At 32.7% G+C, this 60,948-nt stretch overlaps 5 protein-coding genes and 1 pseudogene across 11 annotated transcripts; 2 read left to right on the top strand and 4 right to left on the bottom strand.

The window, feature by feature from the left end:
• Positions 1–20,995: 20,995 nt before the first annotated feature.
• On the bottom strand, positions 20,996–24,383 carry LOC111292397 (putative pectin methylesterase CGR2). 2 transcript variants are annotated; one of them, XM_022884777.2, is made up of 7 exons: positions 24,227–24,383; positions 23,877–24,046; positions 23,728–23,767; positions 23,578–23,613; positions 22,512–22,886; positions 21,897–21,952; positions 20,996–21,785 (listed from the first exon to the last, which is right to left on the bottom strand). In XM_022884777.2, the coding sequence occupies exons 2-7, from the start codon at positions 23,997–23,999 to the stop codon at positions 21,783–21,785; spliced, it is 633 nt and encodes a 210-aa protein (XP_022740512.1). In that variant the 5' UTR covers positions 24,000–24,046; positions 24,227–24,383; the 3' UTR covers positions 20,996–21,782. The 2 variants fall into 2 exon arrangements, with proteins under 2 accessions (XP_022740512.1, XP_022740510.1); XM_022884775.2 differs by having other exon boundaries at positions 20,996–21,366; positions 23,877–24,048; positions 24,227–24,362.
• Positions 24,384–24,743: 360 nt separating this feature from the next.
• LOC111292652 (GTP-binding protein, HflX) lies at positions 24,744–30,155 on the bottom strand. Its single transcript, XM_022885137.2, has 13 exons — positions 29,665–30,155; positions 29,444–29,508; positions 29,277–29,339; positions 29,080–29,169; positions 28,835–28,947; positions 28,518–28,586; positions 27,798–27,942; positions 27,613–27,668; positions 27,460–27,510; positions 27,274–27,328; positions 27,106–27,162; positions 26,143–26,262; positions 24,744–26,041 (listed from the first exon to the last, which is right to left on the bottom strand). The coding sequence occupies exons 1-13, from the start codon at positions 30,053–30,055 to the stop codon at positions 25,463–25,465; spliced, it is 1,854 nt and encodes a 617-aa protein (XP_022740872.2). The 5' UTR covers positions 30,056–30,155; the 3' UTR covers positions 24,744–25,462.
• Positions 30,156–32,266: 2,111 nt separating this feature from the next.
• LOC111292134 (DUF21 domain-containing protein At2g14520-like) lies at positions 32,267–48,863 on the top strand. The gene is made up of 10 exons (XM_089766488.1): positions 32,267–33,411; positions 33,507–33,583; positions 33,675–33,758; positions 46,806–46,919; positions 47,000–47,086; positions 47,160–47,299; positions 47,380–47,467; positions 47,665–47,738; positions 48,124–48,496; positions 48,597–48,863. The coding sequence occupies exons 1-10, from the start codon at positions 33,234–33,236 to the stop codon at positions 48,636–48,638; spliced, it is 1,257 nt and encodes a 418-aa protein (XP_089622614.1). The 5' UTR covers positions 32,267–33,233; the 3' UTR covers positions 48,639–48,863.
• Positions 48,858–52,336, bottom strand: LOC111291828 (putative pentatricopeptide repeat-containing protein At5g65820). 2 transcript variants are annotated; one of them, XM_089766487.1, is made up of 3 exons: positions 50,239–52,336; positions 49,871–49,937; positions 48,858–49,357 (listed from the first exon to the last, which is right to left on the bottom strand). In XM_089766487.1, the coding sequence occupies exon 1, from the start codon at positions 52,334–52,336 to the stop codon at positions 50,387–50,389; it is 1,950 nt and encodes a 649-aa protein (XP_089622613.1). In that variant the 3' UTR covers positions 48,858–49,357; positions 49,871–49,937; positions 50,239–50,386. The 2 variants fall into 2 exon arrangements, with proteins under 2 accessions (XP_089622613.1, XP_022739631.2); XM_022883896.2 differs by lacking the exon at positions 49,871–49,937.
• A 342-nt stretch (positions 52,337–52,678) lies between these two features.
• Positions 52,679–56,119, top strand: LOC111291827 (Tetratricopeptide repeat (TPR)-like superfamily protein). Of its 4 annotated transcripts, XM_089766485.1 has the most exons (3): positions 52,679–55,281; positions 55,382–55,436; positions 55,534–56,119. In XM_089766485.1, the coding sequence occupies exon 1, from the start codon at positions 52,679–52,681 to the stop codon at positions 54,890–54,892; it is 2,214 nt and encodes a 737-aa protein (XP_089622611.1). In that variant the 3' UTR covers positions 54,893–55,281; positions 55,382–55,436; positions 55,534–56,119. The 4 variants fall into 4 exon arrangements, with proteins under 4 accessions (XP_089622611.1, XP_089622610.1, XP_022739630.2 ...); XM_089766484.1 differs by having other exon boundaries at positions 52,679–55,436; XM_022883895.2 differs by having other exon boundaries at positions 55,382–56,119.
• On the bottom strand, positions 55,757–60,471 carry LOC111291829 (squalene epoxidase 3-like; annotated as a pseudogene). The gene is made up of 9 exons (XR_016345596.1): positions 59,766–60,471; positions 58,780–58,891; positions 58,462–58,637; positions 58,140–58,308; positions 57,700–57,918; positions 57,288–57,558; positions 56,648–56,859; positions 56,336–56,401; positions 55,757–55,861 (listed from the first exon to the last, which is right to left on the bottom strand). The product of XR_016345596.1 is annotated as a squalene epoxidase 3-like (transcript).
• Positions 60,472–60,948: the final 477 nt, after the last annotated feature.

Consider the following 60,948-nt stretch of genomic DNA (forward strand, 5'->3'; position numbering starts at 1 on the left):
TACCCATTTTTGTAACCATTCTTTCTTACTAATAACCAAAGTTGTTCTACCATTTCATTTCATTCCTTGTATCTCTCTTTTGATGACTATTTCCTATTTATTCCCAATCCATCCATTAGCTTTCCCCTTAATACATTGCATTGAAAGAAATGTGTGATTATATTTTTACTTTTTGAAATTGAAATAATGATTGATAAATGAATAATAGCATGAAAGATTTTTATACTCCCTTGAAAAGGTTGAGAGTGATTAAGGCAAATATGAAATGTTTAGTTCTTGGTAAAGACATCAAATTTAGAAAGAAAAGATTTCTTTAAAAAGAAAATATGGAAAAATGATTGAGAATCAAATCGATTTGGTCTTAGTACTTGAATATTGAAGAGTTAGAGATCCAAGGAAAAAGCTTGAGAAATTTAAGTATCACAATTGAAAAGAAATTAATTAATTGACATTTACATAGCATACATTGCATTGCTGAATGTTTAATGCATAACATGCATTACATTTAAGAATGTCTAGTGTATGAATTTATGAAGCAGGGATATTTCAAGAACTTATATGGAGAAGATAGATAAGAAAACTTTTTAATGAAAGAATTTTAAATTCTCATTTTAAAGAAAAAGACATATGAGGTAAGATTTGGATCCTTGAAAAAGGATATTTTTCAATATTATGAACAATTTGTAAAACTTTCGAGTGTAATCTTCTATAATTTCTTCTGATGATCAATAAAACCTCTAAACATGTTGTTGAAGAGTTTTTTTTATTTCTCAAAGTTGTTAAGCTTTTATTTAGAAGAGCCTTATGAGGTAAGATTTGGATCCTTGAAAAAGGGTATTTTTCAATATTAGGAACAATTTGTAAGACCTTCGGGTGTAATCTTCTATAATTTCTTCTGATGATCAATAAAACCTCTAGACATGTTGTTGAAGAGCTTTTTTTATTTCTCAAAGTTGTTAAGCCTTTATTTAGAAGAGCCTTATTTATTTTTCAAAAGTTGTTAAACGAGCATTATTTATTTTTCAAAGTCATTGAGCCTCTGCTTAGAAGAGCCTTATTTATTTTTCAAAAGTCCTTAAGTCTCTGTTTAAAAGAGTCTTATTTATTTTTCAAAGTCAATGAGCCTCTATTTAAAGCAGTTTTTATGTTATTCGAAAGGTTTGAGTATCCATGTAAAAAATTAAAAAAAAAATGATATAAGAGATGTCTATTTCTTTGCACAATTCTTGTTTCACAAAAAATGCCCAAAGAGGGATAAGTGTAGACACCTCAATTGTCTAGGCTGCAATTATTTTTTGTTAATAAAAATAAAAAAAGAAAAATAATCAGATGATTGAGTTTGTGTGAAATTATTTGTATGGACTAAAGAGTTTAAGTTGGATTGAAAATTTAGAGTTGAAATTTAAAAAAAAAATTGAAATTTCTTTCTGGTAAAGGGTTTTCTTGATCAAAACCCTATAAATATATACCTATGCCAAATAGTAAAGGACACACAAAGAAGTTAGAAGCACAAATTATCAAAGAGAAAAAAAAAACACATAATAGTAGTTAGAGAGTATGAAATTTTTTCAAAAAATCTGCAAGTTTTTTTTTTTAAATCTAAAAAATTTTCAAATTTCGATAAACTTTTCTAGTTTTCAATGAAGATTCTAGTAAAATTTGAAGTTTTTGACTAGTTTTTCAATTTCTGGTGAAGTTTTTCAGTGAAACTTGAAGATTTTAGTGACTTAACCTAGATTTCAACATTATTTTTCAAAATCTGATGAGCTATTTAACCGACATTCATCAGTTTTAGAGAGAGGGAGAGAAAAAAAGAATTTAAAAAAAAAAAAGATATAGGCCTTTTATATAAGTGTAAAATGATGTCGTTTTGAAGATTAAAAAACTCAAAATCCACGCTTTTTATCGACTTCGCCCCAACTTGTAGTGCGACCTAGTTGGAAGATCTGCTTCTAATTGCTGAACTTTGAACTAAGCCAAACCATTCCTCTAGCTGTTTTAGCCACCTATCATCCCTACAGTCAAGCCAGTTCTTCAGTCGAGCCGAACCATTTTCCTATTTTGGTATCTTATTTATTTATTTATTTTAAAATATTTTTGCATGATTAAATTTTTACAAAAAATTAAAATATATATAACACTAATAAAATTTTTTTTAGAATAAATAATAATTATCCAATGATAAAATTTTTAAGAAATTTCTAGGGGAAAATTTTCTTTAAATTTGTCCCAAATTGTGAAAAAATTTAAATGAAACTTTAAAAAAAATGATAATTGTCAAATTATTTTCTTTCCAAAGATAAAAAAACAAAAAAAAAATTAAATGGACCCCAAATGGTGAAAAATTTAGAAATAAAACTTGTAAAATAAAAAATAAATTTTGAGGATGAAATTCTTAATAATCACAAATTGATGATTATCTAAGAAATTTTTAGATGAGAAGATATTTTTAATTTGAAAAAAATAGTGAAATAATTAGATATATTTTCAATAAAAAACCAAAATAAAAATTATGATTAAATCTTCAAAAAAATAAATGAGATTTTTGAATACTCTTGAGGTGAGAAAATATTTTTAAGAATTCCACCAGATAAATGAGAATCTTAAAAATTTTAAATGGTAAACTTCCAAAGAAATCTCTAGGTGAGGAATTTCTCTAATTTTGTCCCAAATAGTGAAATAATTTAGATGAAGTTTCAATAAAAATAATTGTATTATTTTCCAAATAAAAAAATTTTGGTTGAAAATATTTGACAATTATCCAATGATGAGATTCTTAAAAACTTTAAATGGTAAATTTTCTAAGAAATTTCTAGGTGAAAAATTTCTTTAAATTTGTCCCAAATTGTGAAAAAATTTAAATGAAACTTTAAAAAAATGATAATTGTCAAATTATTTTCTTTCCAAAGATAAAAAAACAAAAAAAAAATTAAATGGACCCCAAATGGTGAAAAATTTAGAAATAAAACTTGTAAAATAAAAAATAAATTTTAAGGATGAATTCTTAGTAATCACAAATTGATGATTATCTAAGAAATTTTTAGATGAGAAGATATTTTTAATTTGATCAAAATAGTGAAATAATTAGATATATTTTCAATAAAAAACCAAAATAAAAATTATGATTAAATTTTCAAAAAAATAAATGAGATTTTTGAATACTCTTGAGATGAGAAAATATTTTTAAGAATTCTACCAGATAAATGAAGAATCTTAAAAGTTATTTCTAATTTTCAATATTAAATTTAAGACTATTAGAATTAAGATCTTAAAATAATTTAAAATAAAAGGATACCGTCCTTTAGATGGCCATATGGGGTGCTATAACCTTCCTCATATGTAATTAAAATCCCTAACGCTATTTTGATCAATAGACCAGAACTTATTCTTTAAGGACCCTTAATCAAGCTTAGTAGATTTTTAAAATGATAGATTCATTAAGTAGTCAATCATACTTAATTAAAAAATATTGGTGGTGACTCCTTAAATTATGTCTAGTTATAAATTTTCGGATCTATATATTATGACACCATTTTATTACGTTGAAAACTATTCTCTCTCTCTCTCTTTGTTTACTCATTTTCTCTTTTGACATTAACAAGTTAATTACCTTAAGTTACCTTAATTATATTGAGTCATGATATTGTACACTCGAGAAATATATAGAATTAATTAGATAGAAAAGAAAGCAAATTAATGATGTGTTTTGTTTCTAACAAAATGAAAAAAAAATCAAATTAACTATGTGAATAAATTACTATGACTTTATTATATGTTTTTAACATGTTAGGTAAAGACTAATTAAGAGTGTGTGAAATTATCGCAATTATCACCTTATTTTAAAATTTTGAACTTATTAAATTATTTTGTGTCAGAGACAATTTAAATGTTCAAAATGTTAAATCTGCAAGTAGAATTTTTGTATTAAAGGAAAAATAAAAATTCATTTCATTAAAATTAAGCAAGCCGAAGGAAGGTGGTTTTGCTAATGAAATAAGTCCACATATATCATATAGCTTCATGGTGGACTGTGGACTCAAATTGAGGGTTATTGTTTATCATAACGATTTTGGAGCTGTTCGACGAATTTGGAAACGAAAATAAAAGAACGAAAAATGGAGTTACCACCAATCTTTTTTGACTAGATGGATTGGCCACCTATCAAAACATATCCTTTTAATGAAATATCAAAATTAATTAAAATTTATAAAAATGATAATTTTAAGGTCTGCGTAACAATCTGGGTTCGAGACTCGATTATGTGTAGGAAAGAATTAGCACCCCCACAACACCCATTTAAAATGGTACTAATTAACTAAGTGTTATCTTTTGATTTTGATAAAAAACAATCTCATTTTCAGTGTTTAAAAAAATAATTTTCTTGATTCTTTTATTTATTAGACATTATTCTCTTTATTTATTATTTATTGTTTCATTTTTATTCGAGAAAAATAAATTAGAATATTTTTATTGAAATAATTATTAAAATGTTTCAATACATTGGTAACATTAGAATAACTTTTTTCTCACATAGAGATTTCTTAGGCATCGCTTCTCAGAATACTTTAGAATCTCATCCTTGAAGGCTCAAATTTACTTTTCGTAAAAATTATGTCGTGCATGTAATGCTGAATATTACCATGTTGACGCACACATTTTATTCTCTTTTTTAGAAATTTTATTAATTATTTTATTTAATTTTTTTAATTTAAATTTTTGAAGGAAAAAGAAATTTTTATTATATTGAAATTTTTACATAAATATTTCAATACACTAGTAATATTTAAAAAAATCTTCTCACCTAGGGATTTCGTATAGCATCACTACTCGAAATACTTTTAGAATCCCATCATTAGATAAAATTTCCTTGTTCCTTATTTATATTATTATATATTCTTAATTTATTAATTAGTTTTTATTTATTATTTTATAAGAAAGAAAAAAAATTTTATTATATTGAAATTTTTTTATAAATACTCCAATACACTGGTAGTATTTAAAAAAAATCTTTTCATATAGAGATTTCATAAGTATCACTACTCAGAGTACCTTTAGATCTCATCATCGGATAAAATTTTTTTTTTATTTTTTTATAAGATTTATTTTAAAAATAACAAAATTATCACAAAATTTTACTATATTTTCATTATTTATTTTTATTTGTTAATATTATAAAACAATAAAAATTTATTCTAGCAAATTTAAACATTTTAGTATGCATAAATATTAATAACAAAATTTAAAATAACAAAAATAATATTTTAAAAAAATCAAAAAATTAAAAAAAAAATTTTTTACCTGAACCGGACCGGTCAACGGTTCTGTCAACGTCAGTCCAGTGGTCTGATTACGTTTAGCGGTTCAACACGGTCTGGTTCGGTCTGGATGATTCAACGGTTCAGCGCGATCTGGTTCGATCTAGTCTGATTTATCTGGACCAGTCGTGTCAAAGGGTGAGTCGGGTCAGTGGGTCGGGTGTGCGGACCTGAGGTCAGGTCGTGGGTTGATTTGCGGATCCTCAAGGGTTAAAACGACGTCGTTTTGACCTTTTAATGAAACGACGTCGTTTTGGCTTTCAGCTTTCTATAAAACTAAAAAAAAAAAATTCTCTCATTTTCTCTTCCCCCCCTCTCTCTCTCTACACTCTCAAATTGTCTCTCTCTAAGATGATCGGTTGGTCATCGTCCGTCGTTCTGATCGCTTTTGATGGTCATTGATAGTCAATCGTCGGTTATCGGTGCCCTTGTCGCTTGCCAAAAAATTCTAAAAACTCCTAAAAAACTCTCTTTTGCCCCTTGAGCACAGATCTGAGCTTGGTTTCACCTGAAAGTATCCCAAATTGCATAAATCGACTTTCAAAGTTTTGCCCAAACCTTTTTTTTTTACTTGTGTTGTTTTTTTTAGACTGATTTTCTTGTTTTTTTTTTTTTTTTTTGCAAGGGACTTTTGGTGCTAGGTTTCTCCCTACGAGGAGAACTATGTTTTTTTTTTGTTTGTGCACTATTTTTTTGGGTGTGTGTATTATTTTTTTGTTGTGTTTGGGGAGTGTTTGGTGTAAAAAAGATATAGGGGCGCAACTAGGACTGATGGGCTTGGGATTCAGAACTGGGTGGTGTTGTGGTGGTTTCGGGCGCGAGTTTATGGGTACTGAGTTTGGGAAATAAAGGTATGGGTCGTATGCCCAGGCTTTCCAACTAAGGGCTCTTTGGAAAGGGCTGGTGCTTGAGGGTAAAACACAGAGGCTCTTAAGGATCCCTTTTTTTTTTTTTTTCCTTTTGATTAGGAGTTTAAATTGGTTTTTGTAGAGATCTAGGATTGACAGGGGCATGGGGCTCCGGCATGGTAGTTCAAGAGTGTTGATGGGGTGGATAAGTTTTGCATGTTTAAGAGTGTTGATGGAGTAGATAAAGTTTGTAGGGTATAGGTGATCAGAGATGTGGGTAGCCAGTGGTGTAGTGCAAGGCACCACTGCCATCAGTCTTTTTTTTTATTTTTTAATATTTTTGTATTTTTGTATATTGCATATTGTATATTGTATATTGTATTTTTGTATTTTTTAATTAATAAATTAATAAAATAAAAGATAAATAAGCTTTGGGCTTAAAAACAAAATTGGACTTCGGGCTCAATCAATAGCGGGTCTATTTGAATTGAAATCGAGCCTCAGCTCAATTGAATGGCAATTAAAACTTGGTTTGAGAACTCGATATCCGATAAATATTCAATCGAGACACGATTAACATCCGGATAAATTTGATGTCTACAATTGTCCCTTTTTGTGCATTGCTGAGAATCAGAAATAGAGCAAAGATAAAGACAACAATTTTGTCCGAAATCCAAAGGGATTTTTTTTTGAACTTAAACTACTCAGAAAGTCTTTCTTATCAAATCGAAAATGCTTCTCTCATTTGAGGCTCGACAACTTTTGAAACTTTAAAATCTAAAAAAGGCTCATCTTATTAAAGGCTTAACAATTTTGAAAAAGCTCATCTCAGCAGAGGCACAACAACTTTAAAATTTATTTTGAAAAAAGCTCATCTCAGCAAAGATTCAACAACTTTAGAATTCTCATATTAGAAAAAGCTCCTCTCAACAGAAGCGCAATGACTTTAAAATAAACCATAAAAAAATAACTTCGAATAACACCATCGAAGGATAAATGATCTCAGATATCACCATCAAGAATATGCAAATGATTTCGGATATTGCCATCAAAGGAAACTCGAATATCACCATTGAGAAAATGCAATTCAAACTTTAATACTCGAATATCACTACCGAGAGAATGCAAATGACCTTTTTTTTTAGTAATACTTGGATATCTCCACCGAGTGATTTTGAAGATGTCTTGGATTTCACCACCACAAAAATGCAAATGCAAATTTAAACTTCAAACTCGGATATCACCACCGATTGATTTTAAAAATATCTTGGATATCACCACCAAGAAAATACAAGTGCAAATTTAAACTTTAAACTCGGATATCACCACCGATTAATTTTGAAAATGTCTTGGATATCACCACCAAAAAAATGAAATTCATACTTTAATACTCAGATATCACCACTGAGAACTTTGAAAATGTCTTGGATATCACCACTAAGAAAATGAAAGTCATACTTTAATACTCGGATATCACCACCGAGAATTTTGAAAATGTCTTGGATATCACCACCAAGAAAATAAAATTCATACTTTAATACTCGGATATCACCACCGAGAACTTTTGAAAATGTCTTGGATATCACCACAAAAAAAAATGAAATTCATACTTTAATACTCGAATATCACCATTGAGAACTTTGAAAACAATTTATCACAATATTTTTCTTAACTGATGTTGATTTTACTGGGTTAACAACTTTTTTGCCAGCTAGATTGGGCTTAAAGCTTTCATCTTGTACCATCTCATCTTAATATTTTGAATATGTTTTTGCCCCTCTTTTTTCTTTCTTCTTCTTTAATGCTTCCAAAATTGGTGAATACCATTATGATGCAAATGTCTTCTCTTAAAATGATTATGCAAATGAAATGCAAATGTCTTTTCTTAAAATGATGCACATGAGATGCAAATGAAATACAAATGTTTTTTCTTAAAATGATGCATATGAAATGCAAATATCTCTTCCATACTAATACACATATGCTTTATCAATAAAGGATAAGTTAATGATGCAAATGCAATGTCAAAAAGTTCAAATGCTCAAAAATTTTTTTAAAAAGGTCAAGATATGCTACTGCCCAAAATCTTCTTTTCTTCAAAATTCTTTTCATTCATTCCCGAACCTTTTAGCATGATTCCAAATCTTTTCTTTGCTGTTCATTTTCATCAATTTTGCTTTCTTTATTCACAATTTGGATTTCTTGACTTTTCTTTCCATTTTTCATCTTCAAATCAAACATGCATATGACCAATTCAAACTTGATGAAAGGAAATTGAAGAAAATGAACCCTCAAACTATGGTAAAACACAACTGATTAAGCACACTTTCATATTAAAAAGTGTTTCTTATACTGCTCCCTATTTTTCTCAAAATTTTTTTCAAAATTTTATTTTTCCTCTCTAAAAACATTTTATTTTAATGACAAAACTCTCAAAAAAAAAAATTACCTTAGTCAACCTCTATGAAACAATGTGACTCTTAATTCTCTAAAAAAAATGGTGATCATTATTATACACATGGTAATTCTATCTTTTCAAAAGGCTGAGATAATCAATTGTCAAATTAAGGTCTACATGGGAAAATTGAATTTTTATCTAGGCTCAACAACAAATTTTTTTGAGAGGTTTTGTAGTGGTTAAATCAGATTTGATACCTTTTTTAGTATCACAATGTGGTATTTTAATAGATGCCAAAACCAGCTGTGGTTAATTCAAGATCATATTGGGTAAGGTCAAGATATTTTATGATAACCCTTACATACATCTCAATCATTGATTGTGATGATTTTTCATGTTACAATCCCATTCTCGCTCTAGACTGCCCATTTTTGGGTTTTCACCCTAAAGCTTCATTCTTTCATTTTTCTTTTTTTTTTTTTTACCTTTTTTTTTTGTTTTTTTATTTTTTTATTTTTTTGATGATTTCATCATGCACTCAAGTATTCTTATAAAAAAGAAAATAGACAAAAGAGAAGTTGTTCATGAAAGATTTTACAAGAAATAAGCTCTTCAGTTCAAGTATCCCTATTTGATCAAATGGACTTTTTAAGATATGTAAGATAGGCCAGGATTCGAGGTTCTGAAGGAATGAATAAATAGGCTCAAAATATGTATTTAAAGGTGATTAGACCAAGGACCATTTTACATTATGTGCAGGACTTTCTTTTGGCCATTCATCCTTTTTATTTCTTCAGTCGTAACATCCAATCATCTTTTTTTATTTTTGCTTTCACTTTTGCTTTTTCTTGTATATTTCAACATTTGCTGGAATATGTTCAGAACTTCTAAACTCAATTTGTTTGACATTTGCCCCTACAACTTAAGGCATTCTTTCTTTGTTGAACCATGACTTCATCAAATAAATCTTTCTTTGTATCTTTTTCAAATGTAGAGAGTGATCCTTAATCAAGTTTCATTTAGAAAGAATTCACTAGGCTCAAAGGGGTAACAAATGGATAATTTCTTATTTGTGAAAGGATAAAGAAAGATGGCCATTTATCATCTTAAATTTGGTTACTTGTACTAAAGAGTGATTCCTTGAAAAATTAAAATTTTATTTTATCACCTCTCTTTTTCCTTTTTCTTTTTGGAATCGTATAAATATCTAGAGCGTACGATGTAACCATCAATATATATATTTTTTCTTTTTTTTCTTATTCTCATAGCTCACATCACAACCAATCTTTGTCCCATCTTGATAAGTCAACAAGGTAATAAGGTTTATGTGACAATGAAAATCATGTTGAAAGGGTTTATTTAGGTCCCGATCATGAAATTACCTAGTGCCCTAAACTACATAATCTTAGGGCAATTAAAAATCATGCTCTTCTGTCAGTATGCCCCCTAGATAAAAAAAATGGTGTGTTTGGGTATTCATGGCTATCTATATGAGTTTTTGTTTGAAGCATAGTCTTGACACCTATCAAATCATCAACATCTAGATAAAAAAAACATCATATTTGCTTGATTTTCAATGAACTCAAAAGTTTTTTTTTTCAGATTAATCATTTCAATGTTTGTTTTTATGAGAGAGGCATCACAAAGTTCAAACTTATATCTTTTGTAGCATTAAAGTTTCTTTTTCAAGTGATTTTGGGACATGAAAAGGACATGAGAATATTTTATTCGGGTAAATTCATAATAATGACCACTAAATTTTTTAAGACTTTTTAGTATAAAGAGGAAAAAAAAAATTTTTAAAAAAAACTTGAGATAAAAAGAGAAAAATAAGGCTATTAGTATTCAGATTCAACTTTCATATAAGTCATGAAATTCATACACATGTCTAATACAGAAGTAGAAAAGGACACAAAAAGGGCACACTTTTTATTTTGAATAAATCCACCTATTTACAACACCAAATGAAGTATCCATCATTTTTTAAGAAAAACCATAAAATCATTCTCCAATTCTTTATCTATTCATCGCATCAATGCTTTAACACCTTTGGTTCACCTCTTTGCCAATATATCAAGGTAAAGAGTTTTCAGCAACATAATGATCACTATTAGTTTCAAATTTTATTTTTTCAGCTTTAATGAGATCTCTAACCTTGTATTTTAATGTAGGATAATTCTCTATTGAGTGACCCCAATTCTCACAATGGTAATCATATTTTGCATTAGGATCATACCATTTTAGAAAAGACGGTTGAAAGGATTCTAAATGCACAGGTTCTAAAAATTGATCCTAGATAAGTTGAGGTAACAATTCTATGTAAGATATAGGGATATGATCAAAAGTGATTCTTTATTTGGTATTTTTTGAGACTCTCAGACCACTACCTGGATTGGATCTTTGTTCTGATCTGATAGGTGCACTGAAATGGTTGTATGAATAGCTGGATGTTTGAAAAGATGATTAAAAATGATGTGTACAAGCTGGTTATTGTAGTGGCTGATACGGTTGACAAGGATAAAGGATGGATGTGACATTATTTATGAGAGGGTAATAGGTTTGGTACATTGGTGTAGGGTGTGGAGTGAAACCTCTGAACTGTTGCCCTACATAGTTTACTGTTTGGGCTTCATTTTTTTTCTTTTTGGAGGCTCCGCTTGTCTTTGCTTCGCTTGTCTCTCCTACATTAAGCTTGCCATTTTTTATGATATTTTCAATAATTTCATAAGATATCACCATATCTGTAAAGTTTTTAGTGGCATTGTCTATCAATCTCTCGTAGTATGATACTTTTAGGGTGTTCACAAACAAGATAGTTGTCTATTTCTCAATGAGAAAAGGTTGAACTTGTGCACCCGTATCTCTTCATCTCTGTGCATACTTTTTAAAGCTTTCAGTTACCTTTTTTTCATATTTTGTAGAGATAGATGATCTAGAGCTAGATCCATGACATGCTGGTATTGTATAAAAAATGTTCTTGAGAGCTCTTGCTATGAATGAATACGAGTCTTGTCTAGTTAAACATACCATCTGGCTAGAGATCTCGTAAGGCTGTCCTGAAATACATACATCAACAACTTCTCATCACGAGCATATGTCATCATCTTGCGACAATACATAGTGACATAAGTCATTGGGCATTTTGTGTCATTATATTTTTCAAACTCAGGAACCTTGAATTTAAGTGAAATGATCACGACTGGAACTAAACAAAGCTCAGTTGCATCCGTGGAGCCATAAAAATCCATTCCCTCTATTGTCCTAAGTTTTTCTTCTAATAATTTTATCTTCTGTTGAGCACTGGTATCTTTTACTTTCTCAGATATCTCTATCTCTAGCTTTTCTCTTTTTTAGGAATCATCCGAGTCTGGAATCAAGATTGGCTCTGATGGTTTTTCTACCATGACAGGATTAGTAAAATTTTAGAATTGTCTTGGAACAGGTGTGGACGTTATCCTTGGACAAGAATTGGCATATCCTCTGGGGGTAGGAACTTGAATTCTTACTTATTGAGAAGGTTGAGTTGGCCGTGGTTCAAACCTTAGAAGGTATATAGGATCCACCATACATGACGATTATTCTTGGAAGTTAGGATTTCCTTCTACTGTTTTTCTTTTATTCAGATTCTTGAGCATGTCCATTATCCTATTAAGATCCTCTTTTAGTCTTTCTTGAGCCTTCTCAATCCTTTCAAATTGACTGACCTATTCTTGTTCCATGATTCATGTTTAAACTCTGGTATTGTATTAATGGTGAGTAGGTTAAGTCAAAATTTTTTGGTGGGCAAGCTATTCTTGAACCTTTATTATCACAATTTTTTTTAATCAAAATGCTATGTGTTGAAAAGCAAAAATAGTGCACATAATGCATGAATGCAAGTGAGAGATATTTGCTTTTGGATAAATTTCAACACCAAAAATTTTCATTAATTTCATATAACTTTTATTAAATGAGATTTGAGCAAATCTATAATTCTATTGGATCTATGAAGACTTTTCGAGAGAAAAATGTCTCAAAGCAAATACCTTAATGTAGAATTGTATGATATGATTAATGTAAAAAGAAAAATAAAATAAAATTGAGTTAGTATAATGATGTGGTTTGAGATTAAAAAACATTTTTTTGTGTTTTGAGATTTTTGTTTTGTTTTGTTTTGTATTACACACAACTTTTATTCTTACATGTTTTAGGCTTAGGTATTTTCTACAAGAGGGTGGGCAAGGCTCTACCTAAGGTTAGTTTTTTAAGCTTATTTCATGATGGGTTTGGATTGACACATGTCTAAAGGTTCCCAAATTGTTTCTCACTATCGTTCACTTTAGATTAGTAAGGCATCCCGATCCTTACCCATTACAAGCTATGAACAAAAAGGGTTCAATTTTAGTGAAAGTATTCCGCTTGCCATTGCAGAGGTTATCACCTCACGAGGGCATAGGTACTTTACTTCCTCCTATAATAGATGAAGCTCGAGTATAGAGCTCATGCATGAGATGTATTATGTCATTGTATGTGCACGTATATCCTAATTTATTGAGAGTAATATATGTAAAAAAATAAAGCATAAAAGGCATAGTAAAAAAAAAAGTGAGGATAATTTTTTTTTCTTTTTGATTTCGACTTGTTGTTTATTTGCTTTTTTCTTATTGAAAGTAAACAATTAAAAATTAAAAAAAAATAATTAGGACTGTTTAAATCAAAATTTAAGGATAAAACATAGTTAATTTTGGCTTAACTCTTGAATGACATCCCCAGTGGAGTTGCCAAGCTGTCGTAAAGGTTTTGGAGCCACCCGATGAATTTAAAAATGAAATAAAAACATAACGGAGTCGCCACCAATTTTTTTGGATAGGTGTGATTGACCACCTATCAAAACATATCCTTTTAATAAAATATCAAAATTAATTAAAATTTATTAAAATGATAATTTTAGGATCTGCGTAACAGTATGGGTTCGGGAGTCGGTTACGTGTAGGGAATTATTAGCACCCCCACAACATCCATTTAAAATGGTATCAACTAACTTCGTGTTATCCTTTGATTTTATTAAAAACAGTCCCATTTTCGGTGTTTAAAAGAATAATTTTCTTGATTCTTTTATTTATTAAAAATTATTCTTTTTATTTATTATTTATTGTTTCATTTTTATTCGAAAAAAATAATTTAGAACCTTTTTATTGAAATAATTATTAAAATGTTCCAATACGTTGGTAACATTAGAAGAACTTTTTCTCACTTAGAGATTTCTTAGGCATCGCTTCTCAGAATAACTTAGAATCTCATCCTTAGAGGCTCAAATTTACTTTTCATAAAAATTATGTCATGCATGCAATGCAAAATATTACCATGTTGATACACACATTTTATTCTCTTTTTTAGAAATTTTATTAATTGTTTTATTTAATTTTATTAATTTAAATTTTTGAAGGAAAAAGGAATTTTTATTATATTGAAGATTTTATATAAATATTTCAATACATTGGTAATATTTAAAAAAATTTTCTCACCTAGAGATTTCATAAAGCATCACTACTCATAATACTTTTAGAATCCCATCATTGAATAAAATTTTCTTGTTCCGTATTTATATTATTACCTATTCTTAATTTATTAATTAGTTTTTATTTATTATTTTATAAGAAAGAAAAAAAAATTTATTGTATTGAAAATTTTTTATAAATACTCCAATACACTGGTAGTATTTAAAAAAAAAATTTTCACATAGAGATTTCGTATGTGTCACTACTCGGAGTACCTTTGGATCTCATTGTCGGATAAAAATTTTTTTTCTTATTTTTTATTATTTTATAAGATTTATTTTAAAAATAACAAAATTATCACAAATTTTTACTATATTTTTATTATTTATTTTTATTTGTTAATATTATAAAACAATGAAAATTTATTCTAGCAAATTTAAACATTTTAGTATGCATAAATATTAATAACAAAATTTAAAATAACCAAAATATTATTTTAAAAAAATCAAAAAAAAATTTTTTTTACTTGAACCGGACGGTCAACGATTTGGTCAACGTCGATCCAGCGGTCTGATCGCATTTAGCAATTCGACGCAATTTGGGTAATTCGATAATTTAGTGCGATCTAGTTCAAAGGGTGAGTCGGGTCAGTGGGTCGGGTGTGCGACCTCGAGTCGGGTCGTGGGTTGATGCGCGGATCCTCAAAGCTCAAAACGACTTCGTTTTGACCTTTTAATGAAACAACGTCGTTTTGGCTTTCAGGTTTCTATAAAAGTCAAAAAACATTTCTCTCATTTTCTCTTCCTCTTCTCTCTCTCTACACTCTCAGACCATCTCTCTCTAGAACGATCGATCGATCATCGTCTGTCGGTCTGACTACCGTCGGTGGTCGTCAACCGTCGGTAGTCGGTCATCGACGCCATCGTTGACTGTCGAAAAATCTTAAAAACTCTTAAAAAACTCTCATTTGTCCCCTGAGCACAGATCTGAACTTAGTTTCACCTGAAAGTGTCCAAAATGGCCTAAATCGACTTTCAAAGTTTCGGCCAAACTTTTTTTTTTTACTTGTGTTGCTTTTTTTTTACTGATTTTCTTGTTTTCTTTTGCAGGGAACTTTTGGCGCTAGGTTCCTCCCTGCGGGAAAGACTGTGTTTATTATTTTTTTTTTTGTGAGCTATTTTTTAAGTGTGTGTATTATGTTTTTGTTGTGTTTGGAAAGTGTTTGGTGTAAGAAGGATATGGGGGCGCGATTAAGACTGGTGGGCTTGGGATTCAGAACTAGGTGGTGTTGTGGTGGTTTCAGGGGTGAGTTTTTAGGTATTGAGTTTGAGAAATGTGTATGCCCAGGCTCTCCAACTGGGGGCTCTCTGGAAGGGGCTAGTGCTTGAGGGTAGAACACAGAGGCTCCTAGGGATCCCTCTTTTTCCTTTTGATTGGGAGTTTAAACTGATTTTTGTAGATATCTATGATTGACAGGGCATAGGATTGTAGCATGGTAGTTCAAGAGTGTTGATGGGGTGGATAAGTTTTGCATGGTTTAAGAGTGCTGATAGGGTAGATAAGTTTTGCATGGTTCAAAAGTGTTGATGGGGTAGATAAAGTTTGCAGGGTATGGGTGATCAGAGGGGTGGGTGGCCAGTGGTGCCCTACAAAGCACCACTGCCATCAACCCCCTTTTTTTGTTTTTTTATATTTTTGTATTTTTGTATTTTTTTATATTGTATATTGTAGTTTTGTATTTTGTATTTTTATTTAATTAATAAAATAAAAGGTAAACAGGCTTTGGGCTTAAAAACGAAATTGGACTTCGGGCTCAATCAATATCAGGTCTATTTGAATTGAAATCGGGCATTGGCCCGATTAAATTGCAATCAAAACTTAGTTCGAGAACTCGATATCCGATAAATATTCAATCGAGACACGATTGACATCCGGACAAATTTGATGTCTACATTATTGAAGTCAAAAATGGGATTAAAAAAAAATGATGAAAGGGAAAGAAGTTTTAAACGTGGGATACGGGTTGAGCCATTAATGTTGTATCTAAGTAAACTATTAAACTATAATTAAATGTATTTAATACCCCTTAATGAGAATGAAAAATGAAATATCAAAATTTGACAAAAGTGACAAGTTATGACTGAGAATTGACCAAGGACTTTATAAAGACAATAGTTCTTTAAAAAAAAATGGCAGTGACAAATCCATGATTTCAATCCTTGATCCCCATAACTCCAGATTAATAACAATAATTGCCCAAATTATTATCTTGTAAATTAATCATGGACAATACTCTCTTAATAAGGTCCCTCAATCCTTCTTTCAGTGCAACAAATGGGACCTGGAAATGGCTAGACTGATTTGATTGATTCGATTTCATAAGCATTTGGCTTGAGGGACATAAGCATGCATGGCCATGGAACGACAAGCAATGACATGATGCAAAATCCGGAATTTAATAATGTAATGTGGTTAACTATGTGCATATTTTCACAGTACTCAACTTAGATTATGAACATATTTATATATGGTATTGTCATTAGTAGATTTCAAAGGGATGTTTTTGTTTTTAAATGATGATCTTTCGAGGGCAAGAAAATTATTGGTTTGCTATAGATGAACCCGCCCTTGTACCCCTTGACAAGGGCACAAGGCAAAATCAATTTTGGCTCATCTTCTCTTCTGTCTTGCTTACCATTTCTTTGAAATCCCTTCGTTTGATTTACATTTTGGGTTTTTCCTTTTTCCATGTTACGACTTTAAAATTGGGTTTTCGTTTAGAATTATCTTGAGAGAGGGGGAAAAATAATTGAAGAAGGTCACGTGGTTTGTTGTAGGAGAAGGTTTATTAGGGCATGTGAAACCCTTGTTTATATGCCCCCACCAGGAGCCATGGGCCAGGAGGCCGGCCAGGCCCCCCTCTCTACGTGAAGAATTTAGGGTTCGAATCGGGGGACCATTTGGGGGGCCCCCAATAGGGCTTGCTAGCCTTAGCATTGGTGACAAGTAACATGACGCTGCACGTTAGTCCATTCCCCACACTCTTACGAGGAGACACAACCACGGACCAATTCCACAATTTGCTAAACTTTTCTGCAATAACGTAGGCCCCTCTCCAACCCTCCATGAATGATCTCTTTGTCTCTTCTTTGTGACGTTGATGTTTGACGTAGGTAATATCCAATTCAATAGGCAACGAAAACTCTGGGAGCCTAGTACTCTTACGAGTAGTATCTAGCTAGTAGAACAAATAGAACACGTAAATTCCAACCAGACAGATCATAGAGTTATGATAGAAAACCAAGTTTCTCATCTCTTTATCTTCTTTTTTCAAAAACCAACTTTGAGGAAAGTGTTGGCATGGAAAATCGATAAAGAAAAAAAAAAAAAAAGGAATAGAAGTCGTGGAAACATTAAACTATGTAAATTTCAAAGTTGGATGTAAGGTTTTCATGTGCAACGGTAGTGCAAATATATCTGAATAGGCGCGTACGTGGAGGAATTCTAGGTCCAATTTGCATGGAAATGTATATGTAGAGTAGAAGTTATGAGGTAGCAACATATAATTAGATAAATTCAACGACTTCGGCTTGACAGTTCTTATCCAAATTAATTGGTCTGATAAGATTTAGCAAAACCTCAGGGTTAAAGTGATGTGATGTTTCTTTTTTTTTTTTTTTTGGTTTGGTTGGATATATGTACAAGTCTTTCAAAGAGATATGTTTTGAGCTGCAGGGAATGCTGCTCACTTAATGGAGTAATTCAAGAGAATATCAATTTTTTATTTTACGTCTAAAACAGTAATGAAGAAACCAAAATAAATTGAAGTGAATTTGAAAACTTGCTTTTGTGTTTGGAATTATTCAACCAAGAAATATTGTTGCAAGAAGAAAGAAATTTCTAAATCTTTTTCACATGACAATTAATAGATTGAGTAGTCATAACTAATTCACTTTACGCAATTCTTACATCAAATTTATAAATAAGTTAGGTATTTTAATGTGACATGTCGAGATCACTTCACAATAATTACATCATTGGATTTTTTTTTTTAAATAATTCTCAAGATGTTTACCATTAATTTAAACAAGCTAAAACTTGACATGATTTATAGAATTCTCGTTTTGTTTGATTAATAAAAAAAAAGTCTATCTTAATCTTGAGCTCCAACAATTAATGAGCTATAGCCTTATTACTTTTTAACTTAGCAACTTGCAAATAACTTATACAGAATAAAACTATACCAAGGTTCCAATTTCTAACCACCTTCCTGCAATAGAAAAGTTTTTACTGTATTATACCAGAAAATACTCAAGAAACTAGTATTTTATTTGATGCTAGTTGCTGAAATAAATCAAAGGGCACAAAAAAAATGACCTCCAAATTTCTAGGTCAAACCCTGATCAGTAACTACTGCCCATATATCCGAGAAGCATCCTAAAAAATAATTACAAATAAATTTTGTTCATTACTCTCTTTGAAATCTGACCACACCCCTACAATTAATTGCCATTAAACAAATTGACCTAGCGACAAAGATATCCAACAATGACGAGAAAGCAACATTTCTCTCTCATTCAAATTGTATAATTCATAATTGATATATGGCAAAACAAACCTAGCTAACGTATCATTCCATTACATCTATATAAACAATAAATTTTAATTCAATCAGACTCTCTTCAATTTCAAGCTACGGTTTCGTAGACCATATATTTTCTGATTTTCGCTGCACTTGCCTTACAATTTATAGACCATGGACCCATTAAAAACCCAAGTCTTAGTCTTCAGCTGTTCCTTTCAAGACACTTGAATATTTTTTTTTTTTGTCTAGTTATATATCCAAGTGGGTCGAGATGTTAACAGTATGAGCATGGAGTGTACCTTACTCTTATACATCAAAGGGTCTCTCACCTATGAGCCTGTTTCTAATTATTGCTGTAGTGATTTATATCGAAACAATCCCAACCAGGCCATGCGGCTTGCCCCGATTGATGGGTCGATAGAGACTCGTATCCAGCCTCGCTTGAAAGTGATTGTTAATTTTTTGTTGCCCCAATTTGTGGCCTACGCTTCAATATGCCAAGCACGCTGGGCCTGAAATGCATACCACTTGGAGACCAGAGGCTGCTGTTTCAAACCATAGAAGTCTAGCTCTCACCGTTCCATCATTTTTAAGCTACAGACTAGTAAGAATCTTGGGGTCACTCGTCATTATCCTTTGCTTTATGCAAATTTTTCATGTGATTGTACAATTGTAGGTAATGAACATACATTTTTGTCCCCAGGGGATATCCGAGGAACAATGAGAAACTCAAATGCCCCTAGCTAGGTGTTTTTATTTTCTTGCTTCTGCTTGGGAAGATGTAATAAATCAAGGGAACAAAATGGATGATAATGGTTGGTACGAGAACCTGTATTTAATGATATAATTAAGTACTTTCTTTTATGTATGTGTATATATATATTCATAAAAATTTAATATAAATATACATATATCTGTAAATTTATGGGTCTCCCTTACCGTTTTCATTTTTGGGAAAAGAATCTTATATGTAATGTAGGACCTTTGAGTGGTTTCATTGTAACGAGCAAATCATGGTACTAATTAAAATTTTCATTGGGATCTAGTTTTGTGAGTATATTAATCTTTTTTCATGTTATAGAATATTGATTTTTAATTTTAATGATGAGGCTTTGACAACGTTAAGTACAAAAGAATTTATTTATCCTTAATGCAAATGACATATGAAAAGAATAGGAATTTCAGAGAGGCAAAACACGTTTTTCGGCTTTACCTCTTTATGAGAGGGCCAAGGCAACGCATTTGTTAATAATAGTATGGAGGAGGTCCTGCAAAGGAAAACAACAGGGTTGTACAAATTAAGGGCCCATTGACAATCTTGCAATTAAAGGACCCAAGCCGACTTAAACGCAGAAATTGAACATTTCAACATCCTAACAACTAGTTTTGGGACATTACCTATATTTTATTATGCTTTCCTTTTCTATGATTCTATTTTCCCAGTTGACCGCTTGGCATGATGGAGCCTTTGCTTGCTCTCCAAAGAACAATGAACTTGAGGAAAATGTGGTATCATGCCTTTTCTCAGTGACCCTGGGCTCAAAAATGAAATGATGCTTGAGCCCAAGTGTACTTGACTGGTAGTAGTAGTGAGTGATTTAAACGAAGAAAAATTGCAAGCTGACACCCAATAAGAAATCAAGGTAACGCATTTTGCAATTATACTTGCTATTGCATTATAATTGTATGCAACGAACGTTCTATTAAGTAAAGATGTCAAATGAAGATTTTACCCTTTGCTTTAAAACAGTTCCTTAATCCAAACTTTCTCTTTCAAAGCCATCATCGCTTTCCATTTCCCATCAACGGTTCGATCAGATTCCTCACCCAGACTTCGTTTCTTATTACACTCTCATTTCTTCTTATGCAGATTGTGGTCGGACTGAACCTGCAGTGGGGTTGCTTAAAAAAATGAGAGTTGCACTTTGAAGTGGATGCCTTTACCTTTATCTGGGGTGATCACGGCTTCTTTAAATGACGTGTTTTTTATTAGGAAGTTGCATTGCGTTTGTGGTTTCGGGTGGGTTTGATTCATATACTTCGGTTAGTAATGTGTTCGTGTTATAGAAAAGGTTTATTAGAGGAGGCGAAGCGGGGTTTGCATGAGAGGGGAGAGGGTAAAGATGAAGTGTCCCGGAATTCGATGAACGTGGCGTATGGGCAGGCATTAAAGGAGTGCGAAAGCATTAGCTTTGTTCCAGGAAATGGTTAGGAGAGGATTGGATGTTTGAAGAGCTAGACTACTGGACAGGTCGGGAACTAAAATAGAAAATGAAGACAAATAGAAATAGTGGTAAAAAGAGCTGCATTCCCTAACGCAAAGCTGGACGACTTCCACAGGTACAAATTAAAATAAGATAGAAATGAATGTATGAAAAACAAATAACCGTAAATTTCCCATCAATTAAATTAATAAATATCAAGTTTGTAATGTTAAGGGCACAAAACTAGTGATACCAACATCTCTTTTACCAAAATTAGTTACCTGACAGGCTAGATTTCATATGAGAGCTGAAGATATTTTTTACTTCACCTTTAATGCATGACAACCGGAATAAATGAAATTTGATCCTAATGAATTCCTCTTATATCAGTGGTATGGATTAAGGTGGAACACTTGACAAGCTGGCTGGTATGACCTCTTTGATGCAGCCTGCTCAAACTTCTTAATGGCAGCTTCATTTTCTTCTAAACTGGTCTGGACAAAAAAGCGAATCCACCAAGATGAACTCCGCATTTTAGCCTTCAAGAATTAACAGATACGTCAATGATAAGGCCAACTTGGGACATCAGTGTTAGTGCTAAGTGATAATTCAGAAACAGAGATCACAACCGAATTGGTAGAACAAGGATATGAACTCCACCCAGCCATTTTGGTGATAATGCATGTGCATATCCGTTTATAATTGATGTATTCTTTGCTCCCACTAGACATCTCGAAACTTCAAATTTATCACCAGTCCCTAACTTAAAGGATATGCAAGCAAAGTCCAAAGTTTTGGACCTCTTTCTTGCTGAACATTTTAGACTACTTAGAGTTCCAACTAATCACTATAAAATGTTATCAATACTTTGGTCAGAACAACTATTTATTCTGTAACTGAAAGTCTGTCTGAATAACCAACAGGATATGATAATATCAATATCCCAAAACCAGATTCACTGAAACAAAAAACGCTGTGTAACAATTTTGATCAAATGGAAGTTAAAAGATATACTATAGCCTATTTCAATTCGAAACCCTATTGTTATAAGGAGTAGATAGAGACTGACCGGCCGCCCAAATTTGGCTAATTCTGCCACTTTAGCCCGCTGATGACCAGGGTAACCTGAACAACAAAACTGAAACAGTTAACATTCAAATCAAACAAAAGGACCAAATCTGTTGAGGGGAGAAAGGTTGTGATAAATCTCTCAGCTTGCCAAAGAAAATCAAGAGACTATGTACTACATCCATCAAAAAATCACCCATGGCTGCACCTATAGCCTTTAGGGAAGTCTTCTAAATGGTAATACTGCTCCAGATTGGTAATTAAATGCTAGTATAGGGAAGAATTGTCTAGCATCTAGCTTATTATAGTAATTCATATACATTTGGGCTAGCATGTGTGAGGCATGTGACTGGTCTGCCACAGGCATGACATGAAAAGGAATCAAAGAATGAATAAAAATCTTATCATATCAACTTTCTTTGCAAAGCCATCTAGGTTGCTGATGCATGTTAGACAGAGACAGAGATGACATTTTTGTGTAGTTACAACCAGAAACAACTCTTTATCTATGAAGCAATTATCTTCATAAGCAAAGATATCTGTATAAAAGCACTTTCTCTGCCAGAGTAACTCTAATTTTATAATTTATATGCAACTTAAAAGAGTAAGGAATAACCTGTGAAAACAACTAGACCATCAGAGGCCACCCTTGCCAACTCAGGAAGAGTCTTGTTCAGGTATTTTGGAGACAAATAATCAAGGGCATCTGACACAATAACAAGAGAAAATGACTTTGGCCTATAGGGAAGAGGGAACTTGATATCTGCCACACGGACAATGCCTTTGCGCACAAGACTCTTGCAATTTGCTTCGGCATCCTCTATGTCATACGGTTCCACGCCCCAGACCTCAGTTTCCTCTTCTTTCAAAAGTTTAGAGACCACTGAACAGGTATCAGGGCCTATGTGCAAAACCTTGTGCATGCTGTCACCATAGGCCTTCTTTAAAAAAGGTATTGCCCTCTGAACTTCTAGTGTGCATGAATAGTCACCTATAAAAAAAAAAAAGAAACTAATTGATTTTTGGAAGGTCACACTGAATGAAAATATACCCGTTGCAAAGCATTGCAATTCCATTATAACCACACACTTTGAATCTTCCACTTGACACAGGGCAATTAAACCATAGTTACCTAATATAACCACCAGTAATGTACATTTTTATTCCTCTGGCCGCAATAAAATGAAATGATGGGGAATGAAGATTTTTGGGTCCTACCTTCTCTTTCAACTTTTATTCCTCTAAGAAGCAGTTAAGGAGAAGATCATGGCGACTGGTAAGAGACTGTTCTATGGTATAAGTATCAAAGGAAAGTGAGCCTGACAACAATGAGATGTAGAAGCAAGACTCTAAGATCAAATTTGTTTCCAAAATATTGTGATTGCCTCCATTGAATCTAAAATCTACCTTCTTTATACCCTCTCAAAGACATAGTTGTATTGAATCTTAACTGTTTTTACATGATGTGTGAATTCATCCTCACAATTTATATTAGGACAAAACAAATCCAAATCCACTCACCCAAACATAGCATTAGCAAATCCGCTAAGTATTTATGTAGTTATAATGGGACATCACAACAACATACTAATAAGAATTAAATACAAAACAGTAACTTCACAAGTTAATTTAATCGTAAACATCAAATCCAATAATCAGGAACAAAGTAAAAAAGAATTTACCTTCGATCCGGCTGACTGCTTCACCTCGGAATTTACCTGTATTCCCCCAAAAGGAACAGTATTTCCAATTAATTGAACTAATAAGATTAGCATATCGAACAACAAAGCAAGAAAAACCAAATAACAAAATCCCAAAAACATGAAGAATACCTGAGCCACTATAGGCATAGCCAATAAGAAGGATAGCTCCCTGAAAGTTATTTAAATATATATATATATATATATATATATTACATTAGTTAATTTCGCCAAAAAAAAAAAGGAAAAGAAGTACAAAAAAAAAAGATAGATAGATATACCACAACGACAAGACCGATGGACAAAATAGGAGAAGATCGGGATTTGGAATGTAAGGCACCAGCGAAGGGAAAGTTTCCGGTGTCGACAAAGCGTCGTGTGGAAGTTACTTGCCTCCTTGACATGGTTGGTTGATACTCTCTTCTAAAACTTTATTGTTATTATTCACACACTGTACCAAACAAACAAGCAACAGATTTACACAAAATTTTAGCTTCTTCATGGAAAGAACAGACATTGAAATTCATTGCCAAACAATGAAAATGAGAAATGAAAAGCAGACCCAAAGCATGAGAAAGCTTTGAATATAAGAAAAAATGAAGGAAATGATGAGAGACAGTGGAAAGTTCACCTTAGATGAAGAAACGGAAATTGGGCATTCGGATTTTGGATCTTAGATCTGTGAATGTTTTGTGTGTATGTGTTTTGGCCTTTTGTTTTCGCTTTATTCTTTTGGGATTTAAAACCATTTTGCTAAAATCCGTGTCTGAGAAAAATTTATCGCCATTATACGGCGCGCTTTTGTCATACAGTTATCAGCGCGTCGGTGACGCATACGACGTCGTTCGGTGCTTGAGTCGCGCTGGACCATGATTATCATTTTCTTAAAATTAGGTGAATAAAATGTCTTTATTTTTCTTGTAACATTAAATAAAACAAAAAAAAAACTTAAATTTTAATCCTCTGTGTAGTAACAATTTCCAAGTTAATCTTAAGATTGATTGGACACTTATAAATTCTATTATTTTTTACTTTTTATTTTTTCTTTCATTGTTATCTAAAAAACTCGAACACTTACCAAACAAAACCAGTAATTATGTTTTTTAAAAAAAAAAACAAAAAAAAAAACATTTATCAAACAAAACCTGTACATTTAAAACACACCTCCATAAAAAAAATGTAAGAACACTCAGTAATGCACAATTTCTGTGAAAATAACAGTACAAGACATTATAAATAAGGTCTTTGAAATTATGTAAGTAATTAGCTACAGTCATTGCATTTTGTGGCAAGTTGATGGAAGCCACTGAGGGTTGGTGGGAGTGCTGCTAGCTGGATTTTGTAGTGGCAGGCTGGGGAGCTTTTTCTGGCAAAAGGTTTACCTTTATATCATTTTCATTGACAGTCAGACAGCCAACCATGTCGCAATTAATGTTATTCTTCAAATGCCCCACAGTTTAATAGCATCGCCAAAGAAGCATAACTCAATTCTATCTCAGAAAGGTCAATAAAATTTTGCTTTCTGCACATGCTAAGATTTGGGATTCACATCTTTGATAGGTACAAAATTGCAAGCAAGGAACTGCATCAAAAAAACCTACGGACAAACGTGAAAGTTTGAGCCCTCACGCCAAATAAAATTTATGAGACAGTATAGATATGTCCTAGGCAGCCCGAAACTCCTGGATAGAAAATTCCACATACGTCATGGAGCATGCTCTTCTGCTACACTTGAGCAAGGGAAAAGAATAATCTGGAGTTTCTCTGGCTTATTCACAATCCATGCCATCGGGGCTTTCAACTGTTTTTTGATAGAATGATATTGCTGATACCTACCAGAGTGAAGGAAATGAATTGCCTGCTGTTATCATTGTTCAACTGCTACCTCTTCATCCTCTTTTCGAAGGGGCCTCCATTTTCGATCAAAGAAACTGCTTTCCACTATTTCTTGAGACTTCAGCTTGTCATCTTGCACCTTAAGCCTTTCATCAATAATTTCCAACAGTTCTTGCAAGCCCACCCCAGTTAGGGCAGATACTTTGACGTGTGGGACATGCTGAGGTTGAGATTGAGAATCTTGTTCCACCTTTAAGTGATTAGAGGTCTCAGTTTGCTGGTCATTCAGGTTATTCCAGTAGTTATCCGCAGAGTCATCTCCTGACAACAACCAGCCATCAGAGTAATCACCTTGCTTGTCATCCATAGTCTCTTCAACGTCTCCAGGCGAAGGCTTAAATACATCGCTACCATCAGCATCAGCAATATCATCAAGATTATTATCAACTGACTTCCCATCTAATAGCTCATATGCCACATTACAATCTTCTTCTTCAGAATTGTTAGTCTCAACATCTTCTGCTCCTGAGATATTGCTGATCTCAACATCTTCAACATCTTCAACATCATCCGTATATTCATTAGCACCCATTTCATATTCATAATCAATCTGAGCAGATTGCAAAGTTAGAAGATATCTTCTTGATTTTTTTTTTCTTTTAAATCTATGAAGGGAGGAGAGCTAAAGAATGTGTTAAAGACTTAAAGTACCTTGTTCCAGACTTCAATCATGTTCTGAAGCTTCTCCTCTGACACTCCAATTTGCTGAAGAACATGCAACACTGTGGAACGATGCTCATCAAGATTAGGTGCAGTGCAGTCTATTACATGCTGCAGAAACATTTGAAAAATCCATCAGCAGTCTGAGAGACAGCAATCTTGATTTTCTCTGATTCAAGGGATGATATTTCATATAAAATTATGTACCCAAAGAAAAGATAATTGAATTCTGATGCACATAAGTCTACATTAATCATTTTCAAGTATTACTCATCAGAGCTTGCTGATTGTATTTATGATTTACTATGGCAACTTGATCATATAAAGAAAAATTCATTTAGAAAGAGACTGCTTAAAAGAACAGCCACAATAATTTTTAGTAATAGCAAAGCCTTGATTGCATGATAAATCAATCTCTTAGAGAGGATATATCAGAGTTGTAGAAGCCTTGGCAACTGCAAGTCTGCAACTACTACTTGAGAGGGTAAACAAGCCACTAGGCCAAAGCCAGTATAAAGAGGAAAAGACTGAGAGGCAGATATCAATATTCTTTAAGCAAGATTACTGCCTTTTCAACTCTTTCATAAAATCTATTTGAAACTCATTTCCCAAGGTTCCTTGCTTCAGCAGCATAAGAATATCTAAGTTTAGGAAATTTTAAGGAGAAAGATGCAATTTCGTTAATAAATAATATTTGTCTTTTTTTTTTCCTTTTAATTTATCTGCATTTTAGAACTAAGCTCCTTTTAAACAAAGGGGGAGAGAGAAACTCTATAACCAAAGTATTGCTCACAGGTGCTAATCAGCTTTAATTGATAAAAGATGATGATAAGGTCAGGAACTTTAAAAGAATCTGCTTTTATATATGCACAAGAAGAAAAAACTCTGAACTACAGCTTACCAATAAATAATTAAAAAAAAAAAGAAAAGAGAGGAGAGGTTATCCATTCATACCACTAGGAGGTCAGCCTCCACTACCTCTTCCAAGGTTGAATGAAACGCTTCCACCAACTATAATGGGAAAATTCCATCAGTGAAAAAGACAAATGACAACCAAAAATAGCAAAAAAAGAAAAAAGAAAAAAGGGACTAGTGACACATATACTCATGCTTATCAGTTACCTGCACCGGCAATTCTGATATAAATCCCACAGTATCACTAAAAAGCACTTTCCTCCTGAATTATCATGTGTATAATTAGATCAATCACATAAGACTGTATTCTCATCAATAGTTAAAAAGAAATGTCCATCTTTGTGTGTCAGAATTTGAAAGAAAGATAATTAGATTTGATGTGGACCATCTTACCCTGAAGGCAAAACAACACTTTTTAATCTTGCGTCCAATGTTGCAAATAATCTGCACAAAATCAAGGCCTCCAATTAGGCAAAAACATCACCCTTTTTCTTATATCAAGGAATTTAACTTCAATGAAAAAAATGTTTTTAAGGATAAATATACCTCACATCACTATACAGATCACTATCTGAGAGTGCACTAACCAATGTAGATTTCCCCTGTTAATCGAGAAAAGGAGGGAAAAGTTTGAGCAAGAGAAAAGGGAAGAAAAGAAAAACATAAAACACATCTAACTTGTTTGTATGGTAGCAACAAAGTGCAGATTTGATCAGATTTTGGCCACCTACAGCATTTGTGTATCCTACAACTGCAACAGTAGCTAAACCTTGGCCATCAAATCCAACTTGTCTTTTACGAGCTGCACGTTGCACAGCTCGAGTACGGCGAACCTCTTCAATCTGGGATAACAAATGACTCCGGCGTTCCAATATTCTGAGAATAAGTTCCAGTCAGTGAACATATAAACACACACAAAGTTAATAAGTATTTTGATGACAGAGCACTATAACAGGTATCTAGTATTTATTTTCATATATAAAAAGCAACATACAGAGATTGAAAACAGGCAAGCCACATCCAAAGAATCAGATCCAAATTTGGGGTGAGAGGCAAAGGGATGAATAAAACATACATTATTATGGATGGCTAGAGACCTCTAATAAAAGAATAAGCATTTCATAGTTACCACCATCTTAGAAAGAAAGGAATATAATCAACAAGGCAATGCTAAAGCAGCCTATCCTAAGCTCCCATTAACTGAAGTATGTGAAGCACAGACATTCTTGAATTACAATATTCAGCTATGAAGGAGGAAAGGGTAGAGTCAAAATAATAATAGAACAAATAGTGCTCATCAAGAACAACCTCAAGTATGTATACAAAAGCTACATGGTATGCAACTCATCAAACATTCATATTTGTATAAGTATCAGAGACAGCTTCATAAAATATTTGTTTTACACAAGATGGTAACAAGAAATCTGTAAGAATTAGTATGAAGAGCAAACCTTCGGCGCTGAAGCTGCAGTTCAGTTTCTCCAGCACCACTTATGAAACCTCGACCCCCACTTCCTCTCCTGCAACCAATAACTATGCATAATCAAAACCATTCAAAGAATTGATAATTATTTATGGCAAGCATTTATGAGCATGACAGATGAATATATTGAGGGAAGAGCAGGAGAGAATCACAGAGAGAGAGAGAAAGAGAGAAAATAATGGTCCAAATCATCATGGATTTCACTCGAGTATATACCATACATACAAATGTTCACAAGCTTTATAATCTAGTCCTATTCTGTTCTATAAGAAATTCAGGCCGCACCCTCGTGCACTAACAACTTCAGCTTCTCCACTAACTCCAAAAGTATTGCGTCCATCAAGTCCACGTACACGGACAAGCCTACTCTTCTTGTACATAAGAGCTGCTAATTCAGCCTGCAAAATATCAAGTGAACCCCCCCCCCCCCCCCCCAAAATAAATAAATAAACAAATAAAACCAGTTATAGAGAAAACAAACGGTGAAATTCAAAATGTAATGTCATGCCAAGTAAAGCCAAGAATTGTACCTGTAGCTTTGCTTCCTTTGTATGCGCATGAGCATTGAATATTTCTATTATAAGGCCCACACGATCTAAAACAGGTTTGCCCAAAATTCGCTGTCATTGAAAATAGCAAGTAAGATATTAGTAAAACACATGGAAGTACAGCTTCAGTTTCCCTTGCCAACAAAAAGACAGAGAGAAATTTGGCAGCCACAGCTTGCCTCCAAATTACGTTGCTGTACTCCAGACAGGACGGTATTGACAAAAACTGCATCAACTTCACCCTGTTAAAATCATGTAATGGATAAGAATTCCACAGTTACAAGAAAACCATAAGCTCACGACGAAGAACATAAGAAGAAAGATAAGATTATCAGAAGCCCCTTGCCTTGGACTCCAGTGCATTCAAATGGTATCTGATGTTTTCTACCGTTCCAGGTCCAAAATACGTGTCTAGAAATAAAACAAACCAGAATTCAAAGACCAAAAATTGATAATAATAAAACAGTGTCTAAAAACATGATTAAACACCCCAAAAAATAATAATAATTAAATGTAACCTAAGTGAAAGTGAGTCAAAAAGGAAATAAACCATGAGATTTTACATACCAGCGCGGATTTTGGAAGATTTAAGAGAAGGGTTTTGGACAACAACATGAGCAGGCAACTCCTTATCGAAGAAATCAGAATCAAAGTAGCCATCGCGCTGCTCCTCAAGCGAATTAGCTAGACAAAGAGCCTCGTTGAGCTTGGCCTGCAAGAAAGTAGCGGGACGGAGACGAGGCTGAACGACGAAGAGGCGAGGCGGGTCACTTGGGTCCCTGTTGAAAAGTGAAACGGCGGCTTTTTGACTGTCTTCAGTGCCTTTGTTTTGTTGCTTTGAAGTTGAGTATGGTGAAGAGTGAATGGAAAACAGAGAAGAAGAAAGAGAAGGTTTGTGGGAGAGGGACTGGGAGCGGGACCTGAGACAGGTTCGTGACAAAGAGAGGACTCTTAACATTTCTCTGAAAATGTTTGCAAATTCTACGAGTTTTTCAAGTGTCTACTGAATTTTGAGCGTGAAGTTGGAGGAATGTTCCTTTTCTTTTGGGTGATCAAAACGACGGAGAAGACGGTCGGGTTTTAGCTTTTCAGGGATAAACGTGGGTGGCCCATATCCAAGCGAAGCCCCATTGGGTTTTAGGGGCGTCATTGAACTTTTAAGGCCCAAAAAGTTGCTTATAGACCCTTGTTTTTCAAGAGGTGTAGCCCCATTTATACTTTAAAGCCCATTAGTACTCATTGGCTCGTAGATAATAGGGAGACAATGAGTTGAATCTAGGGTTGGCATCGGGTCGGGTTCGGGGCGGGTTTTGCTCGCCCCGAACCCGATCCTACCCGAAAATTTTTTTGTTTTTTCATACCCGAACCCGACCCGATACTATATAAACAGTATCCGACCCGATTCGACCCGAAATTAATAAAATATTATTTTTTAAATATAAATATTTAAAAATATCATTATATAAATATATATATAATTAAAAAATTAATTAAAAAATTATTTTTATATATCGGGTCGGGTAGGGTCGGGTTTGCCTAAAACCCGACCCTGACCCAACCCCGACTTTGTCTTCATGCTACCCGACCCGACCCCGACCCGACCCTCGATTTTCAAAAAAAAAAAAAAATCGACCCTAAAAAATCGGGTCGGACCGAAACCCGTTGGGTATGAATTTTTTTGCCTTCCCTAATTGAATCAGTGTAGTTTTCGCACGACCCGACTCCGATCTTTTAATATTTATATTCAAATTTAATTTGATTTGATATTAATATATCTTTTTTATATTCAATATGACTCAATCCATTTATTCATAAATTTAAATCGATCCACCTAAAAATAATTTAATAATTTTAATTTAGTATAATATTTTTAAAATATTATTTTTAGTATAAATTATATTTTAATTATACACAACAAATAATTACACATTAAATTTTATATCTCATATTCTAAGGTTGACATCTTAATTTATACAAATATAATATTTTTGTTAAGTTAATATCTTAATTAAAGTATTAAATAATATAATATATAAATTAAATTTAAAAAATAATAAAATATATATTATATATATCCGAGTTGAGTTCAGGTAGTACCACTTAAAACCCAACCCAACTCGACCTCTAATTTAAAAAAAAAAAATTCAACTCTATTGAATCAGATCGAATCAAAAATTATTAAATATGAATTATTTTATTATTTTTAATTATGATTTTTTTATTAATAAAAAAATAATATTCTTATTTTAGTATGAAAAAGGCTAAAGTTTACTTGTCATTAGAAAAAAATTTTACAGACATTAAAAATTGAATCTCAATTTTATTAAAATTAAATTATTAAAAAAATTGGGCGAATGATTTGGTAGATTTAAAAACCATTTTCCTTGGTCTTTAAAGAAAAATACTATTGTAACTAAAAAATAGAACAAAAAAAAAAAAAAAAGTCAGCCATATAAAACAAAACAAATGATTGATAAAACAAAAAGAGATGACCATGGAATTCAAAGTTTTGTTTGCTACATAATGTGGGAACCACAATGTTGTGTTTTAATAGGAGTTTAATAAAGAAAATTAATTTAATTAATTGATATATAATTGATTAATCCAATAATAAAAAATAAAACTAAATGATAAATTTTAATTAAAAATATTTTGATTAATCACTTTTTGTATTTTAGAGTTCACATTATATATAAAAGATGATAGATTAACTTACACAGTATAATTATTTTTTTAATTTACAAATTTTCAATTATTAATTTCAATAAATTTAATCCTTTAAATTTAGTGAAATCAATAATTAAAAAATACATAAAATTAAAAAAAAAACTTATATTATGTAAATTGATCATTTTTCATGTGTATATATATATATAATTTAAACAACAAAGGGTATAATTGAAACCCCAAGAGCCAAGACTTGAATTTCGTAGAGAAAAAAAAATCTAAGAATTAGTTTTAGGGAATAGATACCTCAAAAGATAGCAAATTCCATGAAATAATATGTAATGTCATTTGCATAAAATTCACCCCAACAAGTTGGGAATATAACATGAGGTTTAGATTTTAATTTATATTATTCATTCACTTATTATTTTTAAGAGGTGGATTCCTATAAGGTTAAGGTTCGATCCCAACAGTTGCAAATTTACCTTCCTTAATACCCCCTAGACTATAAGCTCATTTATACCAAAACAAGTTGTGACCAACCGATTCCTAGAATAATGTCATAACTCTTGGTTTTCGCTTGTGAGAATAATATTCCAGAACAAATTTTGGCCAATTTTAATCAAATTGCGGGTCATATTCCCCGCTACCTCTACCTTTTTGTTGCATATCCTAGCTGAGGCTACAATCTGAACGGGTCCTTTGATGCCTTGCTCCAGAAAAGAGCTTATAATTTAAGCAAGACAAGATATATGAATGTAGAAAAAAAAACAAAAAAAAAAAAAGTAACCTTTGTCTCCATGTAACAAAGTCAAAGTCCAGCATCAAGTCTTAGTGGCATCAACACTCCGCCATTGAAACTAAGCAAGCTCCTAAAGGTTTTAAATTATTTTTCTTTTCCTTTTTATTGGATAACAAACAAATTCTAAGATGACAAAGATTTTCTAGTTAACCCAGACTTAACATAGTGTCACTAACCTTTTAGCAAAAGAATCAAACCCCCTTGACTGTGGTCTTATGCAATTTTAGGGAAAAACAATGGGATGGACAAAACCCTTTAAGCAATCCCAAAGTGGTAATATTTTCAAGCTAGTACTTTTTCCTATAGAATGTGCATTTTGCAGTTACAGCTCCTTCATGTATAAATACATACCTTGAAGTGGTAAGGAAGTGGGTAATAGGGTAGAGATTTTATGTTTTCTTTAGCATAACTTGGCAGTGTGAAACAAAAGATGACAGAGTTTCAGAGAGCGTTCCAGCTTCCAACATACAAATCACCTGTTTCATATTGTTGTCTTGATCACCTTTCAATCTAACCATACAGAAAAAGAGTCGAATCTTATTTTATTCTGTCTTTATCTGTGGAATAAGTTCATTAATATAAACTTTCTAGTCTATGTATAGTAATGTTGCTGTCCTTTTTATCCGATCACAAACAAAAAAAAAAACCTAAGACAGAAAGGAAGTGAATGGCAATGGAGTATCAATGCTGCGAAACAGGGTTCGTTATTGGAATCATTATAGTTGCTAGTCTCGTGTTGTTTGCTGGGTTGATGTCTGGACTAACAATGGGGCTCATGTCTTTAAGCCTAGTTGATCTTGAAGTTCTTGCTAAGTCTGGAACACCTAGCGATAGTAAACATGCCAGTAATGATCTCCTATACCCGCTTTTATTTTTTGCAAATAAATTGCTTCTTCTTTAATGAGTTCCATTTGCTGTGTTTTTTATTGGTTTATGACAGCAAAGATACTTCCAGTCGTTAGAAGACAGCATTTGCTTCTGTGCACTCTATTAATCTGCAATGCGGCAGCTATGGAGGTATGAATTCTTTGAAGATGTTTTCATTTTCTATCCTGGTTTGACACTCACAGTAGAATGTTTCTACCTTTTGAGTTTGCTGGTTTTACAGGCCCTTCCAATCTTTCTGGACAGCTTGGTATCAGCTTGGGGTGCTATTCTTATTTCAGTCACCCTGATACTTATGTTTGGTGAGGTTAGTTTCATTTTAGGTTCTTAGTCTCATGTTTTAGGGATTGTTATAATATATAGATATGTAAATCTATAACTAGACTTAATAAAAAGAGTCGCCGTCAATCTTTTATCTAAGTGTGATTGGTTATCTAATGAATTTATCTTTTTAAGGAACTCTTAAGCTTGACTAAGGATACCTAAAGAATAGATTCTGGTCTACTAATTAGAATAGGACTCGAAAGTTTAATTACATATAGAGAAGGTTATAGCACCCCAACATGTTTATCTAAGGGACAAACCCGTTTTATTTTAAACTATCCTAAAGTTTATAGTTCTAATATTTTAATTTTGATATTTAAATATTGGATATAATTTTTAAGATTTTTCTATCAATCTAATAGAATTTTTAAAAATACTTCATCATCTCAAGAATATTCAAGAATCCCATTTGTTTTTTTTTAAGAGGTTTCATCATCAAAAAGCTTAATTAATTTTGTATTTTTTATTCGAAATACATCTAATTTTTTCATCATTTGAGCCAAAATTAAAAATGTTTTCTCATCTAAAATTTTTTAAATAATCATCCATTTATAATTATTAAGAATTTCATCCTCAAAATTTATTCTTTTATGTTTATTTTTATTTCTAAATTTTTCACCTTTTGGATCTATTTAAAAAATTTTCCTAAAAGTTTCATATCTAAATTTTTCATTATTTGGGTTTATTTAGAATTTAAACTCTTGTTAATTTCTTAATCTTTGAAAAAAAAAAACAATACAATAATTATTTTTTGAAGTCTCATTTAAATTCTTCTACTATTTGTTATGAATTTAAAAAAAAAAAAAAAAACCTTTCATCTAGAAACCTTATAAAAATTCAACAATTTGTGATTTTTTTTAAAGATTTTATCATTCGATAATTGTCAAATATTTTCACTTAAATTTTTAATTTTAATTTTTTTGTTTGGAAAATAATATAATTATTTTATTGAAATTTCATTTAAATTATATCATCATTCGGGTTAAATTTAGAAAAATTCTTTATTTAAAGATTTATTAGAAAATTTACCATTTGAAATTTCTAAAATTCTCATCATTAGATAATTATTAATTCAATCCCAAAATTTTTTATTAAATTTATATTTTTTATTATATATTTTTAAAATTAAAATTAATTATTAATTATTATTATTGAAACTTCATCTAAATTCTCCTCCATTTAGGTTAAATTTTAAAAAAAAATATTTCTCACATAGAAATTTTATATAAATTAACCATTTGTAATTTTTAAAAATTTTATCATCGGATAATTAATATTAATTCTGAAAATTTTACTAAAGTTTTATTTAATTTTATTTGTTATAATTATGTTCTAATTTTTCCTAAAAATTTATCATGCAGAATACTTTTTAAAATAAATAAATGAACAAATGATGAATAAAATAATAACATAAAACAAAAATAATAAAATAATAAAAAAACCATAAAAACAAATACCAAAAATAAAGAATCGACTCTGTTGGAGCTAAGGCATGGTTCGACTGCAAAGATGACGGATGGCTGAAATGGCTACTATTGGCTTGGCTTGGTTAGAGCTAAGAAATTGAAACATGGGTCATCTGATAGGTTTGCAGATCAAGCACTTGGATCGGGTCAGGCAACAAAAACAAACGAATCCTATGAGAATTTAAACACCAAAATGTCATTGTTTCAATCGGGTATAAAACCCAAATATTTTGCTTTTCTCCTCAAATTTTCCCAATCTTCTTTCTTCTCTTTCTTTTTTTTCTCTAATCTCTCTCTAAGATCGAGTGAACTCCAATTGAATATGCATCGAATTTTGAAACTGGAATGCCAAAAATTAGGAAATCTCATTGGAAAGTCATCAGAATCTAGGTATTGTCTTTAAAAAATTTAATAGATTCTAGAATTTTCTTGAAATTTATAAACTTCTCAAAAATCATTAATTGGACTTCAAAAAAACCAAACCAAACTTTTCCAATACTAAAACAAAATCTATGCCAAAAACTTTTTTAAAATAAATTTGGACTTGATTGTTTTCTCTATTTTTGCTTCTGATTTTTGTGTGTTCATTCTCTATTGATAATAAGTTTATTATAGGGACATTAAGAAATGTTTTTGATTGACTATGATTCAATTTTTAATAGAATTTTTGTATTATCATAAAAGTAGAATTTATCCTTTTACATATCAAATCCAATTCTAACTCTGATAACACCCATCTTTTTCACATTAATTCACAGCAAAACCTTTTTTGTTATTATTTTTTAAAATTTTTTAACAATTATCTTTTGTTACTTTTTACTATTATCCTAATATTTTAATACCTGATCTGATAATATATATATATAAGCTAAAGATAAATAAAAAATAATAATAACAAATAAATAAATAATCAACATCATATATATACAAAATGATAAAACCAAAATATGAAAATAAACAAATAAATAAATAAAATAAAATGAGTAATTGAGCTTAACTGCACTTGGTTTGGGCCCAATCGATTTAGGTTTGGATCAAATAGGGTGTCTACAGTTATCTTGTTTTACACATTTTTTGTACAATAGGAATTGTGCAAAGATATAAACAACTCATTACATCAAAGTTCACATTATTCACTTTTTTTTAAACCCTTTTTTTTTAAACGAACACTTAAACTTTTTGAATAGTATGAAAGCTCCTCCAAACAAAGACCTAGCGACTTTTAAAAAATAACTAAGACTTCTTTAAGCAGAGACATTCTCTAAACAAAGGCTTAACAACTTTTGAAAAAAAAATAAGCAAAGGTTTTTAACAATCATGCCGAGAGGTTTTACAAATCGTTCCTAATATTGAAAAAAGCTCATTTGAACAAAGGCTTCAAAATTAAAAAAAAAAAATTAGAAAATCTTTCTTGACCATGACTGATTTTCTTGAAATATCATTTTTCAAGAATTAGGATCTTACCTCAGAGGTTTCTTCTCAAATGAGAATTTGAAATTCTTTCACTGGAAAGTCTTTACATTTATCTTCTTTGTGTTGAATCTTACAATATCCCTATTTTCTAAATTCATGTACTAGACATTCCTAGATGCAACGCATGCTATGCAAATGTCAATTAATTAAATTTTTTTCGATTGTGGTACCACAGTTTTCAAGACTCTTTCTTTTGGATCTTGAACTCTTCCAACTTCAAACAATAAGACCAAATCAACTTAGTTCTCAATCATCTCCTTTTTCAATTGCTAGCACCCATATTTTTCTTTTTTAGAAATCTTTCTCTTTCTCTTCCAAATTCAGTGTCCTTACTAGGCTCTAAACAATTCATTTTTGTCTTTATCACTTTTAACCTTTCCAAGGTAACGTAAAGACCTTTCATACTATTATTCATTTATCAATCATTATTTTAATTTAAAAAAAAAATGCAATCACACATTTATTCCATTATAAGGTATTTAAGGGAAAAATTAAGCAGTAAATTAAGAATAAATGGTACATAATCATTAAAATAGAGATACAATGAACAAAATGAAATATCTCTTATTTAAAAAGAATGATAGGACAATTTTGGCCATTAACAATATAGAAGGGTTAAAGTTACAAAGATGAGTTATTAGGGTAACAATGCTCAAAATAAACAATCAAATCATCATGATAACACATTTTAAAGTTTTTTTAAAAACTCAACCACTTGATGCACCTAACAACTTAGAGCTTATTGAAACATGCTAGCCTTCATGTTAATGAGTTCCCAAATTCGATGCAATATTCTCATTATCTAAGCTACCTTTTTAAGTTTTTAACTTAGATGAATGCCTTTTTAACTCAAATCACCCTTTCGAGTTTTCAATTTGAACTCTTATTATTTTATTTTCATTCATTGTTTTCTTTTTTTTTCTTTTTTTAAGCATAGTATTTTTTCACAACATTAAAATTTATAGGATTGGGTAAATAATCTCCATCCATTTTTGTTAATATCAGGGCTCCACCAGAAAAAGCTCTTTTCACAATATATGGCATTTTTCATTTTGGAGTTCACTTTTCTCTATTATCATGCTGGCTTGAAAGAATTTTTTTTCTTAAAACCAACTCTCATTTTCAAAAGCAACGAGGTCAAGCCTTTTATCATTAGCCCTCATCATTTTTTTTATATAGCTGACCATAACATAGTGCTGTCAATCTTTTCTCTTTAATGAAATTCAATTGTCATAACACTCTCGAATTCATTTAACCTCTTCCAATCCAACTTCCTTTAAAACTCTTAAAGATGAGATTTTTACTTTCACTGATAACATAACTTTCATCATATATGCCAAAAAAAAAAAAATGAGGTTACTTAGTAAAGGTATGTATTGATGTTCGATAAGCATACATAGTAAATAACAATTTCTCATGCCAGTCTTTATAGGTTTCGACCATCTTATCAAGAATTCTTTTTATATTCTTGTTTGCCGCTTTAACTATTCCATTTATTTTTGAACGATATGGCACCGAATTACAATACTCAATCTTGTATTAGGCATATTTTTCCTTCATCATCTTACTATTCAGATTCTTGCCATTATCTAAAATGATTCTCTTTGAAATTTTATATCTACAAATAATCTCTTTCTTTATGAACTTGTAAATCACAAATCTTGTCATACTTCTAAATGAAGCTATTTTCACTAATTGGAGGCCTTCGGAGTAATAGGACCAATAACATTCATACCCTACATGGAGAATGATAGAGTGGTGCCAAAACATGTAAAGCAGTAGGTGGAGTATGGATTTTATTAACATAGATTTGGCACTTATGGTATTTTCGAGCATAATCGATGTAATCGCTTTCTATTATCAACCAATAGTACCTAGCCCTTATGATCTATCTGGCTATCATATGTCTATTTGTATTTGCTCCACATATTCTATCTTGCACCTTCTTAATAATCTTTTTTGCCTCAGTCGTATTTACACATCTCAATAATACTTGATCATAGCTTTTTTTATACAAAACATCACCATCTAGAAAAAAACTCATAACAAATCTCCTAATGATTTTTTTATCATTCTTAGTTGCATGGTCTGGGTATTACTAATTCTTAATGTATTGTAAGATATCATAATACCATGGCTTATCATTATCTTCTTCTCTTACATTAGAACAATGAGCTGAAACATCTTTAACATCTAGTTAAATAGACTGAATATCAGTGTTATCATCAATTCGGATCATTATTATCAAAGTAACCAAGGCATCAATAATCAAATTTTCTTTATGAGGTAAATGATCAAACTGAATATCTTCAAACTGCTTGATCAACTCTAAGATATACTTATGATATAGGATGAGTTTTGAATATTTCGTTTTCCATTCTCTTTTTTCATTGATATATGATTAAAGTTGAGTCTCCAAACACTTTTGGTACTTTAATCTTTTTATCTATAGTAGCTTGTAAATCCAAGACATAAACTTCATATTCAACTATGTTATTAATGCAATTGAAATTCAATTTCACCGTTATAGGATAATAACGTTCTTCAAAAAAGATCAAAATTACCCTAATCATGTGCCTTAAGGCATTGGCAGCTTCATCAAAGTACATTTTTTAAGATTTTTTATAGTGTTTTTCCTCCTCAAATTAGGAAATAACCATCAAATCTTTATCAAGAAAGTCTAACCTTATCGGCTCATAATCTTCGATAGCATGATCTGTGAATTATAACACTTTTTTAATTATTTTTTGGCTTACATATACTATCATATGCCAAGAGCATTCCCTGCCATCTTGTAATCCTTCTAGACAATGAAAGCTTCTATAAAATATATTTGATTGGATCTAATTTTGCTCTATGCCGGTAGGATGATAGAGTATATACTGTCTGAGTCTTTTGATGATCTAAACTAATGCACAACACATCTTCTCTAAAGAGGAATACTTAGACTCATATTCTGTGAACTTCTTACTCAAATAGTAAACGGCTCATTTTTCTCTAAAGAGGAGTCTTGATCTCTTTCAATTTTTTTATACAATGCTTTCAGTCCTCATTTAAAGCATTTACATTATGATTGGGCAATGGATTACCATTAACATTTGGAATCATTATTTCACCTGTATCAAAATTTATCATTTCATTTTTGATCAATCGTTGTCCCTTATGCTTTAAAGTGATGCAATTCTAATAGAATGACTAGCAATTCCATAGTGGTAGTCATAATGAGCTTAGAATCATACCACTTGGGATAGAAGGCTTAAGTGGCTCTAAACAGCTAGGAAAAATTAAGTGGTTATTATAAAGCACTTGATATAGCTCCGTATAGGTCGTGGGGATTGGATAAAATATGGGTTTTTCTCAATTATTTCATGGCTTTCATAAACCATTTATTGGGTTAGTAAGACGAATTGAAGGTCTCGCAAGAGGTTGGGTGTTAAGACTATACATACGAGTTTATGGTCTAAAAATTGGTTAGTATGCAGATTGGTAGAATGGTTATGGGATTAGCTGGTATTGGTATGGTGAGGTATTATTTACAGTAAAATAGTATGTGGAGCAAGCTTATGGTAGATAGGTTTGGTAATTTCAAAACGGCTATTTTTCAAAGCTTATATCTTAAGCTTCAGTCTCTTTCTTCTTAAGTGCTTTTCTAATAGAAGCTTCATTTCCTTTCAACTTGCTATTCTTAATGACATTCTCAATGATTTCACCTAAGATAATCATGTTGGTAAAATTTTTAATTACATTTCTTATCATCTTTTCATACTAAAGAGATTTTAAAGTACTTACAAACAATATTGTAGATTATTTCTCAGTTAAAGATGACTAAACTTGAGTAGCTATGTCCCTTTACCTTTGGGTATACTCTTTAAACGATTCGTCACCTTCTTCCTCATATTCTATAAGAAAAAATGATCAAGAGCTAAATTTATTGTATACTAATATTGATTGATGAAATCATGAGCTATCTCACTTTAGAAGTGAATGCGGGTCCTATCTAGCTGAACATGCCATCTAGTAGTAGAACTAGTAAAGTTATCTTGGAATACGTGCATTAGTATCTTTTTATTATTAGCATAGGTAGTCATTTTTAAATAGTACATGATAATATAAGTCATCAGACACTTTGTACCATCATCTTTTTGAACTCTGAAACTTTGAATTTAAGAGGAATAATGACATCTGAGAATAAACAGAGCCCAACAGCATTGATGAATCCATAAAACCAATTTTCTCTACTACTCGTAACATTTCTTCAAGCATATTCATCTTTTTATCAGTTATTGAGTTCCTTAGCAACTCAACCATTTTTGTTTTTAATTTTGCCTTCTTTTTTGGATCATCTAAATCAGGGACTTGGATGGTTCTTAGGTTTTCTCCTAAAAAACTGGATAAATATAACTTTAAAACTGACCTTAGGTAGTAATAGATTGTATTCTTGGGTTAATGTATAGATAGGTCTTAGGGAAATTTGCTCGTACACCTTGAGAAGGTTAGCCTTGATAAGGGCTGAATCTTAGAGGGTATAGAGGATCAATTACATACTGCCCATAATACTTTGGCTAACTTAAAGCTTTTTTCACCCCTTTTTTTATGTAGCTTATTCAAGGCTTCTAGAATTTTATCCAACTCTTTTTTGAGCTCTTCTTGGGTTTTCTTAATCTTGTCAAAATGATTAGAGTTTTTTTGTTCCATTTATTTAACTCGAACTCTAGTATTGTATTGGTAGTGAATAGGGTTTTTGGACGATGAAACTATCCTTGAACCTTAAGTACTACAATTGTTAATTAAAAGACTTGTTTATGACTTAATGTGAAGAATAAAAGACTAATTATGAATGCAATGCATGAGATATGATGCATGAAAGATGATATTTTCCATTTGAAGAATTTTTAACAAAAATAAACTTTCATTTATTCCACAAAAGTTTGTTTGTATAAAATATATTATTCTTAATTTGAAAAGACATTTGACTTGTTCGTATTGGTCATTGGCTTTTTCAATAAAGTTCAACAAATGTTGTTTATGCTTTCTTGTTAAGGTGATTACTTCTCTAAGACATTTAGCCTCTTTAGCCATGTCTCATACCTTGATTATTGCCTTGTTAATCTGGGTTATAAGATACTTTATGTACCTCTACCATCTTAAGTTTTCTCTTTTGCTACATCAAACTTGATATGTTAACTCCCTATGCTTTTTTATGAGTACGACGATGTGATTTCCTTGCTCATTCAATCTCTATTTCAAAACTTGAATATATTCTCTAAGTGCTTCATTCTTTTTTTGAGATTCAACACATTCATCTTCCATCTACGAATACTCTCTTTTTAATATTTCATTATCACACTTCAAATTAGTGATGTTTATCTTTTTGGCTTCCGATTGAATGCACAGTTTTTTACGCTCTTAATGTGATTCCATCAATTCATTAAGGGTAGTGTCACATACCTTAGCCATATTTTAGGCCATTGCCCCTTATTTTTCTACCTCAATAGTCGTCTTCTTGCATTTTTGGTGCAACTCTAACAAGTTGCTAATAGTTATGTCTTGTTCTTTAATGGTTTTCATCATCTTGGCCTCTTGTTTCATTGTTTTTTCCTTCATTCTTTTTTTTTGTAAGCTTTTGGATTTCTTATTTCAAATTATCTCTCTTAAACTCAAACTTTTTTATTGTAAGTTCCAATTCTGATGTACCTCTTCTATATGTTGTTTCACTGACTAACAAGAATCTTTAGAAGTGAACATAATTTTTTTTACCCTTTTTGGCTCTTTATATCACATATCCTAGGGTGACTCTATTAGTGAAAGACCTAGGACTCACCTTCTTGGGATTCTTCCAAGCCTTACTCATCTTATCCACCATTTGCAGCATTTTTGGCTCACTATATAAAAAATTTGATTAAGTGAGCTTGTGTGTCATAGGGACAAACTACTCAGTCTCGAACTATCTTCATACCATGAGTGGTGCATAAATTGTTGCTCTTTATAAACTTAAAAGTGGGACCCCAGTCTTATCTTTGCACTGATATAACATCAGTTCACGATTCATCTATGTGACTATCCATTTTACCTTAGTACAAGTAATACCTTGTAATAAAACCATCCATCCCTTTTTAGATTTGGGTTTTTAGCCATTCACTCTTACAGAAGTCCTTGATTAGGGTTTGATTGCAGAACTAAAGCTTCAAGAATGCATTCTTTTTCCACTCAAAATGACTTTTATTCATAAATATAGCAATGGTACACATCCGATAAAACTTTTTTCCTCTTTTAATGACAATAATTCAGGGATCTAATTGTTCCTGCTAAGATTATATATGAGGGGTTGCAATCTTTTTCTACATGCCAGAAGAAATCAATCACTTCTATCTCAATATGACCTAAGATCCTAGGAAAAATCACCATGCCATATACCACCAAAGCAAATGTATCCAACATTTGGTCATCATTCAGATGTTTTGTGATGAAATCATGTAAAAACTCCCAAGGCAAACAAATATGGTTACTTCTTTCTTGAACTTATACATTTACATCTTCTTTTTAACCCTCATAAGATCAGTTAATTTCTTATGACATGCTGGTTTTTGCCTTTCAACATATATCTTATCTAATTTAAAATGCAAACGCATCAATGTAGAGTACTTATTTATAATCAATGTCATGTCTACCTCATTGAAGATGAAACACCTATATGAAAGATCCCAACATTGGATAACTGCTCTAATGAAAGAGTTTTCAACTACTATTGAAAGGAGAAATGTAATATAACCATACTTTTTGCAGAAAGCTAACTCTTTAAACTGACTCATACTCTTTCATATCTCTAACAACTCTTTCAAGTTATTTTGCTTGAGGCATAAATGAACTTCCTTTGGTAAAGTAGAGATATAGTTTAGTGGTAACTCATATTTGACAAAGGTAGATGAGGCACAAACCAAATGATTTGTGGACTCCATGAAAGTTTTTTATGAAAATAACTTCAGGGCAATTTTTATATGCAATATTTACACATGTTTTATGAATATTTAAAGAAAATAAACAAGTAAAAAAATTGGTTCATTTCAACATCATGGAAACATAAAACCAAATTAGTTAGCGCATAGGAAGCAGATAAAATAGCAAGATTCTTAAACTTTGGTTTAATTCTAAAAGGTACAAAGAAACATGGCTCTAATTATGGGTTAGGCTATATAAGATCAACTATATATGGTTCAAGTTAAATCTAAAGGTTCTCAAATTATTTCTTACATCATTGTCCATCATAGATTAGTAATGTATTCTAATTCTCCACCATTATAGGTTACAAACGAAAAGGGTTCAATTCGAGTGAGAGTGTTTTGCTAACCCAGGTAAAGACATGAAATCTCACTAGAACATAGGTACTTTTTTCTCCTAGGGGCTCGAGCTCGGGAGTAAAGCTCAAATTATACAAATGCAAGTGAATGATAGAATATGGTACAATTATAAATAGATAAAACATTTAAAGGAAAAAAAAAATCTTAATTTTAACTTAGGCTTTGGTTAACACAAGTTTACTGACCTAACTTTCGACATCCCCAGTAGAGTCGTCAAACTGTCATAACATATAGATTCATAAATCTATAGCTAGACTTAGTAAGATAAGTAGCCACCAATCTTTTATCTAGGTGTGGTTGGTCACCTAATGAATATATCATTTTAAATAGTTCCTAAGCTTGATTAAGGGTTCTTAAAAAATAGGTTCTAGTTTACTAACTAAAACAGGATTCGTAAGGTCAATTACATATGAGAAAAGTTATAACACCCCTACATGCCTATCCAATGGGCGGTACTATTTTATTTTAAACTATCCTTAAGTTCATAGTTTTAATGTCTTAATTTTGATATTTAAATATTATAGATAAATTTTAATATTTCTTCATCAATCTAGTAGAATTCTTAAAAATACTTTCTTACATCAAAAGTATTCAAGAATCTCATTTATTTTTTTGAAGAGGCTCCATCGTCAGAAAGCTTAATCAATTTTTTTTTTATTTGAAATACATCTAATTCCTCCACCATTTGGGCCAAAATTAAAAATATTTTCTTACCTAAAAATTTTTTAAATAATCATTTATTTACGATTTCTAAGAATTTCATCCTCATAATTTTTTTTTATTTCTATTTTTAAACTTTTCAGTATTTTGGTATATTTAGAAAAATTTTCTACAAGTTTCATTTCTAAATTTTTCACCATTTTGGTTTATTTAGAATTTAAACTCTTATTAATTTCTTAATCTTTGGAAAGAAAATAATACGATAATATTTTTTGAAGTCTCATTTAAATTTTTTTCACAATTTGGAATCAATTTAGAAAAAAAAAATTTTCACCTAGAAGTCTTATAAAAATTCAACAATTTGTGATTTATCTTGAGATTTCATCTTTGAATAATTGTCAAGTGTTTCACCTAAATTTTTAATTTTTAATTTTTTTTTAAAAAAATACAATTACTTTTATTGAAATTTCATCTAAATTATTTTACTGTTTAGGTCAAATCTAGATAAATTCCTCATCTAAAAATTTTTAAAAAAATTTACTATTTGAAATTTCTAATATTCTTATCATTGGATAATTGTTAATTCAATCTCAAATTTTTATTAAATTTTTATTTTTATTAATTTTTTTTAAATTAAAAATTAAAAATAAATATTAATTATTATTATTGAAAATTTATCTAAATTCTTCTCCATTTTGGTTAAATTTAAAAAAAAAATTCTTACATAGAAATATTATAGAAATTAACCATTTCTAATTTCTAAAAATTTCATCGTTGGATAATTAGTATTAATTCTCAAAATTTTACTAAAGTTTTATTTTATTTTATTTGTTATAATTATGTTTTGATTTTTCCTAAAAATTTATCATGCAAAGTACTTTTTAAAATAAATAAATAAATGAATAAAATAATAACATAAAACAAAAATTAAAAATTAAAAAATCATTAAAACAGATACCAAAATAAAAAACCAACTCGACTGGAGCTAAGGCATGGCTTAGCTATAGAGATGACGGGCAACTACTACCGGCTCGGCTCGACTCAACTGGAGTTAAGAAATTGGAACACAATTCATCTGATGGGTTTACGAGTCAAGTGCTCAGATTGAGTTGGCAACAAATACACGTTGATCCTATAAAAATTTAAACACCAAAACGTCATCGTTTCAGTAGGGTATAAAAGCCAAATATTTTGCTTTTCTCCTCAGATTTCCCTAACTCTTTCTCTTCTTCTTTTTTTCTCCAATCTCTCTCTAAGATTGAATGAATTTTGATTAAATATGTGCTTGATTCTGGAAACTGGAACACTAAAAACTAAAAAATCTCGCCACAAAGTCATTGGAATTTAGGATTGTCGCCAAAAAAATTCAATAGATTCTAAAAAATTTTAGAATTTTTCAAAATTTTATAAAACTCCTCAAAAATACCAATTAGACCTTAGAAAAACCAAATCAAACTTTTTCAATACTAAAACAAAATCTCCACCAAAAACTTTTCTAAATTAAATTTGAACTTATTGCTTTCTCTATTTTTGCCTCTTATTTTTGTGTGTTTATTCTTTGTTGATAACAAGTTTATTTATAAGGACACTTAGAAGAGTTTTGGATTCACTGTGATTCAATTTTGGACAAGATTTTTGTATTATCATAAAACTAGAATTTATCCTTTTACAAATCAAATCCAATTCTAACTTTGATAACATCCATATTTCTCACATTGATTCACCGGCAAAATATTTTTTTATTATTATTATTTTAATATTTTAAGAATTAACTTTTATTACTTTTTACTATTATCGTATTATTTTAATACCTAATCTAATAATATATATATATAAAAGATAATTAAAAAAACTAATAAAAAATAAATACATAATCAACATCATATATGTTCCAAAGGATAAAACCAAAACAATGAAAATAAATAAATAAATAAAATAAAATAAGTAATTAAGTTTAACCCTACTTGATTTGGGCTCAATCAATTTAGGTCCGAACTAAATAGGATGGCTTCAACTTGCCAAATGCTTCCTTTCAGTTTTGTACATCTACCTCTTGCTATTCTCCTTGCAATCCAGATTATTCCCCAAGCAGTTTGTACCCGATATGGTTTGGCCATTGGTGCAAAAGTTGCTCCGTTTGTTCAAATTCTTGTTTGGATTTGTTTTCCAGTTGCATATCCAATAAGCAAGGTGAAAATTCATTTGAAGTTTTCTCACCTTAAGTTCTGTACTTGACAACCCATATCTGACTACTGCTTCTGTTTTATTAGCTATTAGACCTTCTCCTGGGGGAAGGGCATGAGGCTCTTTTCCGCCGTGCTGAGTTGAAAACGCTTGTTGATTTGCATGGTAATGAGGTACGAAGAGGCCCTTAACTATGAATCGAATCAATCAATAGCAGCAAAGGTACACATTCTGACTTTTTTGTAGGCTGGCAAAGGTGGAGAATTGACACGTGATGAGACAACAATCATAGCAGGAGCTCTTGAACTAAGTGAGAAAACAGCAATGGACGCAATGACTCCTATATCAGAAACGTTTGCAGTCAATATCAATGCTAAATTGGACAGGTACGAAGAGCCTCGATAAAGAAAATTAAGTTGTATTTACTAGATGCATTAACTACTATCTGCATTATAAGAACATGCAGGGATGTGATGAAGTTGATTATGGAGAAAGGGCATGGCAGGGTACCTGTTTACCATGAGCGTCTAGAGAACATAATTGGACTTATTTTGGTAATTTTCATTGATTTATACAGCATTTTGTGACAATTTAATTTCTCTGTTATCACTCATTCAGAAACCTTGAAAATCATCAAATTCTTGCTGCAAACTCATCTCTTGTTGTTAACTTGTTATCTTTTCTGCTCGTCAGTCCAATGAAAATGGTATGCAGTGTCAGAAGTTCACTAATTATCTAGTCGTAATATTAGGTGAAGAACTTATTAACCATCCATCCAGCTGATGAGGTGCCTGTAAAAAACATCACCATTCGCAGGATTCCAAGGTAGTTTACTTATCCTGAGCTACATACACAAATACAATGGGTAAAGATATGCATAATAAGATCTTGTTTGAGGAAGTACGAGTGAGAAACCTAACTATTAAAGCAATGTTTTTTCCTTTTCTGGAACCTAAAATTGTGATACTCAATTGTTCTGAGTTACCTTCTAAAAAGTCCATTATATGCACTGACCTGAATTATGAAGAAATTATCAAAAAGAAGGCATGCACCAGTCCTGGACCATGGATGTATGGCAGCAGAATCTCACATCTATGGCTTTCATTGATTAGAGATCCAAAACATAATGAAAGTAATAAAATTGTAATTTGCTAAACCAAGCACAAGATCACATTGACTGACATTTTAATATTTGTATTGTGTGTGCTAGGGTTCCTGAGACAATGCCTTTATATGACATACTAAATGAGTTTCGGAAAGGTCACAGCCGTATGGCTGTTGTTGTGAAGCAGAACAATAAAACAGAGCATACAGCCTGTGAACACTTGAACAGAGATGTGAAGGTGGACATCGATGGTGAAAAGCATCAACCAGGGAAATATTTATCAAGCAAAAAAACAATCAATAAGTGGAAGAATTTAGATGGAAATTCACAGAGAGCATCCTCCAAAAGCAAGAAATGGGCAAGGGGCTTCCACACAGAAATACTGCAAATCAATGATGCTTCACTCCCTGTGAACAATGGAGAGGGGGAAGCTACTGGTATAATAACGCTGGAAGATGTTATTGAAGAGCTCTTGCAAGTAAGTCTAATAAACTTTTTTTCTAATGAATTTTCCTCCATCGACTCTCAAAGCAGGAAATATACATATATATATGGCCCTACTATTTTTTCCCATGCAGGAGGAGATCTTTGATGAGGCAGATCATCGTCATGAAAGTTAAATGATATCTCCATACAGGTAGCAAACTACAGAAGGCACAAATCTACAGAAAGGAAGAAGAATTTCAATTTCATTATGCATAGCATAATCGGAAACCAACAGATTTGAATATTGGAAGGAAGTATTTTGTATTCTACTATTCATTGTTTGCCAATTAAGATGATTGCTAAAGTTGGGCAACGTAAAATTGATGAACTGAAGAACAACATACTTGAGAATAGCAGAATACCAAGCAGTTCCTTAAATATTGAAATTAATAGTAAAATTAATTCTACTAGTACTCAAGTTCTCAACTATCCCATCTCAAAAAAAAAAAAAAAAAAAGTTCCCATAAAATAGGCATAGTTTAGAATGTTGGTTGCCCCCAAGAATAAGCTTTGCTTGATTTTCAAAATTTATCAGCATAAGTGGATATGGAACCAGTAGCAGAATTAACGAATGGAAATCCTTCGTTCCCTTGCTTGGGAAAAAAAAAAAAACAGCGGTTATGGCACATTTTCTAACCATCTCAATAATAAAAAAGTTATCTCCCATCACTTGTTGGAAGAATCAATGAGCACACACAGTTTTGCTCCATCTTGAATGATGACACCGATGAAAGAGGGTTTGCAAAGCAACAGCCACCCTGCTGGGTTGTTTCACGAACACAATTTATGTACAAGCTCAGTAATGGTCTAAGATTTGCATCAACATGTGGAGTAAATATGACTATAAGTTCTCCTGAAAGAAAAAAGTAAAGTTATTGATCACAAAGGTGTCATTTTTCTAAAGAAAAGATTCGTAATACACCATAATAATCTCCATATAAGAAAGGTATCTGGGGGCAGAACTAAAATATGAGAAGGAAAACACACAAGTCAAACAATTTAAGATTAAAAAAAACCAGCTTAACTTGACTCCAGAAAACTATGCAGGGTAACCTTCATCCTCATGTATAGTGTAAATGAGGGAAATCAAAATGAAGAACATTCCTAGTAGAGGAACCAAACTTAATATAGAATGCTATGGAATGATAATGATGAAGAGGGTTAAGGAGCCACCAAACTCAATACTAAACCACAAATCATTTTTATTGTTTGATCATCTTGCCTTCAAACAATCCATCTTACGAACATGTGCAACTTCTTTTATTTCCAAAGAATGTGATTGAAAATTGAATTATTGATAATTTCTGGTTAATCTAGTGGGTGGCGTCATATGAAAGGGTTAGTTCCAGAAGATGTAGTGACATACTTGCCACTTCTCGACCATTGGTTTGCAAACTCCTTTTGCTACGATTCTGCTGTACTTCCACATGCCACTAAAATATACAGCAAAATAAGAAATAAAATAAAAACACATTTTCCCTCACATACAATTACTAATACTAGCTATAATATGTTGCATGACCACTTCCACATAATCAGAAAAAAGCTACCAAATCATCAATGATTCTAGGCCTGATGAGAATTCAATGGCAACCCAGCCAAGTCTTGAATAAAAAATATTTCTAGGAAGGAGGCTATGTAATAAATAGGACAAGCACCAAAAAGGTAGTGACAATGCGCAAGATAAAATACTTAAAATCTAAAAGCAGCAATCGTGGGGTTCTTTCCAACTACCTTTACAAGTTAACTGCTTCTAAACAATATAGAGGCTCCTCACTTCTCCAATTCATAACAAATGCAAATCCCATTGCTGTCTGAGAAGCAATCTATCCAATATTTCTGAGAGCGGGTTCACTACTTGAGAAATGGACTTGCACTGAAACTACAAAATGTCAGCTCTACTACGGGACCCACCCCACCGACGTCGACGAGCCCTCCTCTTTCTACCATCTGCTTTTTCCTTTACTTTTTCTTTTAAGTCTCTCTCTCCCCGACGTTTATACATCTTAAAAGTGATCTCTCTATCTGCAGCCATCTTCCTTACCTTCTCAGTAATCTCTGCTGCGATCTGCCTGTTATACAGTTTCCTCAGGCCCCTCATGAGCTTTGCAAAAGTATCCGGCTGTGGCATTAGATCCGCATCCATCATTTCCAGACAATATGAACAGGCCTCCTTCACATGCCCCTTTGAGAAAAGGGCGTGAATCCATATTGTCCATGCAGACACATTAAGTTCACATCCTTTACAGACGATACATCTCCAAATATCTTTGGCCATTTCAAGCTTCTCAGCTCTCAACAAAGAATTCAACAAATCCTTCAAAATCCCATATTGAGGAACACAAAAAAGACCTCTTCCAACCATTTCTTTAAAATACTCACAGGCTTCAATCATACACCCTTGCCCAATAAAACCATGTATCATAACAATAAAACTATCAACTCCAGGACTAAATCCACTTCCTTCCATCTCATTCCAAACTCGTACAGCTTCATTCACTTCCTCTAACTTGCAAGCTAATCGAATAATCACATTATAAATACCAGCATCAGGAACACAACCAATCTTCCTCATCTCCTCTATCAACTTCAAACACTCTTCTATCTCTTCCTTCTTCTCATGAGCCAACATAATATGCAAATAAGTCAACGAATTTGGCATAAGCCCTTTTGTTATCATCCTATCCAAAACCTCATAAGCTCTCTCAACCTTCCTCCACTTACAAAACCCACTTATCAGAGTGGTATAAGCCACAACATCACCTTGACAACCATTTTCCTCCATTTCAGCAAAAACCCTCATCGCTTCTATCATTCTATCAGCCTTACAAAGCCCTTGAATCACAATGGTATAGGAACTCGCATTCGGGTCAATCCCTTTCCTCCTCATTTCTTTCAACAAATCAAAAGCATCCCCCATTTTGTTTCCTAAAACATACCCACTTAACAAATTGTTATAAACCACAATATCCGGCTCAAAACCGGCTTCTTTCATTTGAACCAACAAATGTCTAGCTTCCAAAATCTTCCCTTCTTTACACCAACCATACAACAAAGAAGTAAAATGCTTTAAATTCGGCTTAAATCTTACCTTCATTTCCTCAAAAATCAAAGCTGCTTCTTTTACATTCCCATTTTTGCATAAAGCATCTAATAAAGAGCCAAAGACGGCATCATCTTGTGGGCAGCCGTACTTTGGCATTTCATCAAACACTTCGATGGCTTTTTTAACCATTCTTGAAGAAGCGAACCTTCTTATCAAAACAACAAATAATTCCGCCGTAAGGAATTGGGGATTTTCCTTTTTGATTTCTTCAATTAAGGCCCAAACGGCACCGAATTGTCTCATTTTGCCTAAGATTTTAATCATTGCTCTGTAAATTTCATAGCTTGGGTGATAGCCAGGTTGTTTCGAAGCCCAAGTGAAGAATTTGAAACCTAAATTACCGGCATCGCCACAACGGTTCAAAACTCGTTCGGTTAAACCGTGACGGTAAACAATGCCGGACTGCTGTAAAGCGAGGTTTAGTTTGGGAACTCGAGTGTGGAATTTTCGGAGGATTCTATAGATTTTTTCGACATCGGAGGCAAAGTCGTCGGTATGTTGGTCGTTGTCGGCTTTAATGTTGGATTGTTCGGGTTCCAAAGTAACTAAACCGAACCCAGGTTTTGAATTGGTGGAGAGAAGGGTGTTGTTGTTTTTGTTGTTGCTGTCGTCGTTGCCGTTGTTGTTGGGAATGATGTGGAAGTGCTGGGCGTTTGGATTCAAGAAGAGTGACAGACAACAGCGTTTAAGGATAAGAGAGAGCGTTATGGAAGAGAACCTGAGCATCGTTTAATGTTGTTTGCGAGGATTAAGCTATTTATCAGCAGATGTTCACATTTTCTCGGAGGGGAAAGTTTCAGAACGGTGAAGACTGAAAGACAGGAAAAAAATGAGAGAGAGAGCCAGCCCCAGGAATCCATGGCTCAAAAGCTCGCCAACCATTCGGACGGGCTCGAACTCTTGAAATTGTGAACTTTTGGGCCAGATTAGAGCTTCCGCTCCCAATCTTTTTTAGCTTGAGTTTTGATTTTCTGGGCCCAACTTGGAAAAAATAATCTAAAAAGCAAAACAACATTGATATAAAGAATCCTGCTCCGAGAGAAAATGAGAAAAGATGGAAATTGACCGATGACAATGCTCCCTGGCTATTTCGCGAAAGGGTTAACTACCATAACTGAAACTCGTTTTAACCGACAACAGCTGATAAAGCTCAACTCTCACCTAGCAGGTCTCACTCGCTCTACTCACTACCAAGATGCCCTCAATCTATTCGACAAAATTCACTGTCTGTACGACGACGTTAAACCCGACCACTACACGCTCTCCACCACTCTCAAAGCCTGTGCCAATCTCCCCAACCTAGAATTTGGAACTAAACTCCACGCCTACGCCATCAAGTCTGGTTTCAAAGCATACTCTCATGTCTTCAACACGCTGCTTTTTCTCTACTCAAAGGCCCATCATTTAGTTTCTGTTAAGAGGTTTTTTAATGAAATAAATGATCCAGATGTTTATTCTTGGACTACATTGTTGTCTTCATGCACAAAGTTGGGAGGAATTCCCTATGCTTGTGAGGTGTTTGATAGGATGCCTAAGAAAGAAGTGGCAGTTTGGAATGCGATGATTACGGGTTGCGTGGAAAATGGGTACGAAGACTTTGGGTTTGGTTTGTTTAAGGAAATGCATTTTTTGGGTTTTAAGCATGATAATTATAGCTTTGCTAGTGTGCTGAGTGAGTGCTCTAGTGAAAAGTTGGGTTTCGGGAGGCAAGTGCAAGCTTTGGTGGTTAAAACTGGGTTTTTGGTTCGAGCATCTGTGGTTAATGCAATAATTACTATGTATTTTAATTCTGAAGATGTCCCAAAAGCATGCCAGGTTTTTGAAGAAGTAGAGAGTTTTGTGCACGATCGGATTACTTTTAACGTGATGATAAATGGTTTAATGAATGCAGGAAGAGTTGAGCAGGCCTTGGCAATGTTTAGGGAGATGTTAGAGGCTTGTTTGAGCCCCTCCGAACTGACTTTTGTAAGTCTAATGAGTTCGTGCGTATGTCGTAGAGTTGGGGATCGAGTATATGCGCAAGCTGTTAAGATGGGGTTTGAACAGTCTACCTCTGTGAGCAATGCAGCGATAACTATGTATTCCAGTTGTGGGGATTCAAATGCTGCACACATAATTTTTGAGAGATTGGAGAAGAAGGATCTTGTGTCATGGAATACTATGGTATCAGTTTATGCTCAAGGAAGCTCTGCCAGATCAGCAGTTTTGATCTACATGGAAATGCAAAGGTCAGGGATTGAACCGGATGAGTTCACTTTCGGAAGTTTATTGTCATGTTCAGAATTCCTAGAAATGGGTGAGATGATTCATGCTCTTGTGTTTAAAAATGGACTCATTTCAAGAATCCAGCTTTCCAATGCATTGGTTTCTTCATACTCTAAGCAGGGGAGGATGAATCATGCCTATCAATTATTTCAAATTTCCCCCAAGAACTTGATCTCCTGGAATACTATTATATCTGGATTTTTTCTAAATGGGTACCCAGCTCTGGGGTTAGAGCAATTATCCAAGCTTTTGATGTCAAACCTCAGGCCAAATGCATATACACTTAGCATTGCTATGAGTGTTTGTGCCAGCATCTCATCCATGAGTCATGGGAAACAACTTCATGGTTACATCCTCAGGCATAATCTTTCTTTGGAAACATATTTAGGCAATGCACTAATCACAGTGTACGCAAAATGTGGCATTTTGAATTGGTGTTTGAGAGTGTTTAATGAGATGATTGAAAAGGACACAATCTCTTGGAATGCCCTCATTTCTGCTTTTGCACAGCATGGAGAAGGTAAAGAAGCTATCCATTGTTTCAAGGCAATGAAAGATGCAGGTAGGGTCAAACCTGATCAAGCAACATTTACTGCTCTTCTTTCTGCTTGCAGCCATGCTGGTTTAGTTGATGATGCCACTTGGATATTCAATTCCATGGTAAATGAGTATGGCTTTGTGCCTAGAGTAGATCACTTTTCTTGCATGGTTGACCTTCTTGGTCGGGCAGGGTACCTTGGTGAAGCTGAAAGAGTAATAGAAAGTCAGCATATTGAACCTGATTCTAATATCTGGTGGACCTTGTTCGGTGCTTGTGCGGCTCATAGTAACCTAAGGCTTGCAAGAATTATTGCTGGGTTTCTCCTTGAAACAGAGCAAAATAATCCATCAGTTTATGTGCTTTTGTCCAATACTTATGCAGCTGCTGGTCAATGGGAAGAAGCAGCTAAAGTGAGGGAAACCATGAAAAATGTTGGGGCGATGAAGGAACCTGGCTCAAGTTGGATCAGTATATAGATCGCTCCTGGGTATGAATCACGATATAGGGTGGATGTGAAAAAGAAACATTATGGTTGATTTAGAAAGTGTAAAATAAAAATGTACATCTCATTACTAACTCATCTGTAGCACTAGTTTTGGACAAGCTGGCCATGATGAATGGATCTGAGGGCCAGAATATGGAGATCATTTCAAGTTGACCAAGGATTCGAATGCAAGATTTGAAGATACCATGCTGAAGAATTGTTTGCTCGCCATTATTGTCCATAAGGACAATGGCGATTTATGATTGGAATTGAGAGGTTTCAAAAGAAACCTACAATATAGACTTGGCAATGCTAAATGTAAATTCACTAGTAAAGGAGGAGATCAAACTCATGGCTATCATGGTAAAGTCGGTTAAACATGTAAGTCGTTATCATTTCAATCCAATAAGTTTAAATTGGTCAATTTTTTGTGGTTAGTTTTACTGGAAAATAATCTGCGTGATCATTTTATTGCATGCAGCTTTATGAATGACATTCTTTCAGGCTCCAGCTTCCATTATCTTTTGTTCAAGGATGTAATATATTTCCCGTCAATGTTCTGATTGTTGAAATCTATTTAGTCAACATGCTGAATCCTTTTTTTTTTTCTTTTTTGACAATGTTATACTGCAGGAATAAAGAAATTTTCCGTTAAAGTATTTCTGTTTACGAGAATTTTGTTCATACAATGAAAGAGCAGTTCCTAGTTGTCTCTAATCTAGCACAGTTGTACAATGTCCTTGGTATACATGTAACATAACATGCACTCATCAGTTCACCACTCTAAGCAAAGGGGAGTTAGTTCAAGCTTTTTATCTTGGGTGCTAAAAAGCTGAAGCTACCATGAGGGGACATATCAATCGACTGGAGAAGCTCTATATACCGCAGGAACTGTGGCAGGGAAGAACATCCGCCTCACTCCTTCTGCCTTGATTATGGGGAAAATAATACCTGATGCACTCTGCAGAAAAGGGGGAAAAAGGTCCAGCATAAAGTGGCAAAATCCAGTATACCATTTACAGATTTTATGTTTTTCTACAGAATACTAATGGAACTCGCATTCAATTAGGATTTCAAATGTTGTGTTAGAGGGTTTCTTCATTTTTTCTTCGGGAAGAAAGAACAAAGTTATTACAAAGAAACAAATGTATTAACCGATTGTTGCTGTTAAAAGCTGGAATTATTGTGAAGTATGATTCTATCTTGCCAATTATGCCAAGTGTTAGTAGCATCAGTTGACAGAAACAAAAAGAACGAGTTTATTCAGTCCATAAAAGAAACAAAAAGAAAGTATGACTAGCGTGTCAAATAAATTATGCAGTGAGATTATTCAGTTCATAATTAGAGACCGAAGGAAGGAAAAGAACAGGAAACAAAGGGGGGATAGAAGGCAAAAAGGGATCGATCAACAGCATAAAGGGCAGAAAATACATACTGAAATTAACCTAGCTCCAATCCACATGCGTTGAAGTGAAGGAAATGGTAGAAGCAGGCGACCAAACTCCAAAAATTGCCACAGCAAAGAAATGAAGAACTAGACTCAAAGGTTAAGGGTTTAGACCGGAGAGTAAAGCCACTGGTCCGGTTGAAAAAACACCCCCAAGGCTCAAATAGTCAAAACAGGCTTGGCGCATTTCCTTCCTTGCAGGGGAAGCAGAAAACACCTTATAAAGGGCACCAGCTAGAGTATTTATTGTAGATGCCACAGGCTGCAATAAACGTCATATCATGAGCAAAAATTGCCAACTCCAAAAATTGCCACAGCAAAGAAATGAAGAACTAGACTCAATGGTTGAGGGTTTAGACCGGAGAGTAAAGCCACTGGTCCTGTTGAAAAACACCCCCAAGGCTCAAATAGTCAAAACAGGCTTGGCGCATTTCCTTCCTTGCTTGATCAGGGGAAGCAGAAAACACCTTATAAAGGGCACCAGCTAGAGTATTTATTGTAGATGCCACAGGCTGCAATAAACGTCATATCATGAGCAAACAGCAAAATTTTGAAAAAAAAAAAAGGAAAACCCTTCTCTGATTCATTGTTATCTTCAAAGACCATTCAGGTTGGAAAGAAAAGGGCCTTAATTTTAGCAGTGTAGCCTAGAATCAAGAATATTGTCCTTTATGTCACGAGCATTGCCAGATCATCGTTTCAGATTTTTGAAGATGACACCAAATCCTAGTCACTAGGATGGTCAAGCAGCTGAAACAATTCTTTCTTTGGTGATAGTTGCAATTAAACCAAAGATGCAATGCAAGTATCTTAGAATCATGCTTACTTGGTTAGGATCATAGCAAAAGAAGCCAACTATATGGTATATGGCAGTAATAAATTCAAATGGTGAAAAACCGACGGTTACTAAAACAGGATCAAAGCATAGGCATCTAACTACCTTCCGCAATGTGTAAAATGATTCTAGATACTTGGCCAGGGAAGCTGCATCATGAAGGTCACACAGAGGCCTAAGAAGATCCCGAAGTACAACAATATCAGATAATGCCACAGTCATTCCTCCACCAGTTAAAGGATGGCGCATGTTGAAAGCATCACCCATTAGAAGTGCTCCAGGAGCGAGGATCAGCTGGCATGCTTGTATTTGGCATGCTTCTAATATTACCTTTGTCAATAGCAGCTATGAAGGCATCAAGAAGCTTAGGTGGAACCTGAAACAGACACACTCTTTGATTAAACCAAGGTAATATGTGCAGCAGGCAAGTGATGCTTGATCATGAACAAAGATTTTGTGGTGAAACTACATAGAAAAACAGGGCTTAATCCAAAATCATGCATCAATTAGCAGGTACCTGTGGTGCCACCATGGTCTTCAAATAATTTGCCATTTCCCTATTAGCAGTGGAAGGTACTTTCTTCCCAGGTACATCGACCAAGCAGCAAACCTCTGTGCTACTGATTGGATAAAACAAGATGGGTGAAGGATCTGCTAGGATAACATGCCCATGCTTTGAAAATAGGAGTTCACAGTTCTCTAAGACCAAACCCACAAAACAAGAGGGCACATCCACCTGTTGAAAAGTTTAAAACACTAAATTTGCTTTCCTACTAGAACATCATAAGCAACATAAGCACATGCAAATTAAAGGATTAGATTTAGTATTCAGGCAGACAATGCAATTTCAGAAATTGTAGCTCAAAAGATAATTTTGGTGACCATGATTGCTTATAACGATTGTTAGATAAGAAGAAAGAGAGTATTTATATAACAATTATAAGATGGCAACTTCACCTTCGGGTTGTAAAGAGAGCGGCGTAGGTTTGAAAAGCAACCATCACATACAATAGTAAGAGGAGCATTAGCTCTTAGTTCTTGACCATCCTTAGTTTTGTATTGCACCCCTCTAATGGTCCCATTTTCTTCAAGCAGAGATGTTACTGTTCCTTGCTTTAGTCATACACTGAAAATTTAACATACAAGGGTGAAAGAAGATTAATTGCAATCTTGTAACCATTTACCAATTGTAAAATGAAAATTTTCAAAATCAACAATGCTGCAGTCAGTTGGCAACTAATATGTATCCATCACGGATAATAGAAGTAAAATAGATTACTCGGGAATGGTGGCAGCTTTTTCTCTCATCTTCTGTATGAAACGCCCCGTTATGGAAGCTCCTCCCAGCAACATCTGAATGAAGTTTGTCCAAGGGATATGACAATCTAGTATTTCTCCCATCCTTGAAGAGAGCATACCCAAGCACTCGTTGTGCATCAATTTCCTCCACGCAATCTGTTATCATAACAGATATAAATTGTATTTTACAGGTTAAAAAAATCAGGAGAACAGATCCAACTCAAAACCATCAGGCTATTAATAACCACCAAAAGTTTGTTTACGGTTTGATAAGATGCATATCCATTTTCATGCATACCCTCAAGGCTCAATTCAACTAATTTAAGGTATCCTCCAGGCTGCAGCAGTTCCCCAACAATTCTGTCTGGTTCTGTCAAATCTCTTTCTATCACATGAACTCGCCCTCCATCCTGAAATTAGCAATAAAGTTATAGATGAATTAGCACTAAATAACTCAAAAAGGATCATTGCAAATGAACACCTGTTTAAGCCCTTTATGATTCTAATGCTTAAAAATCAAGAAATCTGCAATTTATAAAGCAAATTTGAAAGAAAGTTCAAGTCGGTATATTGTATTTGTTCCTTAACAACAACCAATCCAAGTTAATCTACCTCTAGAATTCCTTAAAAGGTAGTAGAATCTTACAAGAAAGACAACAATACAAAACGAAATCCAAATTGAGGTTTCTTTGACTTTAAAGTTCAAATCAAACCATTAACAGGTCACTGACCTTGTCTTCATTTAGTTAGCAAAGTTTGTTAAATGCTAAGTTCAATAGCTAACAATCTGATATAGTTTGCACTGTTTAGCCACCCAAAAACACTTGTCAAACTCCAAAATCTACAATCCTTATGAGCAGAAGATCCAAATTTGCAGTCAAGACTCAAGACCAATAAAAATCTAAACAGAACAGTCAAACGAAAAATTTTATATATATATATATATATATAATTACGTCAACAAAATCAAACTCCAAACTGGATTGTTGTTACGATAAGATATTCCTAAGCAAGCCAATTTCGTAAAGCGTATCCTTGTGTAGCTTACTTGCAGGCAATAATTAACTAAATTTCAAGCCAAATCAATGACAACCCAGATTTTCTTTAACAACCCCAATTCTTCTTGTATTAAAAAAAAAAAAAAAAATCTCATTAAAAGAACATAACTTTTCTCAATGAATAATGACCAAATTTCAATACTATATTCGACAAAATCAATCAACTAAAAAGAACGCAGTAAATTATAGTAGAAAAGAAAAATAATTAAAAGAAAACAGAATTTACCTTGCCAAGAGTATGAGCTAGAGCAGCACCCGCAACACCGGCGCCGACAATGATGACATCATCGCCTAAACCGTTTTCGGCGAGCATTGTCCTATGTCGGTGCCGTTAACAGCGTCGGTTTGGATCTTAAATTTTCTAGAACCCTTCTCGATTTTCGTCTTCCTATTGTTATTACGCCGCAAAATGAAAAGAAAAATAAAGCCAAAAAGAGAAACCAAAAATGTACCAACGATAAAATTATCAAAAACCATCACCATTCCCTTCAAATGACGAAACCCAGAAGCGGAATTAACAAGAAGAGAGTTAGAACTTTGTTGGTTTTTGCAAAAGCAGCAAAAGCTGGTAGTTTTGAAGGGTTTTCTCAGCTTTGTTTTTGATGAAAAACTCTGATATGTGGTGGATTTGAGAGATATTGTAAGAGATGGTACCAGGACCACGGCTTCTTTATAGGGAAGCCGGATGGTTGTTAGAGCTAAGCTAATTAATGGCATTGCAGAAGATGAAATATAATAAGGTTTAGAGAACAGGTCTCATTTTGATTTTGATTCTTAAAATTTACAGTTTCTGCTTCCTTTCATCAAACAGTTAAAACAGATGACCCTGTTCTTGTTTTTTCACGAAGACAAAATTTGTGGTCTTGATGTGAAGAGTCTCAAGATTCAAGAATTATGAGAAGGAAAAGACAAGTTACAAGCAAGCAAATCTAAGCTGGACGACATGCAAAAAGAAAAAAGAGTAGTCTGACTCTGGCAGATTTGTTTGGACACGACCACGATTTTGGCTGTTAGCAGACGTGGATGTCATTTGTCTGTTTGCTTTTTATTTTTTATTTATTTTTTGCTGTTAGCAGTGCAAGCAGCTCGAATGCCACCATTCAAAACTATAATTAACAAAATTGAAAGAGGCATACTCCATGTAATAGGAGGGAATGAAGACAAGTACCTTGGCTTTCATATAATCAAACATAAGTCCCATGTTTTTAATTTATTATATAATTAAAATTTAGTTCCAAATTATTTATTTTTTCTTTTTTTAATTTATTTAACTTGTTTTAAGGTTGGGAGCATATAAGCTATAAAATGTTGTTTGTCATTGAAATTTGAAATATCTGAATTGATAAAATTAAAATATTTTGATATTTAGTTAATTTTTTTTGTCACATGAGATGTATTTGTCGCTATTG

The sequence above is a fragment of the Durio zibethinus genome, chromosome 10 (assembly GCF_047325235.1).
Source record: "Durio zibethinus cultivar Kanyao isolate XHJ-2024 chromosome 10, ASM4732523v1, whole genome shotgun sequence".
Classification (NCBI taxonomy): Eukaryota; Viridiplantae; Streptophyta; class Magnoliopsida; order Malvales; family Malvaceae; genus Durio; species Durio zibethinus.

What these genes read in the sequence shown, in the direction of transcription:
- LOC111292397 (XM_022884775.2), bottom strand. Translation starts at nt 23,999, where the DNA reads ATGTCAAGGAGGCAAGTAACTTCCACACGACGCTTTGTCGACACCGGA. An exon ending in CCATCGGTCTTGTCGTTGTG is followed by an intron (nt 23,768 to 23,876) that starts GTATATCTATCT and finishes AATAACTTTCAG; the next exon opens with GGAGCTATCCTTCTTATTGG. An exon ending in TGGTCTAGTTGTTTTCACAG is followed by an intron (nt 21,953 to 22,511) that starts GTTATTCCTTAC and finishes TTTGTTGTTCAG; the next exon opens with GTTACCCTGGTCATCAGCGG.
- LOC111292652 (XM_022885137.2), bottom strand. Translation starts at nt 30,055, where the DNA reads ATGTTAAGAGTCCTCTCTTTGTCACGAACCTGTCTCAGGTCCCGCTCC. An exon ending in TACAGCAACGTAATTTGGAG is followed by an intron (nt 29,170 to 29,276) that starts GCAAGCTGTGGC and finishes TTTCAATGACAG; the next exon opens with CGAATTTTGGGCAAACCTGT. An exon ending in TGGAGGCTGACCTCCTAGTG is followed by an intron (nt 26,263 to 27,105) that starts GTATGAATGGAT and finishes ATGTTTCTGCAG; the next exon opens with CATGTAATAGACTGCACTGC.
- LOC111292134 (XM_089766488.1), top strand. Translation starts at nt 33,234, where the DNA reads ATGGCAATGGAGTATCAATGCTGCGAAACAGGGTTCGTTATTGGAATC. An exon ending in TGATACTTATGTTTGGTGAG is followed by an intron (nt 33,759 to 46,805) that starts GTTAGTTTCATT and finishes CTTGCAATCCAG; the next exon opens with ATTATTCCCCAAGCAGTTTG. An exon ending in ACCATTCGCAGGATTCCAAG is followed by an intron (nt 47,739 to 48,123) that starts GTAGTTTACTTA and finishes TGTGTGTGCTAG; the next exon opens with GGTTCCTGAGACAATGCCTT.
- LOC111291828 (XM_022883896.2), bottom strand. Translation starts at nt 52,336, where the DNA reads ATGCTCAGGTTCTCTTCCATAACGCTCTCTCTTATCCTTAAACGCTGT.
- LOC111291827 (XM_089766484.1), top strand. Translation starts at nt 52,679, where the DNA reads ATGACAATGCTCCCTGGCTATTTCGCGAAAGGGTTAACTACCATAACT.